The sequence below is a fragment of the Micromys minutus genome, assembly GCF_963924665.1.
Source record: "Micromys minutus genome assembly, chromosome: 9".
Lineage (NCBI taxonomy): Eukaryota > Metazoa > Chordata > Mammalia > Rodentia > Muridae > Micromys > Micromys minutus.
Window position 1 is genome coordinate 67,409,391 of NC_137978.1, and position 56,005 is coordinate 67,465,395.

The following is a 56,005-nucleotide window of genomic DNA, read 5'->3' on the forward strand; positions in this document are numbered from 1 at the left end:
TTGGGGCAAGGCAGACTCATTGAGGGTTCCAGCTGTTCTGCTGGGGTTCTGACACCTGGAAGCTGTGGAGCCTCTCAGCCATCCTGCTGATCTTTAATGTAAGCATTCCTACCTTGGCAGGCATCTCTCTGCAGAGTGCTCATGCTGGTTCATGAAAATGAGAAAAGGCCATAAACAAATAGCTTCCTGCAGCTGCTAGGGCCAGGTGTGTGCCTGTATGCAGTTGATAGTTCCTTCTTAGCCTCTTCCCCTGTTCTGGTTTTATGTCAACTTGATATAATCTAGAGTTATCTGAAAGGAGTGAACATCAATTGAGAAAAATGCCTCCACAAGATCTGGCTGTAGGGCATTTTCTTCATGATTGATGGGGTAGGCCCCAGTCCCACCGTGGTGTCATCCATGGGCTGGAGATCCTGCATTCTATTAAGAAAGGAAGCAAACTGAGCAAGCCACTAAGTAACACCCCTGCATTAACTCCACATCAGCCCCTGCCACCAAGTTCCTACCCTGTTTGAGTTCCTGTCCTAACTTCCTTTGATCATGAAGTGATATGAAAGTATGAGCCAAATACACCCTTTTACCCTCAAGTTGCTTTGGTCATAGTTTAATCACAGTAACCCTGGCTAAGCCATTCTCTTAATCTGGGGGTGAGGGAGCTATTGCTAACACAACAGGTTTCTGGCACCCAGACATAGGAGAAGCTATTGACTCTTGTTGGAATGGGTTCCCCAGTAATCTCAATGTCATACAGCATCCAGCAGGTATTATGTAAATGACCTTTGCATTTCCCTGCTGCTTTGTGAGGATGTCCAAAAAGCACGTTCACATAATTAACACAGACATGGATCTGTGTGTGACACACATAACAGCTATTGTATTCTTTAAGTTCTCAGCCTTGGCTAGCACTATGAGGCCTTTGGTTCTTAGCTGTGTATAAGCATGGCCAGACAATGTACAGCCCAAGCAGATGAGGTGCATACAGTGGAGTACCAAGAAGACAGCACTCATAAAGTACCCTTTAAGTTGTTGCCATGAAGAAAGAAGCTGTAGTTTTCCTCCAGCTTTGTCACACAGTGCCTGGTATCTTTAGACCTATTTTCCCACTTAGCCCTTCAACATAGGTGATTCAGGTGTTTCTTTTCTCACTTGCAAAATGGAGGTAATGCAGATCTCATAGTGTGTGATTAAGATACATCAAGGGCAGATACATGGCATACTCCTTCAGTCCTGACTGCTCGATGAACAAGGCCCTTTAAGCCTTCAGGATTGGGGAACAATGCTTCAGTCTTATCCTTAGGGTTAGCTCCCTCCCCACCCATATAAGTATTTCTGTTCTTCCCCCACATAATCAGACACCCGAGACAGCTGTGACCCATCCCAGAATGCTATCTATACCCAATCATGTAGGTGTAATTTATTTATGTTGGAAATACTACATATATCACAGTTCTTAAAGAGATATGCCCCAAAGTTTCCATTTACACACATCACCTACACTGAGAACACTATCCTACGGTTTAACATTAAGATCCAGTGGGACAGACAGCTTAGGGTCTTATACTCAGCCATGCTGAGTATGGCCATCTGTCAGACAAAGGGTCTAGCCTCCTTCCACAAGTCATGTCCTAAGTCACCTGGGTACTATGGCAACAGGAGCAGCAGGGCTGGGTTAGACAGGCATGGTTTGGCCAGTTAGTATTCACATCTTAGAATCTTGGGGGTGCATGTGCTATAAGAAGCCACTTTCAGAAGGCTGATGGTACTGTGCTGGAGAAGCTGTGAAGCAAGCTGTACCTAGAGAAGCTTCAGTTATCCGTTTCATATAGTTTCCATTTCCAAGGAGACAAGAGGCTGTTTGGTATGTAGAGAAACTAACAAGGAAGCAGATGAAGGGCAGAGAAAAAGCCTTCAGTACTTATGCCACTGCCAGAGGAACTTCATTTTACCAGAGGACAGCTTTTGGAATATGAAGGGGCCCCAGGCATGTAGGCCCAGGGCTGTTTGCCTGGCACCAGTGCCATGTCTGAGGCTCAAGATGGGCATAGTAGGATGATATACATTGGCTGGGCATGTTGGCTGTGGGGAAGACAGTTCCTGGGTCCTGTGTCCTTATACCATTTCAGATTCTATACATGAGAGGTAAAGCAACCTTGGGTTGTTGCATATACATGACCCCCCCACCCTCTCTTCTTCATTTGCCATCTGCACTTCAATCCTGCCTGACTGAACACACACATAACTAAAGTGGAGGGCAAAACTGGAGTTCAACTGTCTCATCCTGGACCAAAAGGATGACTAGCACCTGCCTTTCTTAATTCAGCTGCCCACCACCTTTCCTTTCACAGACTGTGGCTCTCGACAAGCTCAGCTTTCAGGGGTGACAGTAGTATTCAGAAAGCACTGCTGTGGGAGTAGTCCCAGGCTGCCCAAACCCAGTTCTGAGCAGGGGAAGTATACACAGTATGGTTAGCACTACTAGGGTAGATCTAGCAGGGAGTGCTCAGCATAGAGCTTCTGGGAGATGTTATACACATGCTCAATGAAAGGCAGCGCCTCTCCCAGCATCTCCACTGCTTGCTCAGGGGACCCCACATTCATGCCTTCAAGGAAGACCTTGCGTGAGGGCAAGGCACAGAAGGCCACAGTGACAGCTTGACGTACTATCCAGGAGTGATAGGCAGCCAGTGTGGCACTGTAGGCCTCACTGCAGAGTGTGGAGGTACGAGCATCCTCAGAGCTGGTGCGCAGGCCTTCCAGGAACAACTGTAGCCAGTGCAGAGCACGATGTAGGCGCAGCACAGTCCGGCAACCTGAGTTAGGGTATCGGGGACGGGAGCTGTGATCCATGTCCAACAGTTTATTGCTCACCTCGTGGGCTACCATGGACTGCAAGCTAGTGTAGTGTTCAGACTGTGGGCCGCTTCTTAAATGTTCCATGATCTGCAGCTTTGAGACCACATCCTTGGAAATGAATGAGAAGACAGCCCCCAGGCTGTTCAGGAACCTGTGAAAGGGAAGTATAAATCTGAGACTCTACTCACACTGGCAGCAATCCTGCTGTACAGGGAGGAATCCTCGAGCCTGCCAGAGCACTTGTCTGTCTGGTGGCAGGGGTAGGAAAGCTGGACAGAAACAGTCTGCTAGCTGGTTCCATCCTCCTAGGCCACGTGGGATACAGATGTCCCATGTAGACTCTGGCTGGCAAAGCTGCTACCTTCAGCAGCCCCAATAAACGCACCTGACAAGCCCCTTCCAGCTGTCAATGTAGTGGTCCAGCAGCACCTCTTCCTTGTCAGTAAGACACTGCTTGAAGCTGACCAGGACAACTTTAAGGTTGAAATCTCTCTCTGAGCTATCCATCTTCCAACTTGAGCCAAAATAGTTTCACACAGAACTTGGAGTCATCATGCCGAATTTAGCTTATTCTGTGGTCCATTTTCTCAGGAAGTGATTGGGAAGATCTGAAAGAGATAGTGTGGTGCCAAAACTGTCTTCTGAGAATCATGGTGAAGTTCTGTCCCTTTAACCTGAGCGCCTTCACCAGGAACCACAAGCTTTTCCATAAGCCAGTTTGACACTGCTGTGCCTTTGGATCCTGTACCCACAGACCTTGACACAGCTGCTCCTTGCCTTTTAGGCTAGTAATATGTTCCTGACCTGAGACTCTATGACTGCACAGTTGGCATCTGCTGTTGCTTCTTGCACTTTTTTTCCCTCTCCCTAGAGCATCTGTTTCATGCATTAGGAGAATGTTTCTAAAAGTTAGGCACAGTCCTAAATCCTGGCCACACCTGGACCTCACTGTACCAGGCCAACATTCTGATGCAAAGTTACCCCAAAACAAAAAACAGGGACTCTAAAATAACAAGTGATTCTTACACAAGGGAAGGGTGGAGAATTGGCTAGACAGGCTTTCCTTTACTTTATCAGGGGTGAATCCCCCAAATTAAAGTAGAGGCTATGGGTTCGCATTTGCTAGATAGACAGATGGATACTTCTGTTGTTGAAATGGTGTATATCCTCAAAAAACAGGGCCAAAGGTCATACCTCATACAAAGGATTGCTACAAGTCCTCCCACTAGCTCCAGAGAACATTCTGAAAGTGGTCTAAGATAAAGGCCTTAAGGTAAGGCTGGGCTCTGTATTCTGTAGGCAATTTTACAGTCACTCTACAAACCTAGTCCCCAGGCTTATTTATATATATTTATTTCTTTTTAGTTGTGGGGACTGAGCCTAAGGGCCTCTTGTATGCTGGACAGAGAGTAGCCTAGGCAGGCCTTTAACTTTCTTTTTTGTTTTTTCAAAACAAGATTTATCTGTGTAGCTCTGGCTTTCCTGGAGCTCACTCTGTAAATCAGGCTGTCCTTGAACCCAGATCTGCCTGCCTCTGTCGCCCAAGTTCTAGGATTACAGGTGTGTGCCACCACCATGACTTTTACTTTCAGTCTTCCTGTCTCCTGATTAGCTAGAACTACAAGCTTGTGCCATCATGTTCCTTTTGTGTTCACATATTGAATGGATAACTTGAAGCACAAAGCCCGTACTTTTTCTGCTATCTTAACAGTTTTGGATACCTTGCCTTGGTGTCCAGGTTCAACCCTGTGGGATGTAGCTGCATTACATTTATGTCTAACACTTACCACTAGTTCTGGAGATTCTTGTGTCCCTTAGTACTGGATCCCTGACTTAACCTCTGCAACATTAGGGCTTCACAAATCCATCCCCATCCAGTATGCAACATTTGTGGGCAGGCTTTTTCTTTCCTTCACACAGTCTTATGTCTCAGTCCGTCAGCCCTGTGAACGTGGTCTGTATGTCTCCCCATCCATGTAGTGGTGATAGGGCCTCACGGGTTGGCCTGGGTGCTGTCACAAGTTCCAGACTTAAAGAGATGGGCTCACCTTGTGTTTAGGTGTCAGGGACTGCCCTGCGTGGGCCTCAGAAAGATGGCGACGCCCAGAATCTTGCGATACACCCTTCTCTCAGGCCTGTTTGCTGTCCAATTGGTAAATCGACTCTGTGGTCCCCCTACAGTTCATTTTGGATCACCTAACAATCCTGCGGCCAGGTCTTCCTGCCAGAGCCTGAGCCAGAAGCCAAGTAGCCAGCCTCTTAGAACTGTCCGCGGTGAACCGGAAAGAACAGGAAGGAAGGGTAGCTCACCAGCTCCCGGAAGGTGATGTAGAACAACACCTCTAAGCCTCTCTCAGAAGATCAAGCCAAACAGGATGGTCAGCCGGCCGAAGGCCCACAGGCTGGCACAAAAGCACATAGACCTAGGCGTAGCAGTGAGTCAGGGTAGTGCAGAAAAGTCTGCAAATCTCACCTGAGATGGGTTCCGGTGGTGGGGGAGTGGTGGTCTCTACTCCCGCGGAGGGCAAAGGGTGCAGTAGAGGCCAACAGTGGGGAGGGTTGATACAATTAGGCTTCGGTGGAAGACGAAGTTTTGCCCGTCCCTTCCGGTGGTCTACAGAGACGTGGCTCTGCTGCCTAGTTCACGTCAGGTAAGGGTCCCCATCCCTACGTTTTCCCTCCAAGCTTGGAACCTGCGGTTGGGCAGAGACCTTGCGCTGCAACCCAAACCCCAGCCTCTGCCCCGCCCTTCCTTTCCACGCCATCCCAATTGGTTACTGGTCAACCAATTAGAACTCGGCATATCGGCTTGCGTTTCCGGCTTGAGGACAGGAAGAGGGAGTCTTGGCCGTTGCGCCTGCGCGCAGTGTGTGGAAGTCGCGGTGGCTGGGCGTAGGGTTTAATCGCGCGCGACGTCTAAAGCTTTCCTGCTGGCGGTGCGCGCGAGCTGTGGAAACGTGTTTCGAGACTGCCTCCCTGACGATGCCTGAAATTAGGGTCACTCCCTTGGGTGAGTCTGAGTCCTAAGCATCTTCTGCGGCGTCCGGCCAGTCGGGCCGGTCTCTTCATCTCCATAGCCGTCTCTCAGCTGTTCGTCCCAAGGAGCGGAAGGCAGAGTAGAACACGGGTTTGATTCCTGGGCCTCAAGCTCGATAGGAGTTATGGAGGAACAGCTTCTGTACCTCGTCTGCTTAAAGTGGTTGTGAGGTGAAATGATTCTTCGGCAAGTGTCACCTGTCAGTGGTGTTAAATCCAGCACAGAGCTCGTCCTGGTGACTTTATTTGGACTGCTGTTTCAAGACCTCTCTGTATGGGCTTCTTTCTCACTTCTGTCCGTACTTCCCCCCAGTGCTTTCATGTTCAGGTTGCTTACTATCACCCCTCAGATCAGTTTTTGTGTCTGGTCTATCCCAATTTTTAAAAAGTATTAATTGTTCATTGTAGAAAACATAAAGCCCCAATAGCATAGTATGGCTGCAAAGGAGAAAACAACCGTTTGAAATCTGGGGTTTCAGAACCTCTCAAATGTCCCTGGGTTTTTCTTCCTTCATGTGTGCAGGGGGTTGGAAGCACCTTTTTATTCATATAATCTGGGTCTCTTGGCTAGAACTGAGAGTCTTCCTCAACTCACTGCATCACAGGGCATTAGCAGGAGCAACTTCTCATACTAAATACCTCCATCATCCAGTCTAAACACTAATTAGCTTACAAGATCAAGCATATTCATTGACCTGGCTCCCCAACACCTACCCCCACTGGGAAAGGTTTGTTTTCTGCCCACAGTTCTGTAGCTTTGGGCACAGCTATTTAATCCCTAGGTAATGTACTCAGTGTCTAACTGCCTCGTACTCTCTTCAGTGTAATTATGCTCTAAGCAGAGATGTGTGGACAAGGTGGTGTCCTTTGCTCTCTTGTCTTCTTTGTTTTCTTCTTGTCCTTTTTTCCTGGAATTGTAGGCCTCTTTGGGAAGAACATTTGCTAGTGCCAAAGAACTGAGCTTTGTAATTCAAAAACTTTGGCACCATTCTTGGTAGTTGTGTGACTATGGGTGCCTGTGATGTCAGGAAACCCTTGTAAAAGTGCAGCCATTCCCCTTCTATAAATGCTCTCCACATTTCAGGTACTATGGGAAAGAATACTAAAAGCTTTCTGTCAGGGAGCACACATTTTGAGTAGACAGGAGCAGGCCTGCAGAAAATTCTGAGGTTGATGACTCCTCCACCTCATTGTAGCTGGCTGCATAAGGAAAGCAGACTGGGCCATGGCTGGTCACCACGATATTTGTAGTGCTGATGATAATGGCTGGTGCCTGCAGTTGGCAGGTGGAAACTATAGGATCCAAGATGGCCACAAGGCTGTTTGTTGTTTTCATACTGCTGTTGAGGCTTGGACCATGTCTCTCTCTCTATGGATCTGGATCCCAGGAGAGATAACAGATAACTAAATGGGGAAGATTGCTGTGTCCTATGTGGTTTGTATCTTGGACTGAACAGCTGGGATGGTTCTCCCATTGAGGCTGAGCTAGGGGTTCAGTGGTATGGGGGTCTGTGCTGCCCACTGACCAAAGTGTTGCAGTTATTGGCCAATCCTTTTTATGGCTGGCCTAAGGCCACATGGATATGGCACCATTCAACACTGGAACTCAGGATCCAGGCCTCAGCTTCTTCAGGAATAAGGTCATAGAGGGTCAGGGGTAATTTGACTAAGGTCTTGGGAAACAGCAGTAATGTTCTACAGAGCACTGGCTTGTTTCTGTTCAGTGCTAGGGACCACAGCCAGTTTGAGATGTGCGGGAAAGCATGGTGGGTGAGGACATGTGCCCCAAGCATAGCTCCTTGTCTCCCCATTGTGCATTTCCCTGACCTGTGTGTGAAAACAGTAAGAGGTTCAGTGTAGGTCAGCCCTTGCAGTAGTGAGGGAAGGAGGCTTGGGGAAGAGAGGGAGGAGCCATGGCCTTGTCTCTTACTTGCCCTTTTCTTTGAGTAGGAGCTGGCCAGGATGTAGGCCGCAGCTGCATCTTAGTCTCCATTTCGGGAAAGAATGTCATGTTGGACTGTGGGATGCACATGGGCTACAATGATGATGTGAGTACTGTGGACGGGTGGTCCAGAGGGCAGCAAGGGCCACAACTTACTTTCTAGTCATGTTCTTTCTATCTAGCCATGCTAATCCTGGGGTCTTAGGGGATAAACCAGGCAAGTGGGCAGTAGGAGCTTGCTATAACCCTAGACATCTATATTCATGCAGTGTGGGGATGGGTGACCCTGAACACAGTACTTAAAAATTAGGGCCCAGCTGAGATAGGCCTCTTAAGGATTCTTGAGTCTGGTCTTGATTGGACACTTTCAGCTTAGGTACTTGCTCAGATAGTAGTTTGTGAGGTCAGCTAGTAGCTTGACCTTTCCATGAAGTTATAAACAGGCAGTGGCCTAGGTGACACCCACCAATGTTCTCTGATCCTTTGCTGGGGTCACTCCCTGGGATACACAAGTCTTGCTTTCAGGAGACCCTGGGTAGCCTGAAGCATTCCAACTTTTCTCTTGTCTCTTCATCAGAGGCGCTTTCCTGACTTTTCTTACATCACCCAGAGTGGCCGTCTGACCGACTTTCTCGACTGTGTAATCATCAGGTAGGTTTGTCATGTTTTTGATGGTCCTTTTTTGTACATTGTTATAGAGGCCAAAGGCCATGTGTGTTACCCAAGCTACATTGTGGGTCACTCTTGAGGATGGTCATAATCTACTCAGAGCCAGGAAGATGATTTTACCTATTGATTGTGCTCTCAAGTGTCATGAATTAAAGCCTAACAGGTGCCCCAGGAAGTAGAGAACTGGCCAAAGTAGCCAGTACCAAGATGTTCTAAGTGCGGGGCCACTGCCTGAGATGATGAGTGTAGATGACTCCCTGAGACCCTTTCCCACTAGCATCTAGCGCCCGTGACTGCACCCTCACCAGTTCCTTCCCATTTTACTAGCTAAGTACATCTGGGCCTCTCTGCTTGTACTTCTAACCAAGCTTCAGTTTTCCTCTTCCCTTGCTGTCTCGAGTGCTAAGCTCTGCTGCTCACACTGGCCATCGCTGACGTCTGATTCAGTTCATGGTCTAGCCTCCAACTGCCACCGCCACAAGCTGGCAGAGCTGAGTGAGGGGAGACACTTTGTTTTCTCTTTGGCTCCCATTCTTAATGTCCTATCCAGATAGGCTGCCCAAACCCTTCCATAGTCCCTGTTGTCACCCACTCTGACTGCAGCACTTCCCTTCAGCACCCACCCTGCTGCTGTCAGATAGAGTGGTCCTGGGCCTGAAGCAGCCCATCTGGATCTCTCACTCCCCACCTGCTGTGGTTTCACTGACCCCATTCTTCCTGCTTAGGGTATTCCCAGGCCTTGCCTGAGCCGTCTCTACCAGACAAGCTTCCTGACTACCTGACAGATAGTTTTTCCTGGTATGGTGTTCTCTGGCCTGCCTTAGATTTCCTTGACAACGTGTCACTGTCTGATTCAGACCTGACTCAGATGGTGTGTGATTGTATTTGTAGAAGGCCATAGACAACCTCAGGGTTATTTTTCTTTAGTCATCATTCCCTCTGTGGTTTGTGGTCCTTCCCCTGCTGCCCTCTGAGACAGGATTTCTTTGTATAGCTTTGTCTGCCATGTCTTATAACTCACTCTGTAGACCAGGCTGGCCTTGAACTCACAGAGATCTAACCTGTTTCTGCCTCCCAAGTGCTGGGATTAAAGGCCTGCTTCACTATGCCTGGCTATTGAAGATTTTTTTAAAAAAAGATTTATTTATTTTTATTTTATGTGTATGAGTGTTTTGCCTACATGTATGTACTATAAACACACGTGCCTGGTGCCAGTGGAGGCCAGAAGTGGGTATTCAATCCCCTGGGACTGGAAATATGGGGAACTGAACTAGTGCCCATTACAAGACCAGCAGGTGCTCTTAACTACTAAGTCATATCTCTAGCCCTTTTAAAAAATCTTATTTTTACTTTTGAGATTTATTTGTTTTTGTTTTATGTGTATGGGTTTATTTCTGTGCACCACTTGCATTCAGTGCTCCCAGAGGCCAGAAGAGGGCATCAGATCTCTTTGGAGCTAGAGTAACATGATTGTGCGGGTACTGGCAATTGAGCCGAGATTCTCTGGAAGAGCAGTCAGTGTTCCTAACTTCTGAGCCATCTCTCCTTTTAAAATTAATGTATGTGCGTTTGTGTGTGACTATGGGCCCATGGAGGCCCAGAGGTTTGGATTCCCATGGATCATTGTATAGGTGATGGGAACTGAACTCATGAACTGAAACGGGACTCTCTACGACAGAGAATGAGTGCTCTAAGCCTCTGAGACTTCTCTCTACTCCATTTTTCTTTTTTATATTTTGTAGATAGAGTCTCATGTAGTACAGGCTGTCTTAAACTCCTAATCCTCCTGTTTCTATCTCCCAAGTGTTTGGATTACATGTATGTGCCACCATTGTCTGTTCTAATTCAGGTTTAATTATTAATTGCATATTGTTGGGCATCTAGACAATTCATTTGGGAAAACTGCAGCTTTTGTGTTTTGTTCATTTTGATCCTTTAGTATCTATGGGAGTGATACACATTAGGCCTCAGTAAGGGAGTGGACCATAAGCTTAGGGCTGTGCGGGATGGCTGGAAGAGGGTGGTCTCAGGCTGACTAGTGTCACATTCCCCCAGCCACTTCCATCTGGACCATTGTGGGGCACTCCCCTACTTCAGTGAAATGGTGGGCTACGATGGGCCCATCTATATGACCCATCCTACCCAGGCCATCTGCCCCATCCTGTTGGAAGACTACCGCAAGATCGCAGTGGACAAGAAGGGCGAGGCCAATTTCTTCACTTCTCAGATGATCAAAGACTGTATGAAGAAGGTGGTGGCTGTTCACCTGCACCAGACAGTTCAGGTCAGGATCCCTGCCCCACTCCACACAGAGTCTGGAATTCCCTGGGGTCTTAGTCTCAGGCCATCTTATCTCACTCTTACGCCAAGCACTGTGGAGTCACTAAGAAACAACAGTATCCAGTAATACTTGACACTTAGCTTGGGAGAATATATGTGGTGTGTTTGTATGTTTATGCACATGCCTATGTAGTCAATGCTGTTTTCCACCTGACTCTGCCCAAGCAGAATTCCATAATCCAGGCTGCCCTCTTCCCTCCTAAGGGAGAGATATATGCAACTTGTTGGGCATCATGGTCTATTATTTGGTAAGGAGGCAAAGACCAGACAACTGGATGAACCAGTCTGGGTGAGTACCCAGTCACAGGCTATGATAATATATAGGTCAAGGGAGGAATGAAGGATTTTTAAATAGCCAAGTGACAGGTTAAATTTAACAAAATTCCCCAGAAATTATGTCTGTTTCCCATTAGAGTTTTTGTTTTGCTTTATATATTATATTTATATTTATATGTTACTACACCATCCACACTTTTAGTTTTTAAATGTCTTGCTTGATTTTTGAGACAGAGATTCACAGTATAGCCCTGGCTGTCCTAGGACTCTGTCTGTAGACAGACCTTGAACTCAGAGATCCACCTGTCTCTGCATCCCAAGTGCTGGGATTAAAGGTGTGTACTGCCTAGCTAATTTTTAAAATTTAAAAAAGATTTATTCATTTATGTATTTTATGTATATAGTATTTTGTCTGCATATGCATCTACACACCAGACAGCATCAGACAGTTGTAACCTTCCATCTGTGTGCTGGGAATTGAATTCAAGATGTTTGGAAGAGCAGTGAGTACTCTTAGGCACTGAGCCTTCTCTCCAACCCCAAGATTTTAATGGTGTGTCTTTTTTTTTAAAAGTCAAAATTTTTGCATGATACTATTACTTTTTATATTTTGTTTTAAGTTGACCTTAACTACCTATGTATATTTATATATACATATTTTTTTTCCTTAAAGAATCTCATATATATTTACAATGTTTGATTATATTTTCCCCCAAACCCTCCCAAACACATCCCAATTCCAATTTTATGTTAAAATCCCTGTTGAGAACTGGAGAGATGGCTCAGTGGTTAAGAGCACTGAATGCTTCTTCCAGAGGTCCTGAGTTCAATTCCCAGCAACCACATGGTGGCTCACAACCATCTGTAATGAGATCTGATGCTCTCTTCTGGTGTGTCTGAAGACAGCTACAGTGTATATAATAAATAAATAAATCTAAAAAAAAAAAAATCCCATTGAGTCCAATTAGTATGCCCATGGAGTTTGAGCCATTAACTGGTAACTTACTAGTGGCCACACCTTCAAAGAAAAGTGGCCTTCTTTCCCCAAGCAGCTGTCATTTGCTAGTGGATCCTCGGCTCACTGTGAGCCTTGTGAGTCTCTCCATAACCCATGTTGGAATTTTGGTTATCAGGTCCACATCCCGTGCAGATGATCACAGTTGCTAAGAGTTCATGAGTGCAGCAACCATGCCATGTCCAGAAACACACTTCACTGTGTTCTTCCCAATCCATGGCTCTTACACTCTTCTCTCTTCTTCAATGTTCCCTGAGCCTTGAGTGTCAGGAATGTGATACTATTTTATTGCTGGCATAGTGGCACATGTCATTAATCCTAGCACTTGGGTGGCCTGAGGCCATAGTGGGGGCTCTTTCTCCAAAAAAAAAAAACCAAAAATTACTTATGTATATGAGTGTGGGCCTGAGTTATATATGTGAGATGGTGTTGAATCCTTTGGAAGTGGAGTTACAGATATTTTTGAGCTGCTGTAGGTTGCTGGGAACTGAACCTGGATCCTCTGGAAGAGCAGTAGTGCTCTTGACTGCTGAGCCATCTCTTAGCTCGCACATACCTTTGTTTGCTTGGGTTTTGGGACTGGGTTTCTCTGTGTATCAGCCCTGGGTGTTCTGGAACTAGCTTTACAGATCAGGCTGGCCTTGCCCTCAGAGCTCGACCTGCCTCTCCTGTGCTGAGATTAGAGACATGTGCCACCACGCCCAGCCACACATAATTTTGAAATTTGGGTCTTTTAGGAAGTATATGGCTTTTTTTTTTGTTTACTTTGAACTTAACCTGGTTAACTAAGATCACTGGATTTGTATTTTATTATTTGTCTTGCCTTTTTTTTTTCATTGTTTCTTAAAATTCCTTTCTTTTTTTTTTCTTAGTGACTATATACTCTTAGAATTAAAATTACTTGGAACCTTTTCCTTTTTTTCCGAGACAACATAAAAATCTTAGAACATCTTAAAATTTACAGCTGTCCTGGTTTATTATTTATTTTTGAGACGGTCTCATTTTTGTTGCATGGCTAGAAGAGAAGTTGCTATGTAGAGCAGGCTGGTTTTGAGTTCATAGAGATCTTCCTGCCGCCATTTCCCAAGTGCTAGGATTAAAGGCATGCACCACCATGCCTGGCTCTTTATTATTATTTCTTTGTGCATGTATGTTGACTATGTATTCACGTATGTTGATTCTGTTGATAGGGAGAGTGAATAAGGGAGGGAAAGTAGGGGAAGAAAGGGTGTGTGTGTGTGTGTGTGTGTGCGCGCTCACTGTTGGCTTTTTCAGACCATGTTTTGCTATGTTGTTGAGGTTGGCCTCAAAGTGATGTTATTTCCTGCATTAGACTCTTAAGCATTAGGACTATAGGTGTCTGCCATGTCAGGTTGACTCTTATTCTAATCTGCCTACTGAAACTCTGTGGTCTATGTCACCTTATTGTAAGGACTCCTCTGACAATCTAGAGAAAGTGACCAAAGAAAGGTACATGCACTGTTTTTATGGTCTACTACCAGGGTATTTGCCTGGGAGTCTGGTAAGAATAGAGGTTTTACTGGGGTGCTCAGACTAGTAACTGGTCCCAGTCCCATCATTCTTTTGAGTTATCCCTTCCATGGGCATATAGTGTAACCGCTGCCCTGAGTCTTGACTTCCTGGTGATGCCTAGCTGTCTACTGCTGACCTTATGAGAGTCAAGCCATCCTGGAGGTAAGCTAGCTGCATGGTGCTAATGTTCAAGGAGTTTTACTTTTGGAAGAGCTCTCCAGCTGGAATTTTAGAAACTGGATTCTGTTTTTTCATGCATCTGGGATTTCTGGTGGGAAAGGTCTATTCTGAAGAGTCCATTTTAAAATGAGAAAAGTGAGGCCTGGTCAAGAGTTGGGGGATACCTCTGTGTAGTGAGAATTCTGAAATTTTGGTTTCTTTTAAAAGCACAGAAATATTATATGAATATGTTTTCATTTTAATCCCTGGGTGGGGATCTGAAGTTGCTTTGGACTGTCTGAAGCAGCTGACTATGATTTGCACAGGCGTGGTTTTGTCAACTTCTCAGCTGCAGATAGTTTTTGTGATTGCATGACATTTGGAATTCTGGGAACTTTTAGGACCCCAAGAGGCACTGCAATCCCAGAGACAGCCCATGATGAAATAAGGGTTAAAATGGTTGATGCTCCTGGGGAGGGTATTGATAATGTATCATTAAAAAACATTTCAGGCTGTTCCAGTTTTCCTAACACAGGACACAAAGGACATTGAGATTACAAATTTATAAGGGGGAGGGGTACTGCTAACATACTAGTGGCTCTACCCTTAAAATAGTTGACTGACAAGCCTATCTAGGTAGAGCAATGGCCCTTAACTAAGTAAAATTACAGGCACTGGAGCAGCTAATACAAGAGCAGCTGGAGGCTTGACATACAAAAGAATCTACCACCCCATGGAATTCCCCCGTATTTGTTAGGAAAAAGAAACTTGCAAAGTGGAGAATGCTAACATTTAATGGCAGTGAATAGAGTAATTCAACTGATGGGTCCATTACAGCCTGGATTCCTTTACCTTCTTTATTACTTCAGACATGGCTTATGATAGTAATTGATTTAGAAGATTGTTTTTTTACTATCCTCTTGCATGAGCAAGATAGAGAAAGTTTTGCTTTTATAGTACCCACTTATAATAATGTTCAACCTGTAAAAAGGTTCCAGTGGAAAATTTTTCTAAAGGAAATGTTAAACAGTTCAATTTTGGGGCTGGAGAGATGGCTCAGAGGTTAAGAGCACTGACTGCTCTTCCAGAGTCCTGAGTTCAAATCTCAGCAACCACATGGTGGCTCCCAACCATCTGTAATGAGATCTGATGCCCTCTTCTGGTATGTTTGACAATGGCTACAGTGTACTCATATATAATAAATAAATAAATCTTTAAAAAAAACAGTTCAATTTTATAACATTATTTTGTGCAACAATTAGTATAAGTAATTTGTAGGCAATTTTCTCAATCCATTATTTATTATTATGTAGATGATATTTTATTGGCTACTTCTGACATAGATATTTTAGAGAAAATAAATTTAAAGAAACAAAGAATTTTGCCATGTTTTTTGGGGGGGGGTGGATTATAGACTGCACCTGAAAAATTACAGAGAGGAGATTTTATTAACTATTTGGGTTATAAGTCAATGAAAATCCAGTAATAAAAGGTATAGATCAGAAGAGATAATTTGTAAACTCTTAATGATTTCCACAAATGGGAAATGTTAATTGGCTATGGTCTACCATTGGATTAATTACTCAAGAGTTTAGTAATTTGTTTCAGATGTTACAAGAAGATTTGGACTTAGTTGAGCAAGATGGTTAACAGCTGAAACAGACAGAGTTAAGTCTAGTAGAACAGAAATTGTAAGGTGCCTATGTGAATTGCATGCATCTCAAACTTGACTGTATTTTTGGTTATTTTGCTTTTAATTCATTTTTCCTACTGGGATCATTATTCAAAGTAAATATTACTGAATGGATTTTCTTAGTACATAAACAAAGTAAAATATTAAAGCATCACATAGAAAAAGTTTCTGATTTATTCACAAAGGGTAGAAAAAAAGACTACATCAGTTGTCAGGAACATACCTAGCAGAAATCGTAGTACCTTTTACTAATGTTGAGATTATGTTATTATGGGTGAGCATTGAAGATTGGCTAAGAGCTTGTAGTAACTATTTGGGGAAAATTATAATGGCAAATATTCTAAAAGAGCCTTCAGTTTATAAAAAGAACTAATTCAAGTCTTCCACATCTTTGTAAAAGAAATGCCAATTCCTGAAGCACCTATATTCTATGCTGATCCAACTAAGTATGTAAGAAATGGCAGGCTATAAGTCAGACAAAATGAGCAAAGTAATTCAAAGCCCATATACTTCACTTTAAAAAAAATCAGAGCTGTATGCAGTTCTCATGGTATTAAGAAGATTTTTCTGACTGTCATAATTACTGACTCTAAATAGCAGAAATATTCTAATGTTAATGGGAAAGGAACAACAGCAGCTGAGAGACACTGGGTTATAGAAAAAACTGGAATTAAATCATGCTATATACTATAAGAATGTGTTGACATCAGAATGGAAGCCAATGAAAGTTTTGTATTGGGATGCGAGTTTGTTTATATTTCCACAGGAAATGAAAAGCTATGGATATGGTCAAAAGTGATAAAGATTAGAATTGAGCAGAGAGGTGTCCTGAAAACCTTGGCCACTGGCCAGAAAATGCTTATTTCAGATGTCTCTGTTCATAATTTCCCTCTATACACAGCAGTACAATTAATGGCTGAAAGTGAGGGAAATGTAGTGAGAATCCTGGAACTTTGGTTTCTCTAAAAAACACAGAAATACTATAAGAATATGCTTTTGTTTAATCCCAGGTGTGGTGCTCTAGGGCTGGTTCAGACTGTCTGCAGCAGCTGACTATGATTTGCCTCATGCCCTAGTAGAGGCATGGTTTTGCCAGCTGCAGATACTTTCTGCAATTGTGTTACATTTGTAATTCAGGGAACTCAGAAATTCAAGATGTTCAGAGGCAGGGTTGGTGGTTGTTGGCTATTCAGGGGGTTGGTTGTGATATAGTAGTTGTGCTCAAAGAAGAAACAAGAAGAAAGAAATTAGATTCACAGTCTCTCCTTCCTTCCCCCTCTCTCTCCACATCTTCCTCCTTCCTCTTTCCCTCTCTCCCTCTCTCTCTCCTTCTCTCTCACTCTCCTCTCCCCTTCTTTCTCTCCTCTTTAGTGATAGGGGGTGAAAGCAGGAAGATGAAGGGTGGGAAAAAAAAGAACTCACAAAGTAGCAAAGACCAGTTACATCCATGTGCTCTGGCCTATGGAAGACTACATGTTACAGTGTGTAGGAATCTTACACACACACTCTGGGAGACATTCCTTTTACCAGCCTTTGCATGGCAGACATTCCTGGGGAAATACAACACTATGTTTCAGGGTTCTGAGTCACTCAGCATGATTGAAGAAAGAGGGCCACTCAAAGATGAATTTAGGACTTGTTGGTAGCAGGGAGATCCGGCCTCTGGCCTAAATGTTCAAACCATCATACAAAAGCATATTTATTGATTGTTAAAGAAAAGTTGTTCTTTGGGTAAAACAAGACCCTCATACCAAAGCTCCGGTAGGAAAACACACCCCTGCAACTTTAGTCCTTGTTCTGCACTGTTTGCATTACTCATTAATGCAGGGTGCTCCAGGTGTGCCAGGATTGTCTTGTGACCAAAGTCATGCAAAGGCTGTAAAGCTCTTTCAGAAAAACAACTATAAGTCACAGAAAAAAGGCACTGTTCTTCACAAAGGTTTCTTCAAGATCTGAGTACTTTAATATTTACTCTTAATGTGATGATTCTATTAGAATTCCTACTACATCTACATACCCTAGGAAAGGGGCCACAGTAAAACAACAATGTGTGAATGTCCAATTTATTGATCCAATGAGAATTTTTTATTGTGGTTACGAACAGGGTATGGGTGAGGGGTTACTTGCAAGGAACCAGGGATAACTAAAAAACCAGCAGTATCATCAGAGTATATATGAAACTTCACTGGAGGTTTCCATCAAACTTGGAGGCAGCTCCACCAGCCAGGAACAGCAGGCCATTTTTCTGTGACAAGGTTCTGAAAGACAGTGTCAGGAAATCAGAAGATAAGGAGATAGGAAAGTTTAGGCTTGGAGGTCTTCCATAAGCTGTTTTATGCCAAGCAAGCTTATCCAGAAGTACAGCATCTTATTTTATTTCCAGGATAGAGTTAGCAGAAATTATCATACAATTGGAGGAAGTCAGCAGGAAGCTAATCAAGCACTCTTGCACAAAGAACACAAAAGCATTATAGACTGAACACAGCAGTCTTGGTGTATTGTCTTTTCAGGGGGGGAAAAAAAACAAGTTCCCAGGAACTGAAACTTTAACTTCCTTGAGGCCTCACATCCCACCCCAGACTGGGCCTTACCTAGTCTGTCCCAAAGCAAGGACATAGAACTAGTCCCTTTGGTTTCTTTCATTAGGGCCTCTGTTAAAACCTTGGATCTGTCTGATTCTCAACACTCAGTCAGATGATTTCTCACCTGATTTCTTCCCATAATTTGGCTGGTTAAAGTGTCTAACCCTAGAAACTATTCCCTTTTATACTGTTGGTGGGGGCTCTCAAGAATCTTCCAAACTTGTGTTCTTCCAGAATGTGTTCTTTCATTTCCACCCAAAACTCTGGGCCTCCCTGTCCTTCTAAGGGCAAAATTTTCAATTTGGAGGCAATTTCCTCTCTCTTTTTTTTTTAAGATTTATTTATTTATTATATATAAGTACACTGTAGCTGTCCTCAGACACACCAGAAGAAGGCATCAGATCTCATTACAGATGGCTGTGAGCCACCATGTGGTTGCTGGGATTTGAACTCAGGACCTCTGGAAGAACAGTCAGTGTTCTTAACCGCTGAGCCAACTCTCCAGCCCTGGAGGCAATTTCCTAATTCCAAAAAACACACCTACAACATAGCCCCTTTCCTTTGTTTCCTATGAACTTGTCTTCCTTGAAGCTCTTCCATGATCACTTTTCATGAGATGCACAATTCCAGAATGATAGTTATCCATATCCTTTGGAATACTGTCTGCTCCTATTGTTTGGGCTGCTTTCCCTTTGGCCTTGACAGTCTGTGCTGTGAGGGATCTTGGTCTACTTCTGAGTTAGCACTGGAGTTTGAGTTCTTTAATTCTTCCTGCCTATGTTTCTGGAGCTCTGAGTAACTTAACATTGCATCTTTTTCACTGTGGGCCTTCCATCATCCATTTTTCTGTTATATTTTATGCTGGATTAACATTTATTTTTGCTTAAGGCTGGCCTCATGCTGTTTCAGCCTTCCAAGAACTCAAGAACTGAGATAGCAGATGTCTCTATGTGTGGTGCTTCAACAGTGCATTCCTTGTCTTGACTTTATTCACTATGCTAACTTCTACTCAGTTCTCTTTTTCTTGAGGTAGGAATTAGGCTAGCCTTGAACCCATAGTGATCCTTTTGCCTAGCTTCCAGAGTGCTGGGATTACAGGCTTGTACCACCATACCCAGCTTTACCTATTGAATTCTTTTGTGTGTGTGTGTGTGTGTGTGTGTGTGTGTGTGCGCGCGCGCGCGTGCATACCTGTATAGGAGTGTATTTTTTAAAGATTTCTTTATTATATATAAGTTCACTGTAGCTGTCTTTAGACACACCAGAAGAGAGCATTAGATCTCATTACAAATAGTTGTGAGCCACCATGTGGTTGCTGGGAATTGAACTCAGGAACTCTGGAAGAGCAGTCAGTGCTCTTAACCACTGAGCCATCACTAGCTCCATCTATTGGATTAACTGGGGTTTCTGCAGTTCCTGGTTTTAGATTTTTTTTTTTTTTTTTTTTTTTTTTTGTAGTGTTTGGGGCTTATTTGTACTCTCAGTCTAGTCTAGAAGTGTGGCTTCTTAGATATTTAACCTGGTTTTGTTTTTACCATGCTACAACCCTTAAGCCTTAGACTTCTGTGAGAAAGAGGGACTGACTGGACAGGGTTAAGGTAATCATCTACTTCCTACTGACTTCCTGCCCTGCAGGCCTAAGAGCATTCTTTCTTCTGCAGGTGGACGATGAACTGGAAATCAAGGCATATTATGCAGGCCATGTGCTGGGGGCAGCCATGTTCCAGATTAAAGTGGGCTCAGAGTCTGTGGTCTACACGGTCAGTGGAAGTATTTGGCTTAAGTGAAATTGCTGGGAGTAGAAAGACAACTTTCTTATTGCAATTTTCATTGCCAGGGTGATTATAACATGACCCCAGACCGGCATTTGGGGTAAGTAGGGCTTTGTCTTACCATGTGGGGGCTTCTTGGGACTTGGTAGCTCTAAGAAGTATTATGGTGGGCACCTAAGTACTCCCATGCGGTGTGGAAGTAAGTACCTTTGGAAGTCTGGACTACAGGCTCATCTTCCCTGTTGTCTCCAAGTATGCTTTCATGACGTTTAACAGGCCATATAGTGGAGCTCATGCCAGGGGTTCGAGTCCACTTTGCCTTTTCCAATTCTGTAGTCATGGGCAATCTGTCATTCTCATTCCTACCTCTGCTCTAGGGCTGCATGGATTGACAAGTGTCGCCCCAACTTGCTCATCACAGAGTCCACATATGCCACAACTATCCGAGATTCCAAACGCTGCAGAGAGCGAGATTTCCTAAAGAAAGTTCATGAGACTGTGGAGCGTGGCGGAAAGGTATGGACTGTAGGGGGGCTTTGGTTGTGTGCCCACTTGGGCTACACTCTGGGCCTCCTAGAAGACTTTGCTGTGGTACCTTTGGTCACAATCTCTGGGTGTTGGGGGGTGGTTATGGTTTGTTTGGCACTAAGAAGATAGATTCCAGAGATGTGTTCAGGATCAGTAGTGTGGCTAGTAGCTCCTACCTGAACCAGCTTCACCTACCCCCAGGTGCTGATTCCTGTGTTTGCTCTTGGCCGAGCACAAGAACTATGCATCCTGCTGGAGACCTTCTGGTAGGTGCAAACAGGAAAATTCTACAGGTAGGCAGAAAAGGATGGAACAGCCTCCATGTAGGAGAGTAAATCATACTACCAGACACAGTGGAAATGTTAAGTCTAGGCACCACTGACTACCACTGGGTGCTCTATGTCTAGGACAAAGTACAGGTGGAGCTGTGCATCTGTTGGGACATCACACCTGAGCCATCATCTGTTGGCTGTATTGGCCAACATATGAATACTGAACCTCCCTCACATGAGCTTTGGGGACCCCTATCACTCCTATGTTTCACAGGTCACAAGCTAAGAGATCTGGCCTAGTGGTCACCAGGTTGATAGAAACAACACAGGGTTCAGATCAAGGTACACTGGACTCAGCCCTGGCCATAGCTACTAAGCTGTGCAGTAGAGGGCATAGGGATATGTTGCAGGGTGACTCTGGTCTCCATATACTGACTGGGTTGGTGGACACACAGGGAGCGCATGAACCTGAAGGTGCCCATCTACTTCTCTACCGGCCTGACAGAGAAGGCCAACCACTACTACAAGCTCTTCATCACCTGGACCAACCAGAAGATCCGGAAGACATTTGTCCAGAGGAACATGTTTGAGTTTAAGCACATCAAAGCCTTTGACCGGACATTTGCTGACAACCCAGGACCCATGGTAAGGCTCTGGCAATGCAGCTTCTCCACATCTGGCCTCCCAGTGGGGCTCTGGGAAAGACTGCTGGTCAAAGGTGTTGCGCTTATTGAACACCTAGGTAAGGTCTACTCTTCTGACCCTTGTCAACCCTGCAGGTTGTATTTGCCACACCTGGGATGCTGCATGCTGGCCAATCCCTGCAGATCTTCCGAAAATGGGCAGGAAATGAGAAGAACATGGTGAGGGTTTGGGACCAATTCCCAAAGTGGCTAAGAGGGCTCTTTATAGTTTTAGGGAATTGGAGTACAGAAGTGGCCTTGAACTTTGTGTCTTGACCCTATGATGTCACAGCCCAGGCTGAGTGACTGCCACAGTGGTTGGCTCCCTGAGAATTCATGTCAGGGGTTATTCCAGGATGTAGTGTCTATCCATAGGAGTCCAAGCAGCTGAACCTCATCTTTGCTTGCAGGTCATCATGCCTGGCTACTGTGTGCAAGGCACTGTGGGCCACAAGATCCTTAGTGGGCAACGCAAACTGGAAATGGAGGGGCGTCAGATGGTGAGTGCCTCCCTGTCCTGAGTTCAGCAGGCCTTCCAAGACTTGCTGATGCTAACTCTGTTTACACTTGTGATACCACAGCTGGAGGTAAAGATGCAAGTGGAATACATGTCATTCAGTGCCCATGCTGATGCCAAGGGCATCATGCAGCTAGTGGGACAAGCAGAGCCGGAGAGTGTGCTGCTGGTGCATGGCGAGGCCAAGAAGATGGAGTTCCTGAGGCAGAAGATTGAGCAGGAATTCCGTAGGCAGCTGGTGGGCAGGGAAGACCTGTGGGGTATTGTACAGACAAGGCTGGCAGCCTTGCCTGAGATTCTGTACTATTTTCCTCAGGGGTCAGCTGCTACATGCCAGCCAATGGTGAGACAGTGACGCTGCCCACAAGCCCCAGCATCCCTGTGGGCATCTCCCTTGGCCTGCTGAAGCGGGAGATGGTGCAGGGTATGTAGGGCAGACTGGGGCATAGGTCAAGGGAGGCAGGTAACTGGTGGCTTGTGTTTATTGACTGCATTCCATTCTTCACAGGACTGCTGCCTGAAGCTAAAAAACCTAGGCTTTTACATGGCACCCTAATTATGAAAGACAGTGTAAGTGTATAAACAGTGGTAGGGTGGGGATTGTATTCATTATTTCTGTGACCTGTTTGCCTTTGCCCCACAGAATTTCCGACTGGTATCCTCAGAACAAGCCCTCAAGGAGTTGGGCCTGGCTGAACACCAACTGCGCTTCACCTGTCGTGTGCACCTGCAGGACACACGCAAAGAACAAGAAACAGCCCTACGTGTGTACAGCCATCTCAAGAGGTGCGCCTTGGCCTTGCCCCACCCCTACAAGCAGGGTGAAGCAGGGATCTCACTTTGCCTCTCCTTAGCACCCTCAAGGACCACTGTGTACAGCATCTCCCTGATGGCTCTGTGACTGTGGAGTCCATTCTTATCCAAGCTGCTGCCCACTCAGAGGACCCTGGTACCAAGGTGCTTTTGGTCTCCTGGACTTACCAGGTAAGGTGGATAGGCATCACTAGTATTCCTGGAGACCTCACTTCCTTGGCATTGTGCTGTTTGTAGTGTTTAACTGTGTTCCCTTTCTTATAGGATGAGGAGCTGGGAAGCTTCCTCACAGCATTGCTCAAAAACGGCCTTCCCCAGGCTCCCAGCTGATATGTATCCACCAGTAATCCACCACTCTGGTCTCTTGCTGCTTCCCCTGCAGTAGGACCAGGGCTTTGAGAGGCAGGTGCCCTGAGTAAATGAAGACCAGACTCTGTCCTAGGGATAAGATCAGAGTCGTAGGCTGGCTAAAGTAATAAACAGGCCTTTTTGTTCTCTATGCCTTTTATTCCTACTCCCTTGCCCCAAGAAAACAGGGCTCCCAGAAAACTTGGGTTCTTACAGCTTTTGACTGCCTGTTACTGCGTGCCGGTCCCATGTTCAGGGTAGAAAGCCTGGGAAGATGGGAGTTGCTGGAAGGTAGGCAGGATGGCCAGAGCCTACATAGCTGTAGATTAATCTCCGCGGAACACAGTAAATGTTGGACAAGGTTGATAGTCTTGTGTGCTATGTGGCTTCATCTCCACTGTGTACCATCAGCTGGTTTCCACACTGTGAATACCATAGGGTTCAGGATGTAGGACCTTAGGTCAAAGAACTCTTCCTCCTACAGTTATCCCTAAAATTCTACCCTATCGACCACTTACTCCATGTACCTTGGATCCCTAACTGAAGTCATTTCTCCTACTGTCATTGGCTTTCTCATCTAGTACTGATTCCAAAATTTCCTCCCTTTAGTGAAGACCCAGCGTTGGGAAAGACTCTTTCCGATCCCATCCCCTCTTACCAAAGTTGTCATATAGCACTGACTTCAAGAACAGGCCATGGGCTGGGGCAACTCGAGCTTGATACTTGCCCAAGGGATCTTGACTCTCCAGAATCACTTTCACTTGTCTGGGTGCCAGAGTCCCTAGACCCACAGCCACCAGCACAGCTGTCATTCTCCGCACCTGCAGAAGAGAGCTCAGGTTTTTACAGATTCTGCCTGAGCCCATCCTAGGAGGGTTGAGGTAGCTTACCTGTCGATAAAGGAAAGACTGGCTTTCAAACTCCAAGGTCCAGAACTGCAGCCTCCTAGGAACACAGATAACTTTGAGGTCCAAGCTACAGGGCAGCCTCAGCCAACCTAGCTCACCATGTGGCCTCAGACAAGACAAAAATGCTGATTTAAAGGCTTATCCATCCAGGGTGGGTTCTTGCCTAGTAGACCACCAGTTCCAGAGGGGGTGAGAGTTTTGCATGACTTCCTGGAGTCTATATATATACCATAAAAGGAAACAATTATATAAGAGAGCATTGGTTAGTCTGTGCACAGAAAATAGCAATTGCTTTGGGCCTGCCTTCATGTGTTGGGGCTACAGTATGTATGCTGAAACAGGACACAGCCAGCCCACCTATCAACCAGCCAACCTCGGTGATGTGCTCTTGTGCCTAGTCACACCAAAATCCCTCTTCCCCTTGGAGCTGGTTCCAGGTGTGATGTTCTCAAGGTGAGCGGCTGGTTCCTGGTGGGAAGCCCACTAGGCAGTGCTTGAAGCAGAGAACTTAACACAGTGTCAAAAGTGGACTGGAACTACTAGCACCAGTGACATCTGCTACAAAGAGCTACCCTGTGCTCCCCACCCAACAGGAAGAAGACACAAGTTTATGGCTCACTTTCCAAGTGGACAACACCTTTCACCCTCTAGGCCCAATGGGTGTGCACATACCAGTTTAGCATCCTCTCACTTTTATTGGGGTATGAGAACTAATTTAACCATAGTCTTCTCACCTGCTCTCCTGGGGGAGAACAAATGGGCTGGCTAGGCCAGGAGACACAGCGGCTCTTCGTAGTGTTCGTACAGCATTTGTGACAGGGCTGCCAGCAGACTGGAAGGCACTAAAATCATGTGTCCCAAGGAGGTGCTGGGCAGCCTCCTGCATGGCGGCTATATCCAGGTACCTGCAGAGCCAAATTAGCATTGGGGAAGGCCCAGCCAGATAGATGGTGAGCCACTTTCTTCCCATTTTTAGCTCACTCACTCTGTCTGCAGAGCCCAGCATACATTTTGTTCAAACACAGGCAGTTGATTAGGCCAGGAGCAGCCTGTGGCCAGACGGTATAGGTAGGTTCTGGAGATAGCTGTGTGGCGAGCGTGGAAGTCGTTGGGGACTCGGAAGGCCTTCAGTACACTGTGGCAAGCAGATCTGGCTCATCCCAGGAATGAGTCTGACCACCTGTCCATGCAACACTCTGGAAATCTCAGCCTCCCACCATAGTGGGTTGCGGGGTGCAACAGTAAAAGACAAAACCAGAACCATACAAAGTCCCCGGGCTCACCGAATGGCCGGATGCTTCAGGTGGGTGTTGAGGACCTTGGTCACGACCTCCGGGGAGAAAGGTGGCAGGCCTGGGCGGCGCTGGATGTCCAGGTGTGCCGCGTTGCTCAGGGCATGCACTCCGGCATCAGTGCGGCTAGAGATAGTGAACCTGACGGGTTCGACTGAATTCAGCCGCTTGGCAGCCTCCTGCGGGAACGGTACAGGCAGGCTGCCACGGCGATGGCCAAAACCCGTGGGACAATACAAGGAGCGTGGGCAGGGAGTGGAGCTGCCGACTGCTTCCCAAACCGGTCATCGCTCTAGCCTAGCGATAACAGCTCACCTCCAGGAAGTTCTGTACCCCAACAGCGCGATGATTACCCCTCACGGCCGCAACTCCACTGCGGAGAGAAACAGGAAGGAATTATCTGTAGCGTCTGTGGGAACTGTCCCGCCTGGGATCTTGGTCCCTAGGCGCGTTCGTTCCGTACAGGCTCCTAAAATTTCGCATCCCAAGACCGTGCGCCCAGACTGCCGATCGTGCCCTGGCCGTCTCGCGGACTTTCCGCGAGGTCGAATGGAGAAAGCGGAGGTAGTAGTGGAAGAACGTACTTGAAGTCAGTGCCCAAGTACTGGAAGAACACAAGGTAGCGGGCACGCACGGAGCCCACCGCCCCGCAGGAACCCATATTTGAGCGACGGGCGGGCGGGGCGGTTGCACGTGGCTGACGGTCGACCCTGCCCAGCTGTGACGGCGCCTGCGCACTTACTCGGCCCACCCCGCCTGAATGAGAGACGGAGGCGGGACCAAGCTTAGGGAGCGGATGCAAAGTGCTATCTTTTGGGCCCAACTATGTTTACTGTCCTCTGCCTCACAGGGGCGCGATGACAAGTTGCCTCCGCACAAGTGTCCTTAATTTGTTCACTCCCGATTTCCCCACCGCCGTCCCGGAAAGTGTCTGTCTACCGCGTTCTAGCCGAGTGCTCCCCAATGAAGTTTTTGTAAATTCCCTGAGTTTCACAACGGCAGAGATGCCTGAAGTGGGAGATCTGTGCCCTTCCCTTTCCTGTGGCCTAGCCAAACCACTCCGAAGCCCAACTGCCTCGGCCGGTCCAGCTCCCAATCCCGGTTGCTGAGGACAGAGGGCAGTGACAGGCAAGGGAATGCAGCAGCGCTTTTAGCGACGCTCCCCGGAGGTGACAGCGGGTGGTGCTGGCGGAGGCAGACTTTGGCGACGCTCCCCAGCGGTGACAGGCGGGGCGGGGCCGCGGCGCGCCGGCCTCATACCGAGGCGGGCAGGCGGGCGGGCGCGGAGCTCAGCGCAGCGCGGGCGCGACGGACGGTCTACCGGTCGGGGATGCCGCTCGACTCGCCTTGGTCCTCGGTACAGTGAGCACAGCTCACCGCAGCCATGACGGTAGAGTTCGAGGAATGCATCAAGGACTCGCCGCGCTTCAGGTGAGCTGCGGGCCTGGGGTAGGGCGCGGGCGGGGATGGGGAGCCGCCTTTGTGCCGGGGCGGGCAAGGGGTGTCCAGCATGTTGACCGCTCCAAGTCCACCTGGAAGGAGCAGAAAACCTGGCACGAACAAACCGGCTGGAGCTGGAGTCGCGGTCCCCTAGCTGCGCAGCTCCGCCTCCAGCCTCGGGGGACCGGAACAAAAGACGCCCCTGTACTGATCACCTCGAGCGCGGGGGTGAGTGCTCAGTCTGCCTTGGGCAGCTGTGTGTCACTGGGCATTTGCGTTGAGTGACATCTCTAGAACTGTCCACCCTTCTTTGTGTGTATGCTTTAGTGTGCCACAAGTACTGAGCTCCTCCTTGGCCCTGTAGTCCAGTTCTGGCTAGGATTGTCTGGCACCCTGCTTGGTCTCTATCTTGATCCGTATGTTCAGAGCAGTGTATGGGTGCAAGCAGCTGGAGCCATCAAGGCCTGAGATGAACACCTTGGTGAGAGTTAACGGAGGTATGAGTGACCCAGGAGCCTGGAGGTGTAGAGGCTGTAAGGATGAGGAAGTCATGTTTAGGTGGCAGGGTATGGGCCTTATTCACCTATAGGTTTGTTCCTTTTATTGTTCCTAGAATACAGTCATGCACATCTGTATGAACCACATGGCTACACAGATATACATCTGTTTAATTGGATGACATTTGGCAGACAGTAATGGAGTACCTCCTGTGTATCATTTGAAATTGTATACTATCATGAGATCCCCTACCTCTGTATATGTGTATACACAGGGGAACATGTTCTGCCACTGCTCCTCCTTTGAATAGGTGCCAGACAGTGCACATGAATGTGTGGGTGAGCTGAGATACTGGGTTGGTGTGCTTGATGCATGCACATAACCTAGTGTGGATGGACACGTGCATACATGTACTTCATTTCTGTGGATTAATGAGCCAAGTTTGCCATGCTACTAGACACATGTTAATGTATGCAGTGTGCTTTAGCATGCACATGTGAACACTGTGTCCTTGGAACACATGTCTGTATGCCCTGTGCTAATACATGTATGCATGTTTATGTATAAGCATGTATCATGCCTTTGCACATATATGCTTGACCACATATGTACATGAATGCTGGGTTTCTGAGGGCCTACTTCAGCAGTCCAGCTCGTTGCAAAACCACCTTGCAAGACAGTCAGCAAGAAACACTTTGGAGTGTTAGAGTTTGCAAAGAGTGTCCATAGGCAGGGGGCTTGAGGCAGTCAACTGTGCTTTCCTGTTTTCTATGGAGAGGAGTGATCTGAGAGCCTCTGATACCCCACAATTCTGCATCCAAGCTTGTTAGGAATCGTGGCCAAGGCCTCTGTGAATGGAACTGGGACCCTGTTAAAGCACTCTCATCTTTGCCCTGACCCCTTTCTTCAAAGCCCTGGCTCCACCCTTCCCTGTATAGGTGTTTGGGCCTAAGCAGAAATCCATTCACCTCTGGGCCTTCTTGGCCACAGCCAGCCAGTTGGACTTGTGGGGCTGCAATAGGTGTGGCAGCTGCCTAGGCTTAACATTGTTTCTTTTGCTGGAATGGGGGCTGAGTCTTGGGGTTATGGGACCTGGCTTGGAGGTTTTGGGTGGGCTGTGGTTTGATGAGTTTGAAAAGTACCTTGTCTACTCTAAGGTGTTACTGAGGTTATAACTTGATCTTTCTGGCTAAGAACCTTTAGGTGGGGCAGGGTGAGGCTGTCTGAAGGATGTGGAAGTGAGGTGGAGCCTCAACCCTAACCTGGAAAAGGTGGTAGTTTTTCTTTGGGACTCTTGGCCTAGGATAAGGGCTTGTGACAGCCTTAGGAATGTCTCATAGTCCCTGAAGCTGTGGGTGGGGGTTCAGGGGAGCCCAGGAAGAGAAGCTGGCCCAGCCTTGGCTGCAAGCTCTTCCCTGGGTGGGGCTTCAAGCGCTGAGTCATGGCTTTGGTGAGGGGGCTCCTCCCCAACCTCCAAGCTGCTGAGGAAGTCCCTGGCTGGCAAAAAATAGGCATAGGGCAGGGAGGGATGCCTCAGGTCCTTGGCTGAGGAAGGGAATGCTGAGAGTCTCCTAGGACAGAATGCTGGCCCCCTTGAGCTTGTACTAAGTGCCCACTATGTTCCTCTGTCCCTGTGAATACAAATGCTAGTTCCTGGTGCAGCCCCTCCCAGTTTCTGACTCCCTGGCCAGCTGCAGCTCCCCATGCAGCTGTCTGGGCTGTCAGGCCTGCTTGGGGAAGCCCTGAATTGGTCTCTCCTAGGCAGAGAGCTACATCTGTGTTCTGGAACTTTTGGCTCTCATCGTGGCCAGAGTCCTGGAACAGAGCCTCCTGTGGTGGCCTGTGTTAGGCTCATAGATAAAGGACATTTTTTCCCCAAGCCGGACAGGCTGTGCAGCATCCTTCAAAGGCATGGCTGCCAATGGTTCAATCAGATGCTGCAGCGCTATCCTTATCCCTTCTCTGCTTTAGGATTCATGGTGTATTAGCCCTTAAGAAGGGATGTGGCCAGGACCTTTGAGGCTTTGTGGCTAGGGCAGCTTGGCCATTTCAGCCCCAGGTCCTAAATGAAACTATGTCCCCTATGCTTCTCAAGCCCTTTACCCAGGAGAAACTCTAGAACAGGTTGTTCTCCCTTCCTTTCTAAAGAGTAGGGCAGAAAGGAGCAAGGAACTGCTAGAACTAGTTGGCTTCTCCCCTGACACCCAACCCCCAGCCAGTATAAGACTTGTTCCTAGATGTCTGTCTAAACCTTTGGCCTATTATGTTCCCAAGGTACCTCTTCCCATGTAGGCCAGATGGGCCTAGCTCACCAGCTGAGCTTATTTTATGAGGTGGGGGACTGCTGGGAGCCTGCCCTTATTTCCTTATTTCCTGTTCCCAAGTTGGAGTTGGGGAGGTGCAGTCACGTGCCTGATCCATCTGCCTTTGGCTTCCGGGGATTCTCCCAGGCTTCTCTTGGTGATGTCATCATTAACTCCTCCCTCCCCAGGGCATCTTCTTTATCAGACTGGATTGGTGGGAATGGGCTCTAAAGAGGCCTGATCCATCTCTTCTGGCTATACTGAGCTATATGGAGTCTTGAGGTTGAGGGAGATGGAGTTTGAGGTATTGTCCTTGAGATGGATCATAACCAACTACTTTAGGGTCATTTAGCTGCAAGCCATTGTGGCCTGCAGTTGAAGCAAAGAAGTAAGGGGCAGGCTGTTTCCAGCAAGGAGGGGCAGTCCAGATGAGATAGAAATTCAACTTTGAGCCACGAGAGGACTGTCATCACATGAGACTTCAGCATTAGTATGCTTAGGAAATAAGGGCTTGTTTAACGTTGGTTCATGGGGCATAGCTACACTGTAGTATTTGTGTGTGTGTGTGTGTGTGTGTGTGTGTGTGTGTGTGATCATGTGATAGCCCGTGTAGCATGGCTTCAGCCTGCTTGATGGGCTCGGGGTAGCACCAAAGTGCTGGACCTGGGTCCCAATTATGTCCATCAGGCAGAGAGGGTGTTTACCACTCTTAGCCTCAGTTTCCTGGAACCCCCTTCTAACAACAAAACCTCTGGGGAAATGCAGCAGGAAATGAAACTCCAGCTGATCTAACCACCGCAATTCTTGTTGTAGGGCAACTATTGATGAGGTAGAAACAGATGTGGTTGAGATCGAGGCTAAACTGGACAAGGTAAGAGACAAACATGGTGGTGCCTAGAGGGCCCAACATTACTCTGCCCAGTCCAAGCCCAGCGTAGAACTATGGGATGACTCTGGGTATATCTGCCTAAGTCTGAGATGCCTATGTCTTATTGGATGGGAAACAGCTGCTGTGCTTGACGTGCTTGGTGTGAAAAGGCTAGGAGACTACCAACTTCTCCTTCTAGATGATCCTCTGAATACCTCATAGATGCCATAGTTTGTCCCTAGTCCTGAACTGAAGAGGGGCAACCATGTCTGAATGCTAATGGGCCTGAGTTAAACTCTGGCTTCCTGGCCTGGCCTTATGGCAGATCTGAGTTATCAGCTTGGAAAAACTGTCTGGTCCTCATTTTGTCCACTCTACCTCCCTTATAGCTAGTCAAACTGTGCAGTGGCATGATCGAAGCTGGCAAAGCCTATGTTACGACCAACAGGCTCTTTGTGAGTGGCGTCCGAGACCTGTCTCAGCAGTGCCAGGGTGACACTGTCATTTCGGTGAGGCACCAGTAGGGTGTGGTGGGGGAAGGGAGAAAGCCCCCTAAAGGGTGTCTAGATCATGAACATTGGGTGGTGTGCACTCTTGCTTCAGTACATCTAACCTTTGGGCAGGGAGGAGTCTTCAGGGACTTGAAGGAGACACAACCTACATGGCCAGTATGGCCTGAGCCCCACTGCTCACCCCAGTATGATCTTCCCCTTACTTTTCTTCAGGAATGTCTGCAGAGATTTGGAGACAGTCTACAGGAAATGGTCAACTATCACACGGTGAGCCCTATGGGGCATGTGGGGTTTCTACTTCTACCTGAGAATATGCCATGATATCTTAAAGGCCCTGCCGATGAGAGCAAAGCTGACTGGTTCTTAGGTAGCTGAACTGGTTGGTGGCCATGAGTGAGAAAGGCCATGTTCTGCTCCTTTAATCTATAGGAATGGTAACAACCCCAAGTCTATGAGTTAGTGTTAGGAGTGTTTGGGTGGGTGAGGGCAGCCATGTCCCCAGCTGTGGCCAGATTGTATCCTAAGGCAGAGGAGGCAGCACACAGCTCCTACCTGAAAGCAACAATGCCTTGGGCGAGGAAACCTTGGACGTTTCTTCTTTACCCCAGGTTGGTTAGAGCTTTCCATCCCAGGTCTCACTGCCATCCAGGCAGGATGTAGTAGCCTCATAAGGCCCCAGTATTAGTGTGAGTAGACACATAGAACGTGGCCTGGAAACTAGCATCCCAATCTAAACAAGGAGCCTTCACTTGTCCACACCAGGGGACTCTCAGAAACAAAACAGCTTGGGATGGTTCATCCTGGCAGCTGCCAGTCTGTCTACCTACCCCTGACCTGGCTCGGCTCTCCTCCTTGTGTCACTGTGGGTCAAGAGTATGTGTGTGAGGTGATATGAAACCGTGTTAGTTCATCAGTGGTTCCAGTCAGCTACTACCTTCCTCAGGCTAGGCCGTCTGGGAACTCTCTGCGCTGAGTTCTTCTTGTTGCTGGTAATCAGCCTTGAGGCAGCTCATATGTACCACCCATGCAGATATCGAAGGTGGAGTTTAGAAGCCTGCCTGCCATCACATTGATTTCCAGACTGGCTAAGAGCCAGATGGGAAGATGAGCAAGTGGCTACAGCTGTTACCTCTGGTCCCCAAGAGGCCATCTTGGTACATGACAGGCTCTATCTAGTGCTCTCTGTAGAGAGCTGGGGCCCAGGAAGAGATGGGCAGGGATCCCAATTCTCACCTGGTAGGTGATGGGACTTTGTCTTTGGGGTCCTGTTGGTAGTAACCCTAATAACCTCCACCCTGCCTTTATTCCAGATCCTTTTTGACCAGGCTCAGAGATCAGTGCGGCAGCAGCTCCACAACTTTGTCAAAGAGTAAGTGACCAGAGCCAGAAGCCCCCAGCCCCATAGCCAAGTGCTGAATTCCATGTTCTATCTTTAAGAAGTAAGTAGGTCCTCGGCCAAGGATTCAAACCATGAGAAGCCTTTGCCCTCTGACAGGAGGTTCAACCAACAGGGGCAAAGACAGGGAGATGGATTGACAGGCCAGGGTGGAGTTGTAGTTTATCACTGTACTTAGAGGAGATGCAGACTAACATTTGGCACATGAGTTGGGGTCTACACTAGATGGGCTGGTGAAGGGGCTGAGGAGTCTTAGAGCAGGGAAGAGGGAAGAAAATGTTTAATAGAGTCCAGGAGAAGGAGATAAGGAAAAAGACCCTGCTCAAGAGCCACTGGGGGATATGAGGTAAGAAAGAAAGTGAGAGAGCCCAGGCTATCTAAAACATACTACGCACTCCTTTTCTGATCTCTGATTCTTGGCATCTACATTGCCTGGCACCCAGGGATGTGCGGAAGTTCAAAGAGACAAAGAAGCAGTTTGACAAAGTGCGAGAGGACATGGAGTTGTCCTTGGTGAGGAATGCCCAAGCCCCAAGGCACCGGCCCCATGAAGTAGAGGAAGCCACAGGAGCTCTCACTCTCACCAGGAAGTGCTTTCGCCATTTGGCACTGGACTATGTACTGCAGGTTAGCTGTGGGGAAATAGAGATGTGACTTCTGCAACGGGTAGGGATGACATCCAGCAAAGCCTGGAGGTAGGGTAGTTAGTAGGGGGTGGGGTCTTCAGTCTTATGTAGGAGGCCTCTAGAGATAGGGGCAGGGATAAGAATTCTTGGTTTCATCCAGATGAGACCTCATATTTAGACAAGAGGAAAGGCTGTGAATCAATCATCCCAGCTCCAGCTTCCCTTTCTTGGGATTTCCCCTATGATACTATGCAGAGACCTAAAAACTACCTGGGTTTTGGGAACTATAAACAGTCCAAATGGGTTCTGGAAATGTACAGGCCATGGGCTTCTGGGCCATGACACCTGATCCATTTGCTCTTCCTCTGGCAGATCAATGTCCTCCAGGCCAAGAAGAAGTTTGAGATCTTAGATTCTGTGAGTGCTTGTATTGGGAGATACCCATGGGCATTGTTTGAAGAATAAGAGCTGGGCCTTACTCGAGCTCTCCTTTCACCTGCAGATGCTGTCTTTTATGCATGCCCAGTATAGCTTTTTTCAGCAGGGATATAGCCTTCTACATCAGCTGGACCCCTACATGAAGAAGCTGGCAGCTGAGGTGAGCCTACATGAGTGACTCAATGACTGAGCCTTCAGTGGGGGCTCCTGGTTAAGGTCTTGGGAAGGGGTCTACTGCCTCCCTGTGATGCCCTCCCCACAGTTGGACCAGCTTGTGATTGACTCTGCAGTGGAAAAGCGTGAGATGGAGCGCAAGCATGCTGCCATCCAGCAACGGGTGAGGCCCTGGGAGAGCAATGGGAGAATGTCATTAAAGGGTGAGGCCCTGGGAGAGCAATGGGAGAATGTCATTAAAGGTCATTACTCCATTATTGTCATCACTCCACACCTCTGATCTGGGGCACCAGTGGACATGTCCACAAACTGCCCTTATCCCCAAGACCACCAGCTGAGTCTGCTCTGCTGCAGTAGAGGGCATCTTTGAGGGCATCAATGTAGTGAGCCTGATAAACAGAAGTGCTGGAGCTGGAAGTCCTTAGAGCAGTGGTACTCAGAGCTCCTAATGCTGCAATCCTTTCATGCAGTTCTTGATCTTGTGCTGACCCCCAGCCATAAAATTATTCCGTTGCTACTTCATAACTGTAATTTTGTTATGAATTGTAATTTAATGTAAATTGCACTATAGATATCTGACATGCAAGCTATCTGATATGGGACTCCCACCGAGGTCACGACCCACAGGTTGAGACTAGGTGTGGGCTTTTTCTGGGGCCTTGGCTCAACTGCTGTTTGAGCCTAACAGTGTTTGGGAGCAGGATCATCATTCACTGGTTCTCTCTTTCTTTTTTTCCTTCTGCTTTCTTGGGTCTCAGACACTCCTGCAGGTAAGAGAGGTGAATTCTTGGTTATGCACATGGGGCTATTCAGCCCCCCTCCCTTTTTCTGAGGTGTTTCAGCACCGAGGACACCTCCCTACCTCAGTGCCCCTGCAGCATTTTGGGAAGAACCTGTAGGCCAGCTCCTTGCTGGCACCAACAAGATGAGTCTAGCCAGTCCCCCTACAGGAATGGTGGCAGCTGTGCTGTCGTTCTCCTGCTCAGGCTGAGAGCAGGTGACAAGGTCTTCCTTCTACTGGCCTGGCCTGTCAGACAGCAGGACACACAGGACACCCAAAGCTCTGGCTTCTGAATGGAGCTCTGTCAGGCAGCTGGAGAAGGTCCAGCTGGCAAAATGTATGAAACACTTAGAATGGCGGGTGGGGGGCAGGGAGTGCAGCTTCCTTCCTGATCATAGCCTGCTTGTTCCTACAAGCTTAGTAGTGGGGGATGGAGTACTCAGGACCAGCTGTGAACACAAGGGATCTTCCCGTAGTGTCTTTGGACAAAGGACCTTGCTTGGTCAGGAAATTGTTGTGATGGGCAGAGGTTCCCTGAGCATGTGCCTCACCTTAGCTTTTGTTTGGGGTGAGCCTTGGATGGGGCAGGGCCCTTCCAGGATGGGCACTCCCCAAGGGCCAGCTCTGTCTTCCTTAGGACTTTTCCTACGACGAACCAAAAGTGGAGTTTGATGTGGATGCACCAAGTGGTGTGGTAATGGAGGGCTATCTCTTTAAGAGAGCCAGCAATGCCTTCAAGACATGGAACCGGTAAGGGCTTTCCCTAGACTGGGCTGAGGGCAGAGTGGATGTGGAGACAGCTCTGTCTGACCTTCTCTCTCCCATTTTCCTCATTCAGACGATGGTTCTCCATTCAAAACAGCCAGCTGGTCTACCAGAAGAAACTCAAGGTATTCTGGGGTACAGAGTCACTTTCGGGCAGACCCCATCTGGACTCTGGGGCAGGCTGCTCAGTGGATATTGACACAGGGATGGGGACACAGAAAGGCACTGAGTCCAAAAGGTCGGGAGGCAGGGAATTAGAAACACATTGCTTAAGTCTAAGGTAAATGAGAAAATGGGTATGAGAGTGGTGAGCTTGTACTGCCCACAGGATGCACTGACTGTGGTGGTAGATGACCTACGCCTGTGCTCTGTGAAGCCATGTGAGGACATTGAACGGAGGTTCTGCTTTGAAGTTGTGTCACCTACCAAGTGAGGAGGTCCAGCCCGAGGAAGGGTTGGGGAAATCCCTGCTTACCCAGACTGACCAGCTCCTCCCTGCAGGAGCTGTATGCTGCAGGCTGACTCCGAGAAGCTGCGACAGGCTTGGGTTCAAGCTGTGCAGGCTAGCATCGCCTCTGCCTACCGGGAAAGTCCAGATAGCTGCTACAGTGAGGTGCACTGCTTCTCTGCTTCCACAGTGTATATGTACCTCAGAAACCACTCCTGTGGGCTTCATGCTTGTGCAGACAGTTTGTGCATGCGTGTATGTGCAGTGTTTGCATGGGTACATGCATGCAAATTTGTGTTTGAGGGGCCCTAGCCTGTGCTGACCCTTCTAACTGGGGATCTTCTGGGGAGTTGAAACACGCTCCTGAAGGACTGAGTGGCTCTTCACACCATCCACCAGAGGCTGGACCGTACAGCATCTCCATCAACAAGTAGCATTGACTCCACCACGGACTCTCGGGAACGTGGAGCCAAGGGCGAGAGCGTGCTGCAGCGGGTACAGAGTGTGGCTGGTAACAGCCAGTGTGGCGACTGTGGCCAGCCAGATCCCCGCTGGGCCAGCATCAACTTGGGTGTGCTGCTCTGTATTGAGTGCTCAGGCATCCACAGGTAGTCCTTGACTCTGGCTGGACAGGGCTGGGCAGGGCTGGGCAGGGCTGGCTTGGCTGGCTGAGGTTCTGGATCGAGCCACACTTTGGTCCATTTCTCCCCTTTTTCTGTCTAGGAGCTTGGGTGTCCACTGCTCTAAGGTACGATCCCTGACTCTGGATTCCTGGGAGCCAGAGCTGCTAAAGGTGTGTGAAAAGCTCTAGAAGATGAAGTCCATTGGGGCCCCAAAGCATCAAGGGTGGGATTTAGGTCTTTGAACTTGAACTAACATCCACATACACTGTACCCCACAGCTGATGTGTGAGCTTGGAAATAGCACCATGAACCAGATCTATGAGGCCCAGTGTGAGGGCCCAGGCGTTAGAAAACCCACAGCCAGTAGTTCCAGGTGAGGTTGAGGACAGCCAGCTTGGCCATGGGACCCAGCCTGTGGATGCAATCTCATGTTTACCTCTGGTCCAGGCAGGACAAAGAGGCATGGATCAAGGACAAATACGTTGAAAAGAAGTTCCTACGGAAGTTGACTTCTGCACCAGCCCAGGAACCCCCAAGACGCTGGAGGGCACAGAAGTGCCAGCGCCCTCACAGCTCCCCCCACGCCCCCACTACCCGCTGCAAGGTCCGGCTTGAACCCGTCCTGCCCTCCGTCGCTGCTTTGTCCTCAGGTGGGAGGGCTGCCAGCAGCTGCACCTGAGCTCATGTACCTGGGCAGGTTTGGGGACAGGCTCAATACAGCCCTGAAAAGAGCCACCAACACTCAGTGGGGTTGGGTAGGCTGGAGGCTGGGCTTCACCGGGGCACCCTGGAGCTCTGTCTGTCTCAGCATGACTTGAGGTATTCCCCCAATCCCAAGCCCCTGTTTCACCGACTGAACATGTGCCCTATCCCTTGCAGCTGGTACTATGGAGCGCAAGTTCCGCCGAGACTCCCTCTTCTGCCCTGATGAGCTGGACTCCCTCTTCTCCTATTTTGATGCAGGGGCTGCTGGGGCTGGTCCACGCAGTGAGTGCTGAGAGAGATTCCCTTCCCATGCTCTGTGTCCCCCAAGGGCCATATCCCACCCTCAGCCAAAGTAATATGAGAGGAACAGTTGAGCGCCTCTGTACAAATGTGGGTGACACTTCCTCGAGAATTTGAAGAGATGGGGACAGGGTGGTGATGCCACAGAGGGTCAAGACTGGAAAAACATCCAAAGGGCAAAGGCAGAAGTTTTCACCTTGTGGGTCTCGACTCCTTTAGGGTTGCACATCAGAGATCCTGAATATCAGATATTTACATTATGATTCATTACACTAGCAAAATTACAGTTATAAAATAGCAGTGAAATAATTTTATAGGTAGGAGGGGTCAGTCACCACAACATGAGAAGCTGTATTAAAGGCCCTCATCATTAGGAATGGTGAGAATCAGCGGACTAGAGTTATCTTGATCACTAATTTGGGGTTGAGCGCACAACTGTAAATAATTTGTGGAAGCCAGGCATGATGGGTTACACCTATAACCTCAACACTCAGAAGCTGAGACAGGGAGATGTGACTGTGCCACATAGTGAATTTGAGGCCATCCTGGGTACATTTGTAAGACCCTCTTTCAGGGAAAAAAAAAAGGGTGTGTGTGTGTGTGTGTGTGTGTGTGTGTGTGTGTGTGTGTGTGTGTGTGTGTGAGGTGGGAGCAATTGCATGTGCCTGCACTTATGGGATTGACAGTAGAGGGCGCTGTAGTACTGTCCCTAAAACAGGTCCTATAGCTTCTCCTGCTGCCCGGATGAAGACCTGGTTTTAAACCCAGAGGGCTGGGGGCACTCCGGGTTACACTGGACATGTTGGGCTTCCCCTGCCCCTCTGAGTTATTGCTTTTTCTCTACTTTCCTTTCAGTCTAGGCAGGTGTTTCCTAGTAAGGGCTAGTCCTGCCCCTGAAAGGGAGAATCCACTAAAGGGTGGGTGGGGCTTCAGCTTTTCCTCCAGTTTTCCGGGACCCTCTAACGCTAAGGATTCCCTTTCCTGTGGTCCTACAGGTCTAAGTAGTGATAGTGGTCTAGGAGGCAGCTCTGATGGCAGTTCGGATGTTCTTGCCTTTGGGACAGGCCCTGTGGTGGACAGTGTCACCGAGGAAGGTGGGTGTGTGCCCCTCTGCCTCCATAAAGCCCACCATCCCAACACCCTTGAAGGTTTCAGCTCCCTATCCTTCACCCTCCCACAGAGGGCGCTGAGTCTGAGGAGTCCAGCAGTGAGGTAGATGGAGAAGCGGAGGCCTGGAGCTTGGCAGATGTACGCGAGCTGCATCCTGGGCTACTGGCACATCAAGCAGCTCGGACTCGAGATCTCCCGGCACTGGCTGCAGCACTGGCCCATGGAGCTGAAGTCAACTGGGCTGATGCAGCAGATGAGGGCAAGACACCCCTGGTGCAGGCTGTGCTAGGGGTAAGCCCAGGGAGGGCCTATACGAAGAACAAGACTATGTGTGCATTTTATTGTTCTAGATAGAGATCAGGATCAATCCTGTTTGGAGGTGCTCATGGCAGGAGGTCAGGGTGCATAGGCCCTACCAGTGTCTGTTCCTAGTTCAGTCTGATTTCTCTGGATCTCCAGGGTTCCTTGATTGTCTGTGAGTTCCTTCTGCAAAACGGAGCTGATGTGAACCAAAGAGACAGCCTTGGGCGGGCACCGTTGCACCATGCTACGCTCTTGGGCCGTACTGGGTGAGTTCTTTGGGTCTCTCTTGTGCTACTGTCCCCTCACCTTCAACCCATTTCAATAAGCTCCTCCACCCCCACCCCACCCCAGCCAGGTCTGTCTATTCCTGAAGCGGGGGGCTGACCAGCATGCCCTGGACCAGGAGCAGCAGGACCCATTGACCATCGCAGTTCAAGCAGCGAATGCTGACATTGTCACATTGTGAGTCGGGCAGGGTCCTGGGGGCATAGTCACTTGAAAAGAGACAGAACTGTGTAGGACAGAATCACCTTACACTGTTCCCTACCCTCAGGCTTCGTCTGGCCCGAATGGCTGAGGAGATGAGAGAAGCTGAGGCACCCCCTGGTCAGCCAGGCCCCCTGCCAGGCAGCAGTCCTACAGAGCTGCAGTACCGCAGGTGCATCCAGGAGTTTATTGGCCTCCACCTGGAGGAAAGCTAGGACCTGGCAGGCCGGGCAGCTGAGGGATCCCTACCCTGACCCCAGCCTACCCGGCCCAGAAATCTTGCATGTCCCTGAAGACCCTAGCCCCTCATCTAGCCACAGCCCTGCCTGTGACAACTGTGGGCCCATCCCAACAGCCCAGTACCCTGGTGTTCCTGGAGTCCTCACTCTCTTGCTTTTCCCTCCTTCTGGCTGCTCTGATGCTCAGCCAGAGGACAGGAACCCAAGCACTCTATTTTTAAGCCCCACATTGTGGGTGCTGCATTGTCTGGTGCCCCTCATTTCACCTGGGGGAACCTGTCTTCAGGTAGTCCTTCCTTCAGGGGCCTGGGCTGTTCATGGCACAAACCACTCTTGAGGTCCATGTCACCCTGTGCCCCACTGCCCTCAGGGCCTATTTCAACTTGTGCCCCTATGTTTACTGTCCCCAAACCCTGGCCTGCTAGCTAGGTCCTTTCTATACACTCCCAGAGCCCTTTCTCCAGCCTAGGGCTGGTGGCTGGCCACCAGCACCTTCCCTGGCAGGAGTGGCAGCCCACCCAGGGAACCACCCTGAGTACCTTGCTCAGTGACCCCAGCATCTGGGTTGGGCTTTGATGGTGCTGGGAGGTGGAGCTTTGGCCCAGGTCTTCCACCCAGCCTGGACGCAGGCGTCCCAAAGCCACATGGCTGGCCACTTGGGTCCTTGTGCCTGAGGGCTCAAGTCCATCCCTGCCTCCTCCAGAGGCACTGTCTGGTTTACCTGGGCCAGAGCCCATGCCTAAAGCAACTGGTACTTTCCACCCTGTGCCCAATGTTCTTTGTTACTGACTGAGAGGATTTTCTACAACAACCTCATTCTGACTTTGTCTGCGCCTTTTTTCTGTGGACGCTCAAGGACCATCCTGATCCCAGCTCTGCCTGCTGCTGGGGAGGCCCGCACAGATTTCCCCCTGCCCTGCCCCCAAGCTTCACTCCTTGGGCTGGGTCTCTGATAGCTCCAGGGGGCCCACCAATGCCTTCAATTTCCCTTTATCTGGAGGAGTCCCAGGATAGAGGCTGGGCCCCTCTGCATACTATGGGACCCTTGGTTAGGTCAAGGGCACTCAGCTGGTCACTATGCAAACACTGCCCTGGGAGCATCCATGGACAGTAATGTAGGCACTGGATCAGGGCCTCTGACTCCCTTGCTTGATGGCTGTGGCCCTAAAGAGCAGAATCAGCTTCTTCCTCCTGCTTGAGCTCTGCCCACCACCTACCCTGCCACCTTTGGGCTGGCAGGACCCCACTTCTCCCTGCTATGATCACACTCACTTAATAAATCTCTGCCGCTTGCACCCACTGCCTGCTCATTGCTGTATCAAGCCTTGCTTGGCTCTGTCTCAGCTGAATGTTTGCCTGGGAACAGCCTGAAGCGAGTCCCGACATTGTCCCTTCCCAAAAGGATATAACCCAGACAGGCCAATGGGGGCCTGATGCTTTTGAGAAAAACTGATACCTGATACCCTCAGCCCCCGTTCTCCGGCCTCTCCTCTCTCCCTTTCTCTGAATTAGGCTGTATAGGGATAAGTAGGAACACAATCAGCAAGACTAGCTGGGGCTCGTGTCCCTGACCTGCACCCAGTGTCCCTTACCATCAGTGTGTCTGCTGTGCTCCTGTTCCAAGGTGCTATTGAGGTACATTCTGAGGTTTGTAGCCTACCCTGAGGTAGGTGGTCGGGGAGACACATGTATGTGCAAGACAAGTCAGAATGACTGATTGTATGACAAAGCAGCCCAAGGTCAGCAGCTGTCTTGGCCTGGATTTACTTTTTTATTCCTGCCTCAAAACCAATTCAGGCTTGCTCTGTCTGATGTGCATGTGCGTCAGAAACATGGACAGACAAATATGATAACAGACCCCACTATGTAGAAGTACCTCTTCACACACATGAACATGAATGGATACATGCTCATATCCAGAGTTTAGAAGTATAGAGAGGGGAAACTTCACAGCCCTGTTTTGGGATCCCCTCAACCCAAGGAACCATCAATATGTGGGTAAACAGGGTCCCTGGCATGTTAGATATACTTAGGTTCTGCATAGATCAGATGTTACTGTTTTCTTGGCCCTCAGATTGCTAGTGTGGCTCACTCTGGGAAACTAGGGAGCATACTGTTGCTACAGCTCCCAGAAGTATGCTGAGGGATTGAATGGGTTAGTTCAGTTGTCCAGATCTCAAGGAAGCTCCAGAGATGATAGTACCCACCATTACTCCTAGTACTCAGGAGGCAGAAGCATGAGAATATTCTAGTCAGGACTACACAGAGAAACCATCTCCAAAAAAAAAAAAAAAAATCTCAAGGGCCTGAAGGTTAGTTTGATTCTTACATTGAAATAGGTCTTCTAAGGATCCCGGGAGCGAGCACCTGATAGGCCTTCGGCATCATCCACTAAAGCTTGGGGTGGAGATCTCAGGCTGGCCTGGGTGGCGATGTGGGCTTCCCTGAAGCAGTACTGACTCCCATCCAGGACACCTTCCTCAAAGCAGAGTCAGTGGAAACAAAGGGCAAGTCCAATCAGAGGACAGATGAGTGGAACCAGTCTCCAGAGGCTTCCCATAGCGTAGTGGCCCTGTGGAACCTGTGGGTAGACAGGCAGTAGGTCCATCTTCCTAGACCCTACTTATGAGCAGGACTGTATGGAGCTGCCTCTACTCAACCACCTCAGAAAAGGTGAGAGTGATTAACAATAGGCCTTATTCCCAACCCTAGCCCTGGATCTCCCCAACCATTCACAGAGTATATTGTTGCCTCATCCACAACATGGCAGTTAAGTTAAGCCCCTGATAGGGAATGCTTACTTTGGTCACACTGCCTTTTTTGACGGGGACAGAAGAGAGGCAGGATATGTCCCTGGAGATACACCCATCTCTGGTTCTTGCCCCAGCTTAAGCTCCACACGTCTTGCTCTAAGCACAGTTAGGATCCAGTCCTGCATCGAGAAGGCTTGCAAGGCCACACACTTCTCCACTCCAATACCACAAGGGTCTGTGAGGAGCACAAGGGGCATTGGCTGGTTCACTCCCGCCATGCCCTGTAAGACTCACCGTAGATTTGGTCACCTGGAAGTCCCTGCAAAGATTTTATACAAAGACATTTTGGGATAGACAGCATCACCAGTCATTCTGCAGTGCCTTCTGGGGGAACTGATGCCTGACTCCCAACATCATTGCCCCTCTTGCCTGCAAGGTCTGGGGCAGTAGGAAACACAAGTTAAATGGAGGGGTGCCAAGTCCTGGTAGAGTCGATAGAAGCAATGACCTAAGAGGTTGTTGAGAGAGCCCAAGACTTGGAGACCCCCACCAACCTCAAAGGAGATGGCAGGCTCACCCCAGGTTGGATGTTGTTTGTGGCTACATAACTGGGATCAGGCTGGAGCAGATCACCATCATCAGCTGGTGGAAGCAGGATACCAAGCATGCCTGAGGAGATGGCAAGGACTTAAGCAGACGGTCCTGCCTACACATGATTCAGGGAGCCTCCTTGCCACCCACTCACCTGCATAGTGTTTGAGGTGTTATACAGCAGTCCCACATCCATGCTCTTATCACCATCAGTGCAGAGGCAACAGGGACTTCCAAGCCGATGCACCTTGTCTTGGGGGAAGGTGCTTCAACTTTGTTCATGCCATCCTGAGGCCCTGTGTTGTGGTAAATATTAAAAAGAATCTGCTGCTACTGGTCCCGGCAGGAGCCACTCCAGTGTGGAGCTGTGCGCATGGTCTCTTTCTCTACCATGAGGTCCACACAATGCCCTCTCCCAGCTGTCTCCCTAACAGTCAGAAACTTTGCTCATATTCTCCACAGCCCAGTAAAATCAAGACTCAATAATCAATAATTATCAATCAGATTTAAAAGTTAAATTCTCAATCCATCCACACAATAAGCCTGCAACCAGTTGACAAAGATATAAACTGCCCACCTAGATAAGATAAATTGACCTATTAGAAATCCATCCCTAGAAAGTATATATTACTACCTATGGCCACTCAGAGCTGCGAGGATGGAAATGGGTCATTTTTGTCTTCCATGTTGATTTTCCTTCTTCCTCCCTCTTGCCTTACAAAAACTTTGTCACCGCCTCACTCTCTACTGTCCATGTATTGCCTTGACATCAATACATGCCCCACTTTAGTGCCTGGGTTTGACACTGAAGTCCGATAACCCTGCTTACCTCTCTAATTCCAGCGGTGGCATGAGTCTAGTGGTAGTATTAAGCCACTGTGCTTCAGAAGAGTGTGTTGTAGCTATGAACCATGACCTTGATTCTGGCCTCCAAGAACAAAGGAGGGGGGTGATCTTGCCTTTTAGCCTTGAGGACCAGGCTGATCTCTGGGGAAAACAATAAAGATAGGAAAACACCTTCCCAATTCCTTTATAGTCATGTCCAGGTGCCTGCCAGGGATTAGTACTTACTATCCATAAGGCCAGGGCATTGTGCAGCTCAGACATCCTTAAAGGTGTAGTAGTTACATAGATCTGGTGGTGGAACTTCTGAAGTGCCTGAAACCCAAGGCAATGCTTAGGTATTTGTCACCTTCTACCCCATCATGTATGCCATGAGGGGCCATGGCCTAGCTATTTGTGCAGGGAGTTATTTGAAGCCAGTCTTGGGAAGCTGACTCCTAGCCTTTACCAGCTGGACCCCAGGGTAAATCAATTCTGCTAGTGAAATAGAGGAGAGCAACCCAAAAGCAATGTCCTGTTTATTATCCAGCCTGGCAATCCTGTCATAGTGACGGGACAAGATTACCATGACTTTGGTGACTGTCTTCCCAGGAAATGGAGAGTAGTACTAAAATGTCCACGTAACAGAAACACTATCATTTCTGAGCTGCTGGCATACTTGAAGAGTATGCACAAGAGAGTTGCCACCAGTACTATTACACAGAGAGGACACAGGGTTAGATCTGTCCCTGCCAGAAAAGTCTTCTTAGGGACAGCAGCATACCAGCACCGTTACCTCCTTGAGTCCCAGAACTCATCAGAGCTCAGAACTGTACTGGCTGCCCAGATGACTCAGGTGTTGCAGATGAATACCATGGTCCAGCTGAAAGTGGAGTTTATGGCTGGGGACTTCAGGAAAAGGGGCTGTCCCATCTTTCATTAAGTTGAACTTGTAGAGAGCATTGATGTTTTTCCATGCAAAAGCATCAAGTACTTCCAGATGTTGGCAAATGAGGTTCGGTTCGACCTGTAGGCATGGCCAGTGTTCCTATGGAGAGCTTTGTGGGTTTCCCTATGGCACAGAGCAGGGTGATCCAGGACTATGAGACTTCAGTGTCTTTGTATGTCCAATGAAAATAAGCATTCCATCCAAGCCAAGAGAGAAATTAGAAGCTGGGCCTATACATTCTCGTGACTTCAGAGTTGAGATCAAGTCTCCAGCCTGGCCTTTTCCAGGGACATATAATATCTACTCCTTACCTGGAATTCTACTTGGTCCTTCCTCCTGAGGTGCAAGCTCAGACTGACCTATAAAATTCCCCTTCACCTAATAACCCTGGGATCCTAGTAGTGTCTAAGAGTTCCTTTAGGAATGACACAGAGATCTGATAGTGACCCAGAAATCCTGATAAGGTACAGGGATTGGGAGAAATAGGATCATGAGGTATCATCTGAGACCACACCCAGGGACATATTCCAGGCTGATATACATGTTGGGGAGCCCATACCCAAGGCTGACAATAAGAATTTGCACTCAGAGTACGAGGACATTACCATAATGAGTGGGTAGCTCTGACACCACTCTAATAGAAGCACAAGCTGCCAGTAGAGCACTCCTGAGGCACCCAGAAGCAGCATTGCCCCCAGGCACTCTGTCTGAAATGGGTTCTGATGGGAGCAGACAAGGCAGATGGTGCTGTGGATGGTAGCATTTGCACAGAAGAAAATGAAGAAGTACAGATCTTGAGGGTCATGGGGCAAATCTGAATATAGACTCTAGAGTCTCTAGACAGGGCAGGAGCTGAAATGCCAGCCCTGGCAAGCATATGAAGTTATACACACCTATGCATATACATGTGTGTACTTGGACACAGTGAGAAGCATGTCCGGTGTATACTAATCTCTCAGTCAACTGTAGCCACAAGCTTTTCTACCCAGCCTCTTTGTTCCCAGAGAAACGATTCTGAGACTTTCTTATTTATGGATAAATGCCTAGGCTGTAAGCTTTGGCTCATTCCTGACTAGCTCGAAACTTACATAACCTACTCTAGTCTGTGTTTGCCACACAACTGGTTATCTCTTCACAGTTTCATGCATCTGATGTCTTCAGAATTTGGGGTGAATCTCCTACTCTGGATTCCTTCCCAGAATTCCCATCTCTCTGTTAGATGTCCCGTCTTCCAATCCTGCCTCAGCTCATTAGCCATCATATTTTGGTTGGTAGGTGATGCTTCTGCACAGTGTATAAGAGATTCATTCTCTCTATAGTCAATAAGTTTTATAGAATAGAAAAGAAGCCAGAGTCCTGTTCCATGTGAGCTGCATGTTTGTTCTGGCCTCTTTCTTGCCTAGTTCCATGTATTTATGGTGTGGTCAATATGCATAATTCACATGTGGGCATCCTGCATGGTTTGTGGCACCTGGACATGCAGTGGTGTCAACCCACGGGGGGGGGGTAACCCCACACATTGTCTGGAGCTTTTTTTTTATGAAAGTATAAACGTTTTTAGTATAGAAGAAATAAGCATTTATTACTTAATAACCTAACAATCTAAACAACAAATGAAGAACATAAAACCCATGTGGTTTCATTCATTATAAATAGATTCCTTTCACATCTCATTTCTTTTTTCTCTTATTATTTTATTTAATTTTTATTATTTTTTTACTCATTCACTTTACATCCTGCTTGCTGCCCACCTCCTGGTCACCCCCTCCCACAATCCTTCCCCCTCCCCTTCTCTTCTGAGTGGGTGGTGGCCCTTTGGGTATCCCCCCAACCTGGCACTTCAAGTCTCTGTGAAGCTAGGCACATCCTCTCCCACTGAGGCCAGACAAGGCAGCCTAGCTAGTAGAACATAATCCACATACAGGCAAGGTTTTGGGCTAGCCCCCGTTCTAGTTGTTCAGGACCCACATGAAGGTTAAGCTGCACATCTGCTATAGATGTGCTGGGAGGCCTAGGTCCAACCCATGTATGATCTTTGGTTGGTGGTTCAAACTCTAAGAGCCCCAAGGTTAGTTGACTCTGTTGGTCTTCCTGTGGCGTTCCTATCCCCTTTGGGACCAATAATCCTTCCTCCTATTCTTCTATAAGAGCCCCCAAGCTCCATCCACTATTTGGCTGTGAGTATCTGTATCTGTCTGAGTCAACTGCTTGGTAGAGCCTCTCAGAGGACAACATGGTCCTGTCCATATGGTTCAGAAGTCTGATGGAGGTGGAGGAGAGGCAGTGGGAGAATGGAGATCCCCCTGGAATGGCATAGAATGTTTTTTAAAAATATATTTTTTATTATTTATTTACATGTGCATGTGTCTGAGATTAGAGGCATTCCTTGAAGCTGGACTATATAAGCAGCTATAAATTGCCTAAGGAGGGTATTAGGAGTTGAACTTGAGTCTTCTGCAAGAATAATACATGTTCTTAATCACTGAGACAAATCCCCAGCTCATCTGGAATAGTTTTTGAAGTTCAATTCAACATATACTATACCACAGTAGGGGTGTAGAGTTTTAAATATGTTTGGCCTAGGGAGTGGCACTATTTGGAGGTGTGGTCTTGTTGAAGTGGGTGTGGCCTTATTGGAGTGGGTGTGTCACTTTGGGTGTGGGCTTTAAGACCCTCCTCCTTGCTGCCTAGAAGCCAGTCCTTCTGCTAGCAGAAGACTGGCAGCTAGTAGGAGGGTCTTAAAGCTCACACCGAAAGTGACCAAAGTGACTATTCCAACAAGACCACACCCACTCCAACAAGGCCACACCTTCAAACACTGCCACACCCTTGACTGAGCATATCCACAAAGGGGAGACAAACTAGTTACCACCTAAGCACAGCTGATCTAAAAAATGACCTGCCCTGATTATTAAGAAGGACTCCCCATTCAACCCCTGAAGCCAGCACAGAAAGCAGAGGTCATGTACTCCTTAGTACTTTGAAGACGGACTCTTGTTCAGGTGCCTCCATTCTTACCCTGAGAATGTGGTAGGCAACTGAGATGGTGACAGCTCCAGCAGGTCATAAAACAAGAGGTGGCCTAAGGCTGGCTGGAAAGCCTTCTCTTTATAACAGGCCACTGGGACAGGCCAGTTGTCAGGGGAGGGGCCCAGAGCCACACCTGCTCTGGACATAGAAAGGGAATTCTTGGGGAGGCAGAAATGTAGGGCTCTCTACTAGTTGAATCTTTTTCATCCTGAGGTTGGCAGAAGAGATTTAGGCTCCTTACCCTAGTTTTAGTGATAGGGTAGCAGGGTTTGGATGGGAAAGTATAGAGAAAATCATGTGTACTGTATGGAAGTCTCATTTGTTAATAAAAAAGCTGATGGCCTTCTAGCAAAAGGCAGAAAATAAGTGGGAGTTCTGGTAGAGAGAAAGGAACTCTGGGAGTTAGTGAAAGATGATTTCAACCAGGACTTGGAAGAGACAGACTTATGAAACTGAAGAGAGGTAACCAGCTGTGTTGCAAGCATAGAATAAAATAAACGAGTTATATAAGTTTCGGGCTGTTTGGAGAATGAGCCAAAGCTTAAGGCCTAGGCATTTATCCATAAATAATTATCAGATGGCTGGAGAGATGGTTCAGTGGTTAAGAGCACTGACTGTTCTTCCAGAGGTCCTGAGTTCAAATCCCAGCAACCACATGGTGGCTCACAACCATCTGTATGTAATGAGATCTGATGCCCTCTTCTGGTGTGTCTGAAGACAGCTACAGTGTACTTATATATAATAAATAAATAAATATTTAAAAAAATAATTATCAGAGCCATTGTTCTGGGAACAAAAAGGCTGGGTAGAAAAGCTTGTGTGACTATAGAAACAAGCTCTGTTTGGGGCCAGGACCTGAGAGCTGGGGCTCAGAGATGGGCTCCCACCAGGCTAGAAGAGCCGCTGCCTGCCACCATCTGCCTGGCTCTAAAAGTCTCCAGCACTGACCACAGGTGTTTGTGGTTGAGTGGCACTGACTGGAGCCCACCACTCCCAGAACACAGGTATTTATTAGTTACTGGGATGGGAACTATTTGTAGGAACAACTTTGGGCCTGAGTACCAGGTGGTGTCCTGAGTGGGTGGAGATTCACCCTCTCCAGTACCTCAGCCACATTATCCAATGGGACATGCTAAAACACACATGAAAGCCACACATACACTAAGACTGCACTTCACACTCAGAGACCAAATCACATAGTATGTGTGAGAAACTTAAGGCAGGCTAGCCAGACGCCACAATCCCAGGAGCTTTAACTATTCCTGTCTCTTCTGAGAAACCTTACATGTTTTAGAATGACCCACTGGTCTTATCATACTCCCCAGCCTGGTTTGTGGGTTGAACACATGTTCAGAGAATTCTGGTTTCTTTAAAACCACAGAAATGTTCGTGTTTTAATCTCAGATGTAGGATATAGGTGGGGCTGCTTTAGATTGTCCATAGAAGCTATGATTTTTCCAGCTGCAGATAGTTTCTGCAAGCATTTGGTATTTGGAATTCTGGGGACTCTTAAAAAGGTATATAAATGCTAGAGCCCCAAGAGGGGCTGTTGCTCCTGCTGCTGCTGCTGGCTGGCTGGCTGGCTGGTTGTTGTTGTAGATTGTCAAGTGGTCATTAGTAAAGAGGTAAGAAGTAGAAACTAAATCAGATATCCTGATGGTGAAGATCAAACTTGCCCCAAGGAATTCGATGCTGCTAGTCAGGAGGAAGTACTCCAACAATATCAACACCCTCTTTCCTCTCTAGCCTCCTTCCTCTCCTACCTTGTGCTGGGGGTTTGGAAGGGTAGAGTAGGGCAGCAGCCTTACCATTCCTCACCTAGGACAGATTCTGCCTTCCTGCCTAATCAATTTTAAGGACCTTGGGTTAGACTGAAGAAGGGAGTGCCCATTCCCATTGCATCCAACTTAAATTTGAATGCCAGAAGGGATGAGGTGATCAGCCTCTGAGTTCTGGAAGCAGGCAGCAGCCATGATGACCTTCCAGGAGAGGGAAGTCTTACTAGGAAAGAGTGGCTCAGGACTTAGCGGGTCAATTAGGAATCACAGTGTGTCACTTTGTAGATTTGTCCAGATTATTCAACATCTCTGAGCCCATTTCCTTAAGTGTAAAATGTGACTAAGGCACTCTTTAAGCCTGAGGTTCAGAAGTGGTACTAGTTAACATGGCTGGTAAGGGACTCCTAGACTCAGCACAGGCCCTTCGGTGTCTTCCACATCTAAGCACCATTTCTTTGGAGGATGGGAATGGGCTTGTTGATGTCCAGCAGCAGAAGAGGAAAAAAGCCTGGGCTAAATTGTATGCATAAGAGCAACTCCCAGTACTGCTGAGGCTGGAAAAAGAAAGAAAGGAAGAAAGAAGAAAGAAAGGAGAGAGAGAGAGAGAGAGAGAGAGATGAAGGAACACTGGCCTCTAATTCAGTCCTCCTCACTTCTTCCTGGGAAGCCCTGAAGGGACAACAACTAAGGTGAAGGGAAGGCACAATGAAGATCAGCTTTGTGTCTTACACTTGATCTCCTCCCCAGGGTAAGTGTCTCCTTCCTGGCCTGTCTTACACCTGCTTCCCCAGGTGCCCTGGTTCTGTGAAGAGGAGACAGGCTGTAGTAGCACAAGGCTGTCCCCAGTTACCGATCCATGAGAGTCCCCTGTAATCATTATTCACTATATGTTGAAAGATATGGGAAGGGGCTGGAGAGATGATTTGGTATTAAGAGCACTGGCTTTTCTTTCATGGGACCCAGCACCTACATAGTGTCTTATAACCATTTGTAGCTCCAGTTCCAGTGTATCTAGTGCTCTTTTCTAGCCTCCACGAACACAGGGCATACATGTGGTACACAGACATTAAAATATGTGGGTGTTTCAAGTAAAATACATTTTTTAAAAAAAATGTGGTAAATGTGAGGGGGAGAGAGAACAAATAGATGTTCCTGGACCCTCTTAGTACAGGCCCTCTGCCCTCCCTGATAGGATACTGGAGCACTTACTTCTACCCTAGGCCTTGTAGGTATCTAGCCACAAGAATAACCAGGAACCAAAAACAGTGTGTACCAAAGACAGAGCTTCTTGGGTATTACAGATACCTGGCATTTCATAGCACTCCAGGTTCAGTTCTTTTCCTGGGGTTCTTCATACCTGGGTGCAACTCAGAGGGCACCCTATGAAAGTCTCATGCAACTCACGTGAAATACACACGATTCCTAGTAGAGGAGATTGAGGCATCCTCTTTGGGCTGAGGGCTGGTGTATTTAAGGTTCCTAGACCTAGACTGAGGAATCTTTTTGGTGTTTTTGCTGAGAGACTAGGCACTGACTGCACTGGCCAGACCAGGATCTTGGGCCACCACAGAACAGGTACATTATACACTGACATGGAATTCACCTGCTAGAAGTCAAGGAGCTATGTAAGGGTGTTCTTCTGGGTCGCCTCCAGCTTGTTGAGGCTCTTCCTCAAGCTCTGGCCAGACTGTCTCTACTGGTGAAATGGAACCAAGACCTTGTGGTCTACCCTGTAAGAGATTTTTAAAATTTTATTTTAAAATTTATTAGTAAGGCAGAACACAGCTTTAATCCCAGGACATGGTAAACAGGGCCAAGGAAGGAAAATCCCTGAGTTAGAAGTCAATTTGGTCTACACTGTGCATTCCAGTTTAACCCTCTTAATATATTTTTAAAAAATATTAGTAACTTTTGTTTACCTTTAGTAGTTGTTGACTTGGCTCAAACCACACTAACTGATTCAAGCTTGCTTCTCCTTCTTGTCCTCTCCTGAGTTGCTCTGCTTGGCCCCAAACTAATTTTTAATTTTCAAATCTTTCTCTGATTCATCACTTTTTCTGCCACTGAATTAGACATTCCTTTCTTTTTTAAAAAAGACTTGTTATATATAAGTACACTGTAACTGTCTTCAGACACATCAGAAGAGGGAATCAGATCCCATTACAGATGGTTGTGAGCCACCATGTGGTTGCTGGAAATTGAACTCAGGACCTCTGGAAGAGCAGTCAGTGCTCTTAACCACTAAACCACCTCTCCAGCCCTAGATATCACTTTCAAACATGGGCTCCATTGTTTGGGGTTAAAGGTGTGTTTTTAAGGGCATGTCTGAATTCCCACTGGAGGAATTAAGGTGTGTGCTAAGAGTTGAGTCACACCCTAACTAGAAATACTTCAAATAGCCTGCAATACAGTCTCAAAAAAAAAAAAAGAAAAAAAAAAAAAAAAACCAAAAACATGTGTTAGGGCTGCAGAAGGTTTGGTGGTTAAAAGACTTGTGGCTCTTCCAGAGTACTCAACTTTATTCACATAGCTCCACTTAAGGCAGCACACAACCATCTGTAATTTTAGCTCCTAGGGATCTGTTTCCCTTGGCTTCTGTGGGTATCTATACTCATATGCACATATCTACATGAGCAAACACACAATTAAAAAGGTTTTGTAAATATTTACATGTATTTATGTGTGTTTGTAGGCATGTACCATAGTATAGATGTTGAAATCAGAGGACAACCTGGGGGAGTCAAAGTTCTTTCAGCATGTGGGTCCTGGTGCTTGAACTTGGGTCATCAGTCCTTGTGGCATGTACCATATTGCTGGCTCTTGGAAAGTTTTTTTTTTTTTTTTAATTCTATCCTACCCTGGTCCTTTGGAAGCTGTTACAAGACACTGATGTACTTGTGTACTCAAAATACTGAGTAGTGGTCAGCTGTTTCTTTCTTGCAACTCAGCAACCCATAAAGCTGGTTGGTAGGGGCTACATCCTGGAAGCAATCCCTAGGCTCTCCCATTGCAGAAAGATGGAGCCTACTCTTAGGAGTCTGGTACTGGAGTTCAGGAGGTTCCAGGAACCCCCAGCTGCTAGTCTACCTAGGCACCCCTTCTAAACTCTTAAGGTCATCAGCTTTGTATAGAGAGAGCAGGGCACCCTGAGTCCTATTAACCATAAAGTTGAAGATGTGTGTGGTTAGGTCTCTGATTCTGGCAGACCATGCTGGCTACATCTGTCTCCATATGTCCAAACATCTTGTCCCTTCAGATATGATGCAGGTATGCTCAGGGTCTGGGGGGCTCTAAGCTGGGACCCTTCTGCATCTTCACCATCATGACGGTTTAGGTGCTCATGTTAACCTTGGTAGGTATGTAGTGCTTCATTTTACACACGGACAAGCAGTTCAGAGAATGGTTATGACCCAAGCATTGGCTGCTGTTTGCATCTGTATTCTCTTGGGGTTACTATTATTATGATGAAACATCATGACCAAAAGCAATTTGGAGAGGAAGTATCTTACTTAAGGTTTTTATTGCTTCGATGAGACATCATGACCACAGCAATGGTGGTGTGTAGGCAGACATGGTGGCAGGCAGAAGGAAGAGAGAAAGACAATGGGCCTGACCTGAGCACTTGAAAACCCAAAGCCTAGCCCCCCTCCAGTAACACAGTTCCTCCAACAAAGGACATACCTGAGCCTATGGGGCCATTCTTACTGAAACCACCACTGTTGGGGTCTAAGAGTTGCCTCACAAACCACAAGAACACGGGTCTCAGTCAGACAGGGGAAGTTTATTGAGCACATGTCTCAGGGCCACAGTCATTGAATTAAGATCCTATAGGAATCTACAAACATTTGTGTCGAGTTATTCCACCAATCAGGATTTTGGATAGGAGATTTCCTTAGGAAAATGTCTTTGTTGTACATTTATCCAGCTGGTTGGGGTATTCAACTGTAGCAGGGAACTTGCCTTGTCTAACATTAGTGTGTTAACTTGCCAACCAGGATGTCACGCACCCACATACATGTCTCTTTCTGCCAAGTAGGATGTCAGTTCCTAGGGAGGTCTTGGGAACATAAACATTACTTGACCCCTATTCAAAATGGACGTCTTATTCCAAATAGTTTCTTGTAATTGTGCAGGTGTTTCTCTTATGCTGTAGGTAACTATACAAAGCAGTTCTACTGACTTCTATTGTGATTTGTTTCCAAAGGCACAGAATATGTAATCAATTTGGACATGAGAAAGTTTCCAATTAACAGCAGAAACAACATATGAGTAAGTTTCCCTAGAATACTAGTAACAGCACAAAATGGCAGACTAGCCAAGTAACAGTTATCTAGGCCTTAACAACCACCAAAGGGTTTATTTGAAATACACTTCCACATCACTGTTTATCATTGAAGGAAGTCAAAGAACTCAAGCAGGACAGGAACCTGGGTGCAGGAGCTGATGCAGAGGCTATGAAGGAGTGCTGGTTACTGATATGCTCCTTATGATGTGCTCAGCCTGCTTTGTTGAGATGTTTCTCTTGTCTTGGACATCACTTTGCACACCAGGCTGGCTTGGAACTCAGAGAACCACCTGCCTCTTTCTCCAGAGTGCTGGGATTAAAGGTGAGTGCCATCATGTTCAGTATCAGCTTCCTTTCTTATAGAACCCAGGACCACTAGCCCAGGGATGATCCCACCTACAATGGTCTGGGCCCTTTGTCACAATTTAAGAAATCAGTCACAAATTAAGAAAATACCCTACAGGTTTGCCTACAGTCCTGATTTATGGAGGTATTTTCTCAGTTGAGACTCTTTCCTCTTAAATGACTGGCTTTTGTCAAATTGACATAAAACTAGCTAACAAGGTATGGTCCAGAGAGCATAATTATTTTCCTATGTAGAGTGACCTCATCTTCTAACTTTCCATCCTTTAAAAGTGTCTTAATTTACCCTGATTAGGGTTCCCACTGTCTTGGGGAGGGAGGAGTCCAAGGCTCTCTGTGCTGATTTGTTTTCTGAGTTTGTCAATGGAAAGAGAAGCCATTGGTCTCCCAGAGCTATGGTGAGCTGACAGACAGGATACTCCCCAGGGCTCAGGGGCCAGTCCAGGCAACAGTCCAGATCAACTAAGATGGGTTGCCTGACCACTCCAGGACTGAATACTGTCTGGCCTACTACCTGCTCTGTGAATCAATCACCATTGCTAGAGTCATTGCTGAGTGCCAGCCATCAATTGACAATGATCAGTTAGTGAGCCCACTGCTTATACTCAGAGGTAGTCAGGGTCCTGGTGAAGGTTGAGGACTTAAAGCTGACCATTAATTCTGTCCTACATAACTGGTTAGCCAGGCACTGTAATGTTTCTTGTACAGCCCTATGACTGCCTCTGCTTTGCAGCTGTTGGGATTCTGTAAACTCCACCCCTCAGTTAGCAATAGCCATGTATGCTCTACCCCAGTGACCTGACACTATAAAAGGGGCTGCTTGCCCCCTCTGTCCCCCCCCTCTATCTCACACTCTCTCTCCCCTCTTACGCTCTTGCACCCTTGCTCTCTCTCTCTTGCTCTCCCCCCCTTACCCTTTTTCTTACCCTTCCCTTCCCCCCCCCCTCTCCATGTGCTCATGGCCGGCCTCTACTCCTCTATTCCTCTCTTCTTGCTCTCTGCCTCTACTACCCTCTTAACGTCCCCATGACCTGAATGAACTCTTTCGTACTATACCGTCTGTGGCTGGTCTCTCAGGGGAAGGGATCCCCAACATGGGCCCCCCAGAGGCATCTCCCTTGTCCCCAGGCCTCACTGCACCTCTATGGGCCATATCTCCCCTACTCTCTTCATTCTTTTCCTAACATTGTTGCTGAAACCCGGGACATCATCTTTTAACAACATTGGTGCCCAGTGTGAAGAGATTAGATTTCCTCAAGACCAGATATCTCTTTTTCCTTTCAGCAGCCCAAACTTGCATCCTTGGAGCAGAATTTTAGCAGAGCTATTGTGTCTCATATGAATTCTAGAGTCACCTAGGCTTTGAACTAGTCTTTTGTAAATATCTAGTGGTTATCATATGAGGCTTACGGGGTTGCTTCTCGAAAGGACTAGAGCCTTTGCATAATATAGTTTGGAGACATACCTGGAAAACCAGGAAATATCTTATGGCTGAGAATTGCTTAGGCGATGGTTCCTCATGACCATGAACCTTTCCATCTGAGTCCAAGTTTCCCGAAATAATGGAAACTGAGACGCTTCTACATGAATACATGCCTAGGCCAATAGCTTTGGCTAGTTTCTGATAGCTCATGACTCAGTTATCCCATTTAACTAATCTAAGTGGTGTCACAGGGCTAGTTATTTCTCCTTCAGCTTCACGTGACTGTCTTCTTCATGTGGGGTAGAGGGGTGGCCATCTTCCTTGCCTGACTCTTTCCAAGAATTCCTCTCTCTGCTGGACTGTCACCTCCTATTTCCTGCCTTGGGTCATTGGCATAGGCTTTTTTTTTTTTTTTTAAATTGACAGATGATGCATCGAATGCAGTTCATGAGAGATTCTTTCTGTAATTCCTTCAGACTACTACTAGATCAGACAAGAGGTTTTGGTATGCATAAACTGACTTGCTAAAAATGCCTTTTGTATAACAATATATAGACTTTGCAATGTGGATTCTGGGTTCAGTCCTGCAGAGGCTGATCCCCCTGCTGCTGAGAAATGTAAATTCATCCTGCAGTGTTTCTCTTCAATCTTCCAGTGTGTTGTAATCCAGAACACTGACATATTTGCCACTTCCAACTTGGCTTTCTGGAGCATATACACAGAGTTAACAAATGAAGGGGAAGGTGCTGGGTCAAGGACATTGTG

At 47.6% G+C, this 56,005-nt stretch overlaps 4 protein-coding genes across 6 annotated transcripts; 2 read left to right on the forward strand and 2 right to left on the reverse strand.

The window, feature by feature from the left end:
- Window positions 1–1,448: 1,448 nt before the first annotated feature.
- Window positions 1,449–5,617, reverse strand: CPTP (ceramide-1-phosphate transfer protein). Its single transcript, XM_080920840.1, has 3 exons — window positions 5,327–5,617; window positions 3,239–3,461; window positions 1,449–3,004 (listed from the first exon to the last, which is right to left on the reverse strand). The coding sequence occupies exons 2-3, from the start codon at window positions 3,358–3,360 to the stop codon at window positions 2,476–2,478; spliced, it is 651 nt and encodes a 216-aa protein (XP_080776966.1). The 5' UTR covers window positions 3,361–3,461; window positions 5,327–5,617; the 3' UTR covers window positions 1,449–2,475.
- A 110-nt stretch (window positions 5,618–5,727) lies between these two features.
- On the forward strand, window positions 5,728–23,148 carry INTS11 (integrator complex subunit 11). Its single transcript, XM_080920572.1, has 17 exons — window positions 5,728–5,863; window positions 7,840–7,937; window positions 8,409–8,482; window positions 10,556–10,784; window positions 19,760–19,858; window positions 19,936–19,970; window positions 20,248–20,386; window positions 20,600–20,664; window positions 21,126–21,315; window positions 21,450–21,533; window positions 21,764–21,853; window positions 21,935–22,097; window positions 22,187–22,294; window positions 22,379–22,440; window positions 22,514–22,656; window positions 22,725–22,854; window positions 22,948–23,148. The coding sequence occupies exons 1-17, from the start codon at window positions 5,836–5,838 to the stop codon at window positions 23,011–23,013; spliced, it is 1,803 nt and encodes a 600-aa protein (XP_080776698.1). The 5' UTR covers window positions 5,728–5,835; the 3' UTR covers window positions 23,014–23,148.
- Window positions 17,616–25,934, reverse strand: PUSL1 (pseudouridine synthase like 1). 3 transcript variants are annotated; one of them, XM_080920573.1, is made up of 8 exons: window positions 25,816–25,934; window positions 25,547–25,604; window positions 25,223–25,410; window positions 24,925–25,074; window positions 24,674–24,844; window positions 23,922–23,976; window positions 23,690–23,852; window positions 17,616–17,774 (listed from the first exon to the last, which is right to left on the reverse strand). In XM_080920573.1, the coding sequence occupies exons 1-8, from the start codon at window positions 25,890–25,892 to the stop codon at window positions 17,680–17,682; spliced, it is 957 nt and encodes a 318-aa protein (XP_080776699.1). In that variant the 5' UTR covers window positions 25,893–25,934; the 3' UTR covers window positions 17,616–17,679. The 3 variants fall into 3 exon arrangements, with proteins under 3 accessions (XP_080776699.1, XP_080776701.1, XP_080776700.1); XM_080920574.1 differs by lacking the exon at window positions 17,616–17,774 and adding an exon at window positions 23,199–23,454; XM_080920575.1 differs by lacking the exon at window positions 24,925–25,074.
- Window positions 25,935–26,502: 568 nt separating this feature from the next.
- ACAP3 (ArfGAP with coiled-coil, ankyrin repeat and PH domains 3) lies at window positions 26,503–40,432 on the forward strand. The gene is made up of 23 exons (XM_080921921.1): window positions 26,503–26,662; window positions 30,286–30,343; window positions 30,730–30,849; window positions 31,066–31,119; window positions 32,163–32,221; window positions 32,692–32,875; window positions 33,247–33,291; window positions 33,377–33,472; window positions 33,575–33,649; window positions 34,905–35,017; window positions 35,106–35,157; window positions 35,361–35,461; window positions 35,534–35,645; window positions 35,880–36,088; window positions 36,204–36,273; window positions 36,382–36,476; window positions 36,551–36,753; window positions 36,983–37,090; window positions 38,104–38,202; window positions 38,289–38,509; window positions 38,678–38,787; window positions 38,873–38,983; window positions 39,075–40,432. Exons 1-23 carry the CDS (start codon window positions 26,616–26,618, stop codon window positions 39,220–39,222), a joined length of 2,490 nt encoding a protein of 829 aa, XP_080778047.1. The 5' UTR covers window positions 26,503–26,615; the 3' UTR covers window positions 39,223–40,432.
- The last annotated feature ends 15,573 nt before the right edge of the window (window positions 40,433–56,005 follow it).

Bases quoted from the DNA above. Each gene is read 5' to 3' on its own strand.
- ACAP3 (XM_080921921.1), top strand. From the start codon at position 26,616: ATGACGGTAGAGTTCGAGGAATGCATCAAGGACTCGCCGCGCTTCAG. The intron at 33,292-33,376 runs GTGAGTGCTTGT...TTTCACCTGCAG, and splicing joins AGTTTGAGATCTTAGATTCT to ATGCTGTCTTTTATGCATGC. The intron at 38,510-38,677 runs GTAAGCCCAGGG...CTGGATCTCCAG, and splicing joins TGGTGCAGGCTGTGCTAGGG to GGTTCCTTGATTGTCTGTGA.
- CPTP (XM_080920840.1), bottom strand. From the start codon at position 3,360: ATGGATAGCTCAGAGAGAGATTTCAACCTTAAAGTTGTCCTGGTCAGC. The intron at 3,005-3,238 runs GTGCGTTTATTG...TCCCTTTCACAG, and splicing joins AGCTGGAAGGGGCTTGTCAG to GTTCCTGAACAGCCTGGGGG.
- PUSL1 (XM_080920573.1), bottom strand. From the start codon at position 25,892: ATGGGTTCCTGCGGGGCGGTGGGCTCCGTGCGTGCCCGCTACCTTGTG. The intron at 25,605-25,815 runs GTACGTTCTTCC...TTCTCTCCGCAG, and splicing joins TACTTGGGCACTGACTTCAA to TGGAGTTGCGGCCGTGAGGG. The intron at 23,977-24,673 runs GTGAGAAGACTA...CTGTGTTCCTAG, and splicing joins GTTCTCCCCCAGGAGAGCAG to GAGGCTGCAGTTCTGGACCT.
- INTS11 (XM_080920572.1), top strand. From the start codon at position 5,836: ATGCCTGAAATTAGGGTCACTCCCTTGG. The intron at 21,316-21,449 runs GTAAGGCTCTGG...TCAACCCTGCAG, and splicing joins CTGACAACCCAGGACCCATG to GTTGTATTTGCCACACCTGG. The intron at 22,295-22,378 runs GTATGTAGGGCA...CATTCTTCACAG, and splicing joins GAAGCGGGAGATGGTGCAGG to GACTGCTGCCTGAAGCTAAA.